Source organism: Lissotriton vulgaris, chromosome 8 (assembly GCF_964263255.1).
Source record: "Lissotriton vulgaris chromosome 8, aLisVul1.2, whole genome shotgun sequence".
NCBI classification, from domain to species: domain Eukaryota; kingdom Metazoa; phylum Chordata; class Amphibia; order Caudata; family Salamandridae; genus Lissotriton; species Lissotriton vulgaris.
The window spans coordinates 590,057,622-590,129,710 of record NC_141696.1 but is presented as its reverse complement, the minus strand read 5'-3'; positions in this window follow the sequence as shown (position 1 = coordinate 590,129,710).

Below are 72,089 nucleotides of genomic sequence, written 5' to 3'. Positions count from 1 at the left end.
GTGGAAAACCATTCCCAATCCCATTCGGTCTGGATGCTTTCCAAACCGCATCAGAATCAGGCCCTCTGTGTACTTTACCACTGATATCCAGTGTTAAAGTGCTTGTGCTCTCTCCTTAAAACAGGGTCAAATTGGCTTACACTCAATTGGCAAACTATTTTACTTGTGAATCCCTAGCAAAGTGGTACTACATATACCAAGGGCCTGTAAATTAAAATACCATTAGTGGGCCTGCAATGCTCATTGTGCCACGCACTTAAGTAGCTGTTTAACTAGATTTGACGCTTGCCACTGCAACCTGTATATGCAGTTTTAAACCATAATTTAGACCTCTTGCTAGACCCAAACCTCCCTTTTTTATTACATAAAATTCCCTCCTAGGGTAGGCCCTAAATTGCCCAGAGGGCATGGTGCGCAGTATTTTAACAATTAGACATGCACTTTAAAGTTTTACATGTTCTGGTAGTAAAAACGACCTACATTTGTCTTTCACTGCTGTGAGGCCTACCTCTCCTCTAGGATAACATTGGGTTATTACATTTAATAAGTGATGATTTTCAATTGGGGGAAGGCAGTCCAAAGCAATTGTATTTTAAAGCTCTCTTTCATGGTAAAGTTGGATTTTTAGCCTGTATTATGAAAATGCCAATTTTAGAAACTTTTAGGCACACAGCCTTTTTATATTCCCAGTCACTGAACTTTCAATGTCTGATAGCTCGAAGGAAAGCGCCAAGCGTGATTGACCCTGCCCATACTCCAAAAAGGTGAAGCCCCTTTTTGGAATATTTGGAATGGTAAGTCTACCATGGAACTCCCAGTTTTCCTCTTTATGTGGTACTTTTTTAATAAAAAAAGGCTTTCTGATTAATATGGGCCATCAGCAACTAGGATTGCTTTGGAAAAAAGATTTTTAATGTAAGAAGGAAACTCTTGAATCCTCATTCTATGAATGAATCCCATCAAAGGTGCTAACACCTTAGTAAATACCCTTGGTGATGAAGAAAGCCCAAATGGTAGTTCCAAAATTGAAAAGGTTGATTGTTCGCACAGAATCGGAGAACTCTCTGTGAACTGATGTGTACTGGTACATGAAGGTACGCATCTATCAGTCCAGGGAAGCAAGCATATCTCAATGATGTAGAAAAGGCAACATCTCTTGTGTAGTGATCATTTTGACCCTCACATGCAGGATATAAATATATAAAGATTGACATACTTGAGATCTAGTTCCAGGCCTGAAATCTCTTGAAGTCTTTCTGACTAGAAATATCATTGAATATATTCCTTGTCCTGTGTGTTGCATAGGTATTAGAGTGATTGCTTTCTTTGACAAGAGGGATTGAATACCTCACAAAAGTGTTTTTCTGTTTTTTTGATTTCCTGGTATTTAGTGTAGGATGGAAGCTCTCTGAGGGGATTTTAATGTAATTTGTAACTCTCCTGACTATTTTGAGCACCATTGATCAAATATTAATTTATTTTCTCACTTCCAAAAACCCCAAATCCAGCCTCCTGCTGGCATGCTCATATAGTCAGGCTTTAGTGGTGGACTGGGACCGGGTCTTGTCTTTGGATGGGACCCCCGGTAATGCCCGCTTCCTCGAAAGGGCTAATGTGACTTCATTTGAAATGAAGACCTAAATGCTCCTTTGTATCTAAAAAATCTACCTTTCTGAATACCTGTTAATGCAAGGAGGTGTCAATCCCTAGCAGATATCCTGATCATCTCTTCTAAAAGGAAAAGGGATCTTTATTAAAAGGGCCTTCTGTGCAGCGTCTCCTTTCTAGGACCTTAACCAAAGCTGTCTCCCTGCCTGAATAGAGGACCCTGCCATAGACGCCGTTGTGTTCAGAGAGTCATAAGACATGGCTGACAACATTCTTGTTTGTTTCTCCATTATCAAAATGAAGTTGGTGTAATATCAATACATCCAGTCAGGGATTGAACACCCCATAATATTGATTTTATGGCATATGAAGAATATGCTGCTGCCAGAATGTAAAAAGTTGTGCCTGCATAAGTGCGCTTTACTGCTGCATCTGCCCTATTGCCACAGATTCTGACAAGGTTACATCTTCTGATATGATGCTTCACTGTGAGGCTAACTCTTCCATCAAGGAATCCACTTTAATTGAAATAGTCATTAGTATAGCCTTGCAGAGGATATCTCTACATAAGGTATCTAGGAAAAGCACTGTCATCCACATCTTTCCACTCATTTTTACCACCTTTTTATAGGTGCATTAAGAGGGAGCATTTCGGGTTCTTTTCATCCCTTTGATGTATAAGTAAGCTCTCAAGAAATGCTAAATTGTTCTTGATATGGTGCTGGACCTCCTTCAACTCCTGGCTCTGCGGAGTCCAATTTTGGCCTCTTAAGAGATGTAGGGGAATCTCCCTCCTTAAATGCAGCTGCCACCACAGATTGAACCATCTGATGAATCTCAGCCAGGGATTGAGCCCTTTCAGTGTTATGGATCTTTTCTTTAGACTTTGTAGCACCCTCTGTTTCTCTCAGCAGTTTGTATAACATAAGGCACTACATTCTGCGCCTCTTATAGCCACCAGGCAGTGAAACTGATGTGAAAAACACGTTCAGCATATTGTCTTGTAACTAGAAAGGCATCGGAGCACCTGCCCCAATGCCGATGGGCCTCGCTGAGAGGCAGGAGATTTTTTTGTCGGTCCACTATCACAGGACCCAGGGCCACTTGTATGGCCGTTTTAGCGATCACAAATGGAGATTCAGGCTATTTGCAACTGCTAAAAATGGTTGTAGGATGTATCACCCCAATTTTCCGAGTTGGCAACCTGTTACCAACTTGCAAAATAGGGTCTGCTAGTCGCTATTAGGAAGGGGAATGCCAAGTGTGTCCCTATCTAATAGCGAATCTTCCCCTTTTTGCTTGGCAGTGAAAACCTTTTTTTAAGAGCAGGCAGTGGCCTAAGGGACAACTGCATATGTTTAAAAAATGAAACTGAAACGATTCATTTTTGTTTTTGAAATGCATCCCACGGGGTGCAAAAATGAAAAATTAACATAGTGACGACTGTGGCGAGAAAGACGGAACAGAAACTAATGCGGTCTAAGCGCATTGTGATAAACACATAGCAATGTGATGAGACCAAATGCTTTCAGAAGCAATTATGATTTTAGGAAGTCATTTTCAAGAGTAAGAGGGACAGGAGGAGGTCATTCCAAAGGATGCAACCTTGAAATGAAAGCTCTGGCAATTAACCTTAAACGTCTGGTTGGCTTGTAGTTCTGTATGATTGTTTGTATATTCCTGATAAGCCAAATTAGTTTTCTTTTGAATCAGTGAGAAAATGTTATTCTTGTCAGTTGCTCCAGTTTAGTAAGGAAATTGGAAAAAACATATCAACATAAAAAACATGATATATGGATGAATCAAATCAAATCAAATCAAATCAAAGTAAGCTTTATTCGATTTTTCAGTTAAAATCATAAAAGCACTTCAAAGACATTTATACATACAACTTTTAAAATGACATGTACATAGTCAATACAAAATAAACGCTTACTTGATCATTAAAAAACATTTCATAAGATTCATAAAAACCATAAAAGGCGAGCATTTCATTAGTGACAGATAACAATATACCACAAGAAGGTAATTTAATGCAATGATTTTCTATATGTTATTACCGTTTTTAGAAAACATGAGACGGCGTAAACGACATGATCTCCTTCTAACTGTAACATTTTCAGGTATGCTGGTCTACATTTTCGTAACCCCCATCGTTTTAATAAAGGCATCAAAAATTGTTTTCTGGGGTTCGTATATAACTTACAAAAAAACATAATATGAATATTAGACTGCACCGATGTGCTGTCACAAGGGCATATTAGTTTAGTTGAGGACCAGTCATTAAGGTTAGGTAAGGTAAACATGCGGAAAAAGGAACCCAGACGTAAGCCGGTCAACAGCATTCGAGGGTATGGACTCTGTACCAGGACGAGGTAAGTTTGGAGACCCTCGGTTGGTGTAATTGCCTGGTAATTTAACACTGTGTGTCTTAATTTTTCACTGTTCCATCTGGCAGTTTCTAGATGGGTGGCAGTTTCTAGATGGGTGAGAATATACATTTTCTTGTTTATAGACAGTTTATTTTGCAGATATTCTGTGCTTGGATGCAGAGAAAGGTTCATGATGCCATTGTAGGACAGATGTAGAGGCTATGTAGATGTTTGACAATGGGTAATGGTAACATCAAAAAACGAAAAAATTGAGTTAATAATTAACAAATACAGATTATATATAAGAGAAATCAGGCAGCAGATTTACAAACCCCATCCCAACAGTACTTTACTTTTAGTGACATACTGGTGGCGCAGGGGGCTCCTCCATATTTACAAGGACAGGAAAAGCCACCCTCCGTAACTTTTCCTCTTCTTGTAAATACGGCCCCTTCACACGCAGCACTTTGCGTTGAAGGGGCGTTCCATGAGTGTTACTGTTGGTTTTCCCAGGCAACACCCATGGAACAAGACACATCTCCAGATTTACGAGAAATCATCAATCTGGAGCCGCGTCTGAATGCTATGACACCCTAGAGGTGGCGTAGCAAGGCGCAATGAGGAGAAAGGTTTTCATTTCGCCACATTTTTTCCCCTTGCATTGCGTGCTGCATTCTACAGCACGCATTGAAAGAGGGAAATGCCTGTAGTGATTGTTTTTGTGCAGGACGGTGCCCCTTCCTGCACAAAAACAATCTCCCCATGACACAGGCATCCTTGCACCCTAGTGCAAGGATGACTGTACCAGCGTATAGCTGCAGTTTTTGCGCCAGCACAGGGGGAAGCACAGAGATGTGACATATTTTTGTAAATATGTTGTATCCTTGTGCTTCTGAATGCCGCAACATGGCACAGCCAAAGGGCTCACTGTGCCACGCTGCAGCACTTCCTTGTAGATCTGCCCCACTATTTTTAACTACTCAGTTGTGTTCATCATATTTCCTGTGGGCTCAAGTGGTGGGGATTTTAATCCTCTAAAATTATATTTCTAGGGTTTAAAGCGGTATGTTTTTTACTGTGGTTTTGTAGAAAGGCAGTGGGCAGGTGATCTGGTCTTCATTAGGGATTGAATTGAAATACTGAGCCCCTAGATAAGATATGGCACTGAGTGCTTTGGTAGTGGTCAGTTAGTGTTAACAGTTTCGAAACGAGTCTATTTCTTTGAGAAAAGAACACTTAGGGGCCGATTCCGATCTTGGTCAGAAGGGCTCCGAATCGGGTTCGGCATTAGCGGATCCGATTCGGAGGCTGAATTTCCATCCGAGTCGTACACAGGTCTGCACATCAAAGTAAAATACAAACAAGCGTGAAATCTCCATCCGAATCCTTTCCGGGTCCAAACCGCTCCGTACGACTCGGTCACAAGCAAACCGTGGTGCGCAATGGAGACGTTTCACGACCGAGCTAGTACGATGCTTGATTCGGACAGCCGGATCGAGTCAGAGCGGCTGGCTCTCAATAGCTCCCGGAGTTGGACTTCGGGGGTCGGTGTCGGACCCCCTGCTACCCGCAGCCTTGCGACTCGGACACAACACAGGCATGTACAGTGGGAATGGCACCAATGCGTACCCACTATAGGGGGCGCACTTGTCCGCGACTTACCCATTTAGTCAATGGGAGCCCATGTACGCATCGTATGACCGGCTCCCATTGACTTCTATGGGCGTCCGACCGAACCGAGTCAGACAGCATACGGCCGCATCGTACTCGCTCGGTCAGACTGCAGGAGTCCAGGTCAGTCGGATGACACCCCAGATCCGACTCGGTCAGAGTGATTTCTGAACCAGATCGGAATCTACCCCTTAGTCAAACATCAATATTATGAAATGGGCTACCCAGTGTGTGAGCTGAAGAGTGCTTGTATGGTGAAATTAATAACTCTACTCAATGGATAGAAGCATTTTGTGGTGTGCAACAAGGAACTTATTTAAATAATCTACTGTGCTCACGAAAAAGTGTTGCTAAGTTTCGTCTCTATGTGGAAAGAATGATAGGGCATACTTTAGAAGTGTCCAGCTTGTGGTATCCTACTGCTCTTGGGGACTCACGGTGTGTAAACATAATGTTTTTAGCACTGCTTGTGAGTGATAGCTGCCAGCTTTGTGTACTTTACTAAGCTGATTTTTGCTAAACACATTAAACATGCTCAAGCATTAACTGGATGGTCACAAAAGTGGCATCAGTTAAATGGCACCAATGTCAGACATGGCACTTTAGAAGTCAGACCCTCGGTCCAAGAGAGGGGGTGAATAACTGGACATTCTTGAGAAAACTATGCACTTCACATATACCAAGACAATCCTGGACTAGCTGCTGGGTAATGATTGAGACATTTTCATCTTTTAGTCAATAATATTCCAAATACACTTTCCAAATTTGAGCGCATCGTAGAGGCAGTTGGTTAGGAAAATAGACAGTTGAGTCTTAGAATGTACAGCAGAATCATTACAAAATGTTGCCAAAATCGTGGAACAAATATCCAGAGAAGCAGAGCCATCTAGCATTTTGAGACAGTCTATGGTCAATTCCTAAGGGCCTTTTAAAAAACGCCATTGCCGCAAAAAATGTATGAAAAAAGGGTTAAATAATATATTTTAAAGCACTTTACCCAAGCACGTTTAGAAAACGCTATAGGTTTTTAGATGGTAGTTATATTTACATTCCCGCCAAATGATTTAAGAGCTGTGTTTCAGAAGAAAATTCATGCATGGATTGATCAGAAAATTGTGCATCCTATTAAAACGTTGTAATCGCAGCACAAATGTTTTGTTCCACATGAGGTATAATGCATAACAATATAATATAAAGAAGTAGTCGATAGCACACCTTGGAAAAGGATAGTTCTCAAATTAAAGGTATACTTCAACAAAAAATTATTCTATATTTAGCATGCTACTTGGTGTCAAAGGGCTGCCTGGACCTAGTGTCTAATTCAAAAAGTAAAGGTGCGAGACACACTGTCACGACCTAACCAAGAGCACAGCTTGAGTGTATCAATTTCAACTTTCTTACCCAAATGTTTTTCTACGGAGAAAAACATTTGGGTAAGAAAGTTGAAATTGATATACTCAAGCTGTGCTCTTGGTTAGGTCGTGACAGCGTGTCTCGCACCTTTACTTTTTGAATAATGCATAACAGTGCCTCATCCCTTAGCCCTGTGTAGTTTAATGTCTGTTTGTCCATTGGCCTATCTTAAGTTTAACCGTGGCTTACAATTATCCGTTTAACCATATGATAATTTGTTTTTGTAACAATCACATTTTCAAATCCTCCACTCCAAAGTATAGTTTGTGTTTGCTTTACTGCTTTGACTTTATGTATGTTTTAGAATTTGTTTTAAATGGATGAAAATAAGGTTCAAAAAGTGACTTTTGTAAACATCCTTTTTTTTGTTTAATATTTTTTATTGAAGTTTTGGAGAAAAGAACATTAGTAATAACAGCAATACATTATCAATATTAAATAACAACCAGTAGAAAAACAAATGGTAAAATAATTTAGAGAATTTAAATGAGTAATACCAACAGTTAAATATATACTTATTATGCTTTATGACTATAAAGCTTGACAGGGAGGAAAAAAGAAGAAAAGAAAGAAAGAAAGAAAGAAAGAAAGAAAGAAAGAAAGAAAGAAAGAAATGAGAAAAAAGAAGATAGAATGAAAAATAGAAAAAGAGAAAGAAAAAAATAATAATAATGATAATTTTGTATAGTAACTAAGATATAGATGTGTGAGTAGAAAGATATAAAGTGAAAGGTAGCCACAGTAAATCAAATGTAATTTTCCGAGACAACGAGAATGAAGAAACAGTAGCTATTCTATGTTCATCACAAATAAAATTCCACCATGTTGATATAGATAATTTAGAGGTGTCTTTCCATCAAGACAGAATCAATGTAAAAGCAAGAGCAATTCAAATATCAAATAACATAGTTTTAGGAAAAAATAATATCAAAATCTGTGGAAGCATTTCAGAGGAAAGCATTTTGCAGCAGTAATGGGATACTACATTGAAGTATTTCTAAACATTTTGCCCAAATAGATTCCCAGAATTTCAAAACATTAGAACAATAATATAATAAGGGAGTTAAAGTCCCTGTGAAGGAAGACCAGCATGAAGGAGAGGAGGTAGGAGAAAACTTGGAAAAACATTCTGGAGTAATGAGAGCTCTGTTATAAATAAAGAATAAAGATTGTGTAATACGAGCTGTGTTGGCTGTTTTAAATAATTTAGGCCAAAATTAGGTGTTTTGGATCTTTCAGTGATGGGTAATAATAACATCTTGTAGAGAAATGCAGCCTTGGGTTTAAAGTCTTGGGAGATGTGTAATGGTGTAGGGGAGTGAGTGGTTGAATAATTGAGGGAAAGTTATTAGTTGCTAAGTAGGACTGCAAAGAAGACGATATCAAAAGATTTTCATGAAAAAACTAACTTGGTAAATTATAATCTAATTGTAATTGGGAAAATGGAATAACAGAGTAATTTTGGATAAGCTGATAAATAGACATAATACCCTTCTCCTCCCAGTGTATATAATAGAATGGCTTGTGCCAAAATGTTATACATTTGTAATACTAAATAGAGGAGGCCAAGAAACATTGATACGAGTTGAAACCTGCAGAAAGTGCATAGGAGTGTTGACTGCAGCGCCTTGAAGGGGACACCGAGGGAAGTACTTCACGGGGCTGCGAGCGAGTGCGTGAGCTCCTTTGGGACTGCATTTCCCAGGAGCGCCCGCCAGCCCTGATCAGCTACACCTGGGCCGCTCTCCCCGACCCCTCCTACCCTTCCACCGAGCCTTTATCATCTGCTCTCGACGAGTCGGCGAGTGGGACGCCTTGCTGCTTTTGTTTCTACCTGTCTGGATTTGCCTGCTGCCAGCCTACTTCTTGCGGAACCCGCTCCGCGGGTCCCGCTGCGTGAGGAGTGTTGACTGCAGCGCCTTGAAGGGGACACCGAGGGAAGTACTTCACGGGGCTGCGAGCGAGTGCGTGAGCTCCTTTGGGACTGCATTTCCCAGGAGCGCCCGCCAGCCCTGATCAGCTACACCTGGGCCGCTCTCTCCGACCCCTCCTACCCCTTCCACCTATTGTGTTCACACTCCTTATTAAGCCACTAGTACTCCCGCAGCGCGGGAGAAGCCCGGGACAAGGGCGGGACCGTCTGTGGCCGTCCGGGGCCGAAGGAGGCCGGGCTGGGCCACCCCCCTTACCAGTGACATATAACATCTCCTCCAGTAAGTGGCTTAGAAAAGTTGGATTTGATTAGTGATTAACATGGCAACGTCCACATCAACAAACTCTGTAAATAGCCATCCAATAACTCCTCCTGTAGAGTCTGGTCCACTGGCAATTGGCCCCTTAGATAAATTTTTCTTTAACCGCTCACTGGTAATAGACAAAGAGTTGACCCTGGCAGAGAAACGCGCAGAGCGTAGGCTATCAATCGAAATACTTAAGAATTCAATGGATAAGTTTTCTAATCTAGCTTACCCCACCCTGGTAACTCCTCTGTCATCAGTGAATCTGCCAGTTGCAAATGAACATTTGGAGGTTCAGGCCCAAAAACCAAACAAGGATGTTGTGACAGAATTAAATAATCCTTGTGGTGGTAAAATCCTACCAGCACCGCTCACTGACTCTGGTGCTCAGGTTACATTGGCCCAACCCAAAATCGGGTCCAAACGGAAACGACCAGCATCTGTAAGAAAATGTAAAAGGGTGGTCAAACCCCCTCAAAAACTCAGGAAGTTACATAAACTCGTGAACACAGGAGAGGTAGTTACTAACGAAACTCAAAGTATAGAAAGTGTTACACCTACTAATCTTGTTTCCTTGAACAGCCAGGATGGAGATGATAATCCTTGTATCGACTCCACTGTACCATGTAAAGATAAGGTGCAATCACTTGTAAATGTACTCCCTGAACTGGAAAAATTGTTTAGATCACTACTCACCCCTATTGAGGATAGAATTGCCAAGCTTGTAGATAGGCTAAACCATTTTGAACAGACAACATTAGACAATTTTTATTCTACAAAATCACTGATTAAAGCGAATAGGGTGGAAGTAAGCACAAACTCTCAGGTCCTAAACAACCCTGTTATTCAGGATAAGGGAAGAAACCCCCGAAATAGCTCTCCTTTACCTCCCAAACAGAGCAAACCTACAGCTAAAGCCATTGCAAAATCCTCAGATAGAACTGAGAGAGCAAACGTTGGTCCTGATTTACCTCAGTCGACCATAATACACCCTATACAGCCCACAATTCCCCCGACACAAAATCCACCAATCGCAATGAGTGCTGAGGCTACAGTGCGTCACCAAGCGGGAATAGTACCAACAACCGCAAACGTAATTAATAGCACGCAGATAGCCCAGAATATTCCGGTGGGAGGGAATAGGGCCAATGCAGGTCTGTTGGTAGGTAAAACTTCAGTACCGTCCCAAATAAATAACAAACAACAGGCGCCGAAGCCTGTCCCCCAACATGCCCCCCAAGCTCCCAAATCTATCCCACCGCCCTTGATAAAGCCACCCCACAGAAAACCACCAATTAATCTCACCCCAGACTCCTTTCCCTATGTGGCAGTTCTTATAAATGTACCACCATTACCCCCAGGCCAGAGAGAAACTTTCCAGATGCTCAAAAACAAGATCATGCACTGGCTAAAGGAAAACCGTCCTCTGCCTGGCGACATCGACGGGCTAATCATAGGGGTAAGGAGAATAGATTGGATGGGATATACATCGAAAACCCTGGGTGGGGATTGCATAGTGGTTAATTTTCAAGACCCAAGGGTGGCGGGATGGATAACAAGGCAGGGATGGGGAACAAACAAGGGAGGTATCGGAATTGTAGACCTTACTTTTTTTTACCCCCGACCCACTAGTGTAACGACTAGTTTACTCAATGAACCCCTTATTCCCCCTACTGTATCATGGCCAGTCAATCCCTTACCACCTCCTCCTGTTGGTCAAAACCATACCACATACACATATTACAACTCTTATGTAGGATGGCAGGAGCCAGGATGGGGATATTGACAAACCAGTACAGACAGCATAGGAGGGAATATTAACGAGCCAAAAGGGCAATGTGATGTTCATGGTAATACAATTGTTACAAACCTATTGGTCAATAACATCGAGACGGGGGGTTTGGTTGAAGAAGGTGGCTTTAGACTGGGAACCCTAAATACAAATGCCAAGATAACATACCCAGCTACAGCCAATACGACAGTCGATCCAATAGATGACCTAGAAAGGCAGACTAATTCTATTGAAAGCCCCATGTTAGCCCAAGTGTTTCCAATGACTAACACTCGAGATGGGTCAGATGCTAGCATTGGTACGCTTTTATCTTGGAATGTTGCTGGGCTGGCCAGCAAATTGGATTCCCAGTCCTGGGTGGACTTTATAAGTGGGTATGACATCTGTTGCTTCCAAGAAACCTGGGCTTGTGATCCCCTTTTTTGTTTTGGTTATTTGAACTATTGTATACCAGCGTCAAAAGGGGGAAGAGGGCGGCCCAAGGGAGGCTTAACTGTTTGGGTTAGACAGGACCTGCAGATCAACATCAAAATGTTGGACCTGGGAAATTGTGATTTGCAAGTATTAAGAATCTCCGTAGCAAAGGGTCAACCTATAGATTTGTATAATGTCTACGTGAGAGGTAACAACGTAACCAATTTACCCACCATTGAGCTGTTGTCTACTGCCATAGAGACCAAGTCCCAGAAAAGTGTAACGATAATTGTAGGGGACCTCAACAGGACTTTTGAACCTTTGGACTGTACAAATGACCTCTTGGAGAGCGAAGAGGACAATCTCTGGGGAGTACCACCTCTATGCCTAAAACCTGTAAAGAGATGGACAAAAGAGATCTTATTACTGAATGGAATTTGTATGGAACATGGTTTAAGAGCACTGAACGGGAGGACATCAGGGGACAAGGAGGGCAGCTACACTTTTGACAATGGCATCAACAGGAGCCGAATCGACTACATTTTGTGCAGTCTCCAACTGTGGAAAGGGGTTGTTGATATGACAGTTAGGCCCCGGGTTGAAAGTGATCACAACCCCCTCTGTGTGACTCATAGCTGGTGGAATACTGGTGCGGGTAACCCTATAGAGATATACGATGAAACCCCTGTTATGAGTAATGATGAACGCAGGTTAAAATGGCCCAAGGTACTGGCAAACGAGGCCACCATGACTTACATCAATAATGTTGTTGATTGTGCAATTTCCGCGATGGAAACAGCGGTTCCAGTGGTTCCAGGGGATAGTGGAATCACCGAAATCCACAATAAGTTATTCTCCCTCCTGAGACCATGCTTCTTCATTAAAAAAAGGAAAGGGAAGAAATCTAAAGAAGTGGGAAGGTGGTTTGATAGTCACTGTAGATCAGCACGCTTAGCCCTGGGACAAGCCATAAGGAATAGGGACCGCGCCGCTGTGATAAAGAATAGGGAACTGTACAAAATGGCCATCTATCGTGCTAAAAAGAATTGGGATGAAGGCCACTGGGCCGAACTAAAAGAGGCCTCTGATAGTAAAGACTCCAGGGTATTTTGGAAAATCATCAAGTGGGGTAGTGGAGCCGGTCCTGTGAAGCCAGACAATAATGTAGCAGAGGAAGCTTGGGTTGATTATTTCAGACCTCAGTATGCGGAAGTTAACCATCCTGTGGCAGCTGACAGTATAACACCGGTTTATGCAACCGACGATCTGTTCTCCCTTAGAGAAGCGGAAATTGCCATTGGTTCCGCGAAATGTGGGAGGGCGCCTGGTCCAGATGGCATTCCACCTGATATTTTTAAACACGATATGACCAGATGGGCGAGATATACCCTCCTTGTAGCGAATGCCCTAGCTAAGGGAGAAGTGGTCCCAGACCTCTGGAAAGGCGCAACCATTATCCCCATCCACAAGAAGGGAGATCGTTCACTGCCTGCAAACTATAGGCCCATAAGCTTAATAGCCACCATACAGAAAGTAGTTGGGAGAATGGTAACAAACCAGCTTATGGATTGGGTTGAAGACAACAACGCCCTTTCTCCATACCAAGCGGGATTCAGGCGAGCAACCAGTACCATCGACCAGGTCTTCCGCTTCACCATACTACGGTGGAAGACCGTTGTACTGGGAAGGGGCTGCCTGTACGTCGCGTTCGTCGACCTGCGGGCGGCGTTCGACCTAGTTCCCCGGTTTAAGTTATGGTTGGTTTTGCAAAAGTTGGGGATTCCAGCTGATCTGCTAACATTAATCATGCGATTGCACGAATCCAACTTCGCTAGAGTCCAGTGGGGAGGAAGTGGGGAGACAACAGCGGACTTCCCAGTGGAGAGGGGTGTTCGACAAGGCTGTTCCATGGCCCCTTTACTTTTCTCGTTATTTATTAACGGAATCGTCGAGAGGATGTTGAGGGCTAGTGTTGACGCCCCATCGTTAGTGGACACCAGGGTTCCGATCCTGATGTTCGCTGACGACACTCTTATCTTGTCTAAGACCCCCATGGGGCTGCAACGTGCATTAAACATTTCTGATGCTTTTTGCATAGAGCATGGGCTAGAGGTAAATGTGGGAAAAACAAAACTAATGGCTTTTTCCCCCGGACGCAGGAATTACCCCAAGGTAACCTTAAACAGTAGTAGGTTAGATATTGTCACGGAATTTACGTACCTGGGTGTACAGATCGCAGAGGGCATTGGCTGGATGCATCATGTGGATAAAGCGGTCTTAAAGCACCAGCAGCTTTCTGGTGCTTTAAGGGGGGAACACCGCAAATCCAAAACAAAACCTATAAAACCCGCATTAATAGTGTATGATGCGAAGGTTTTGGGCGCCACATTATATGGCGCGGAGCTATGGGCCTGGGATAGTCTAGCGGCTCTCCAGACTTCAGAGAACAAGTTTATGCGAGGGATTACAGGACTCCCACAGAGTACCCCCCTAACCCCACTGTTTTTGGAGCTAGGTAGACGCACCATTGTAGATAGAGCCCGATTGCGGCCAGTTCTTTACTGGAGACGCCTCTGGACGACTCCTGAAAAAAGACAATATGCGGAGGGTTTTCTATGGATAATCAAGGAAGATACCTTCCATAAGATAAAATGGCTAAAACATCTGAAGTCCATGTTAGTAAACTTAGGGTTTTCAAATCTTTGGAATAACCCAGAGGGAGAAATCTTCCCTAGCAAAGAAGCCCTTAAAGAACAATACTGGGATTGGGTGGGTGGTAAGATGCTGAATGATACCAGGGCAGACTCTATGTCTGGTCGCTTCCTGGAGATAAAAATTCTTCCTGTCCTGGAAAATTACTGGGACAACATCACGGTACCAATGGACAGGAAACTTGTATTTCAGTTAAGATCAGGATGTATCCCCCTCAAGAAACTGACATCTGGCTGGCACAGACCCACCAATAACTTATGTCCAGCATGCGAAAATGCTGAGGAGAGCATAGGCCATTTTCTTTTCGTATGTCATGCTTATGCAAATCCGAGGAGAAAATGGCTCTCGCCGGTATGTAAAAACCTGGGGACACGAGACAGCGCAGTGGCTCTAAGAATCCTACGTACAACAACTCAGGATTCGATAGTCATAGGGGTAGCTAAATACCTGGGTTGGGCATGGGCAATTAGACGACGGTCCCTGGGGGGAAGCAGGTAACCAGGTATTCCTTTCAATTATGATTAATGTAACATTATTTGCCATAAATGGTTTTTATATGTAAATGTTGTATGAGCTGTACTCCATGTTTAATGACTTTTTATTCTGTAATAATGTATTGTATAACTGTCTTGATTTTATGTGCTTTTATGAGAATTGTCTCGAATAAAGCTTATACAAACATGAAGCATAGTGTAACAATTGTTGGGAGTATTCCAGTATAGGAATATTTGATGTAAAGGTGCAGTCAAACATATAAATTGTATTTTCAAATGAGAACTCTTTTAATGAAGAGCGTTCAAATACAATCCATCGTGAAATGGAAGTATCACCAAATTCATGGGTTAGAGTGAAAAATTGTCTAATTAAAAATGAAGAGTGGTATAGTTAAAAAAATCAGGAAAACAGACACCACCCTCATTCTTAGGACTTTTGAGTTTAGTCAAAGCAATACGAGAATGTTTATTGTTCCATAGACAGTTAGTGCATAGTGAATTAATTTGAGAGAAATAAGAAATGAGCATCTGAAAAGGTAACATGGACAATGTATAAAGGACACGTGGAACAATCATCAACTTAATAGTGTCCAACCTTCCCCATGATGATAAGTGGAGAGGAGACCATGAAGAAAGTAATTTTTTGAATGTTATTGTTAAGGCATTAAAAGTACAATTAATTGTTTTGGAAACAGAAGAGGAAAACCAAATTCAAGGTATTTTATTTTGATTGGGCACCATGAAAATTAGTATTACCAAACATATATTGGTAACATGAAGAATCTAAGGGTAACATTTCAGTTTTGGAGAAGTTCAGTTTATATCCAGAAATGCTAGAGTATAAATGAATTTTGTGAAAAAATGGAGCTAAGGAGAAGAGGGGAATGGACATATAAATCAAACTATCATCAGCATAAGCCAATAGTTTAGTTTTGGTGGAATAATGTACAAAGCCTGAGATGAGTGGGTTTACTCGGATGCTTGCGAAGAAAGGTTCTAAATATAAAACAAATAGTAGAAGGGACAGAGGGCAACTCTGGGGAGTACCTCTATGTAACTGAAAATATTGGGAAAAATGATTATCAACAAAAATACTAGCATGTGGAGCAGAGTATAATAATTTTACAAATGGAATGAAATTAAAGCCAAAACCATACCATCAAAGAGTAGTAAACATAAATTGCCAGTTAATACAATTTAAGCATTTTCGGCATCAAGAGACAATGCAGCTAGAGGACAATAATGTTTTTTAGCAAAAGCAATAACATTAGAAAGCATCCTAGCATTATGAGTGGCCAGTCTGCTCTTAACAAAATCAGATTGATCGGTGTTGACCAATAACGTAACAATAGTCTCAAGACGAGACACAAGGATTTTGGCAGATATTTTGCAATCTTAATTAATGAATGAAATAAGACGATAATTATTACAAAGGGAGTGGTCTTTATTAGGTTTGGGAATAAGAACAATCAAGGCTTCTAGATAGGAACAAGTGGCTTAGATTCGGCAAGAAAAGAGTTGAAAGTGCAAGTAGTTTAGGGGCAAAAATGGAGGAGAAAGATGAACAAAATTCAACAGAAAGGACATCAGGACCAGGAGCCTTGGCTTTTTTTAGGGATCTGATGACATCCATTATTTCCTGGAGAGTTGTCTCAAGTTCTAATAAATCAAATGTATCAGGTAAAGATGGGGTATTAGGTAGGCCACTAAAAAAGATGTGCATATTTTGTTCTGAGGGATTAGTGTAATCAGAGTACAAAAACTAGTAATATTCTTGAAAAGTGGTAAAAATATCTACATCAGAAGATACAATTTTGTTGGTATGTTCATTTAGAATGGAACCAATATTTTTACATTCAGATTAGATTTTTTAGAAATTGGCCAACATCTTGCCGCCTTGTTTTGACCTCCATGATACTTAGATTTAACTTTAAGGGGAATATAACAAGCATCAACAGTGGCAAGTTTATTAAGAGCAGACTGGACTTTGAATAATTCATGTAATAAAGACGAGGATTTAGAGGAAAAGTAAGTATGCTCTAATTGTTGTAATAAAGTAGTATATTTGTTTTTTTCCTCCTTGCTGCATATGCTGGAGTGAACGCAAGAAAAGAGGCCTTGAAGGCATCCCAGGTGTTAAGAACAAATGTGTCCAAAGGTTGATTGATTTTAAAAAACTCGTTAATAAAGGTAGTAGCATCAGATAAAAAGTTATTTTCCAAAAGGAGAACTTTATTAAATTTCAATCTACCAGTTTTAGAATTGTTCAGAGATAAGTCAAATGAAGAAAAAACCAGGAGCGTGGTCAGAAATAAAAATAGAACCAAATCTCTGCCGATTGGATGGAGGGAAGTAGAGGGTTACTCACCAAAATGTAATCAGTTCTGGACTGAACATGGTGAACATTGGGGAAAAACGTGAATTCAAAAGAATCAGGATTACAAGTTTTCTAAACATCAAATAATGGATGAGTGGTGATGGCAGATTGAAATGCTTCGTGAGATTTGTCAGGATTAAATTTACATTTAGACTGTCTGTCAGTAAATGGATCTAATCACTGATTAAAATCTCCTGCAACAATAATGATAGGATTGTCAAGAGATGTTAATAAAATCTTGATGCTGTTGCAAATATCTTGGTCCGGTTTAACGGGACCATAAAAATTAACTAAAAAGATGTCCCTGTAATAAATGATAACCTTAGCCATTCCCCATCATACATCACTATCACATTGAGTTGATAAGATTTGTACATGTAACGATTTATGGAAAAGAAAAGTAACACCACCTTTATGGTTAATCGCAGCAGAATATATTACTTGACCCACCCATTTTGTTTCAATTTAAGAGATTCTACATCATTCCAATGAGTTTCCTGCAAACAAGAAACATGTGATATCAATCTGGACAAGTGAGAGAGTACCTTTTGTCTTTTAACAGGATGTCTCAGACCACGAACATTCCACAAGACAATGTTACACATATTTAGGGAGCAGGATGAGAGATACAAGAATGCAGGTAATATGCTTCATGGACACTGCTGAAAACAGAAATACACCATTTACTTAATAAATATGTAAAATATATTATGTAAACCGAAAAAAAGAAAAGAACATTATAAACAATACAAAAAAGAGATTAAAAACAACTAGTAGGAGATGGAGAAAGAGTGATAGTAGGAGAAAGAGATAGATAAAGGAAAGAAATCCATATCTAAGATGAAGAGTAAAAGAGATATGCATGGAACACAACAGCACCAAGAGCAAGAGGAGCTGCAGAGGGAGAGAAACTAAGTTATGAAGGAGGTAACAGCCATATAGAAATATTGTAGAGAGAGGTAGAAAGAATTATTAGAAGAGTGTAATAATAATAACAATAAGTTAGGAGCACTGGGAAGGAGTATCCACAGATTGGTGTGAGTTACTTTGGAGAACAGATTTTAATTTGATAGGATCGTCAAAGAAGCGCATAATGTCCTTATGGGTTATTTTACATAAAAATGGGTGCAAAATGCAATATCAGATATGTAATTGTCTCATTAGGGGACGAAGAGCAAGAAATGATTTCCTTCTGGCATTGGTGGTATTGGAGAGATCTTGAGAGATATAAATAGCGTGCCAGACCATATAAGACGATGTTTCAGTTGTGCTGCCTTCAACACACAAATGGGATACTTAAATTCCAAACATAGCATTATAATTCCTCTTGGTCTGGTAGATTGAGGTTAGAAATGACAAAGGAGATGTGCAAGTTGAATATTCAATGGAAGATTATGTTGAAGGTCCAAAAGCTCAGGCATGCACTTCTTCAAGAAGATAAGAAGGTCCGGGTCTTCCAAATTTTCTGGTAGACCATATAACCGCAGGTTATTCCGTCTATTTCGATTTTCAAGATCCTCAGTGTGCAATTTGAGCCTTTGGATCTCATGCTCCAAGATAGGAATCTTGGTGGTACCATCATGTAAATCACTTATTCGTTGCTCCCTGTCAAACAATTTTGCTTCCATAGTGATCCATCTAGCCTCAATTTGTTGAAGCTTTTCATTAATAGCAGACATGAAGGACTTTAATCCCCTCACCTCAAGGATAGTATCAAGAACATGGTTATGCGAAGACAGAATGGGAGGGGGGTATTTCTCCTTCGGCTTTTTACCTAAAGAGGAAGGCTTAGCAGAAGCTAAAGGATCACTGGCCATTGTTGCGTGATGAAGAGGATGATGAATCAGCTTTGGTGACGGTCTGAACCTGTGCATATGCTGTGTAAACAACACTTAGAAGCATGCAAATGTGACAGAAAAATATGTATAAGCTTTGACCCCAATATCCAGACGCGGAGAAGGTATACACAAATACAGCATGAGAAAAAGGTAGTAATCCCTATATATAAAATGTTGTGAGACTGCAGTAAAAGTGCATTAAAATGGCATTTGTAACGGAAAAGTAATGAAAATACCATTATAAGCTAAAATAGTGCTGATAAAAGCATGAGGAGGAAATAAATTGAAAAAAACGGAACAAAACATTGCCAGGTGTGCAAGTGTTGAGACGCCGGTTCTCCTCCTTAGGGTGCCATTAAGACTCAGGGAGCAGGATTATGTAATGGTGGCCGCTCGCGTCTGAGGAGGCAAACTCACTGCTGCAGCTCCGGGTTGGGAAAGCCTGCAGAAATGGTCAGCGGAGCGCAAAATGCCACTCCGACCGTCAAGGACATTGTGGGAATGAGCAGAGCCCCAAAGCAGAACTGAAAGGCTGCAAATGAAGGAAAGAGCTCTGCACTCGATCAGAGCTCAGCCAAATGACGCAATCTTCACCTGTGTGCAGACCATGCCCCTTGTAAACATGTTTTGACCCAGACTTCCTGCAGTCCAATTACTTTCTCCCAATCTGTGGAAGGCAGTAAGAAATGGTATTATTTTGATCATAAAAAACCTGTATTTTTGCCAAATGCTGGAGCCAGTGAAAATGTATGTCACTTTCAGCTCTTATTATGAAGGGGACTTTGCCTCCATGCCTGTAAATATGCGTAGTTTAAATGCAGAGGATGGTGTATTATTCCTACATTATAATGTGCTCCTAGGTGAACTACTACATTGGCCTCTGTTTTAGGTTTACTCCTCTACCAGAAGCCAGTAAAGCTTCATCAAATAAATGGATAAGCTTTGTGCATTGAATCAGTGGAAGCCGTATTTTGGGCAAAATGCCCAGATACAGAACATTTCTGTAGTCTAAATGCTAAGTGATAGGTGCTTGGCCACAAAAATTGAAGGTGCGTAATGATGTTCTTAAGTGTTTAAAAACAAGAAACAGGTGGACACTATCTTAGTAACTTAAAGAAGAGGCAAAAAGAGAAGGAGTCATCAAACAGAAAGCATAGAATAAGGGCCTTAGAAGCAGGAGTTGAAGCAGGACAAGTAGAGTACAGCTACAATGAGAAGGACCACCGTGAAAGTGAAGCCACTCATTTTTAAAACGTTACTCATGTCAGAGCAAATGCCAAGTATGGAACCAGATTTCATGTTTAGGAGGCTAGGTTCAAGTTTAAGATCAAAGGGGTTTGGGCCCAGGAAGAGGAACTAATGATTTGACGGACAGTAGCTCAATAGACAGGGCAAACATATCCAAGATATGGCCAGCTGTATTTCTGGAGCTGGTCATGCATTGGAGAGGACAGGGCACAGAACAGTATTCCAGCATATATTGAACCCTGGGGTGACCAGAACTTTTTTCCTGTACCCACATGAGTGTAAACATGCCCAGAGAGGTGATTGTATCCTCCGGCTATCTGTTCCCTGCACCACAGATTCATGCAGGTATTTTTGTGTAGACAAAGGGAATTTCTGCCCGTTTTCTGATTAGTAAAACTATTACTATAATTAGCTTCCCTATCAATGTAGGGTATGACGGTGCAATAGGCACATCAGTGATCATCTCTTTACTATTATAGCTTGCCCCAGCTGGCATTTTGAGATGCATGGTTTATTTCTTTCCAGACATGTAAAACTTTAGTAGTCAGCAAGATGATGAGGACCACAATATTTGCAGTGATTTGTCTGACTAACTTGAACAATATTCATGAATGGATTTTTGAATGTAAGAGGAACTGGGGAAATGTATGGGACCATTGGGGGTTTTAAATATGTGGAGCTATCTCCCCTTGTACAACACTTAATCTTGAGTTATGCCTGGAATTTCACTAAATGATGAGTAGTGTGGCTTTTGAACATAGAGGCTATAGTATAAATGTTAGAGTAGTAACCATGTGTATGTATAAAATTCTTGTTTTAAGGAAAATGTGTCCTACATCCTTGTTTCATATTGTGATAAGGCCCAAAAGACGGGTCAAAATGCTTCAACCATTACATCTTACTGAGTTCCTCAATTCACCCAAAGAATAAATCCAAGGAAACCATCAAATATCAACCTTTGGGGCTAAGTTGCATCATCTGCATGGGTCGAGATTGATGGACTGATGGAACAAGCACAAGATAGACAATTAACCTGCAATTAACTAGAAGACACCTACAAACTAAAGTAGTTAACAAGGACTGTTAAGGCATGGGTTTGATATTGTGTATGTCCTTAACTATGCTTATTTATGTAAGTGTACTTATTGATTTATTACAAATGATTCAGAATGGTGTGATACTTTGACCAGTAAAGTAAAAGCAAATCTAGTTGTACAAACAAATAATGTCCATTCAAAAAGTGAGCAGTGGCATTATTGTCAACTCCCCTGAAGCTACACTGGAATGTTCCCTATAGGGAACCTCTTATAGTTATTGAAGAACATTTTGCAAAGCAGTTGATTGAAAGAGAAAAATATGTCAGTTCTAGTAGAAATGCAAATAACGGAGCCACCATCTCTGGAAATAAATCCAAGAATTTCTTTAGCATTACCTTGAGGGAAACACATCGATATTTAAACATATGCACATTGAGATGGAAGCCTGAACTTAATCACAACATTTTTAGCAAGAAAGCATGCCAGCAGGTTGCCTTCAGATATTTTGTATGACTCATGAATGACTTTGACTTTGAAATTCCTTTATTCGGCTTCCGAATTTATAGAAAACCATAAAAGTTCATATGAAAATACATAGAATCAATATATATCTAAACATCACATTGCAATGTTACACAGTATTAAAAAAGCACATTGAATTACAATAAAAATTTGAGTGAATCAATTTATAAGATGAGACAAAGTTCTTTGGGTGGTATAGACCAAGCATGACTTTAACCAAGATTTGCTGTGTGTTTAACACAGAACTTAAGGAAGCGGACAATATTTTGCATATAATTCCTCTTCCAAACATTGTAGGGCAAGAAAAGCAGGATGGCATCTACGCAGGCCCAGCATTTTTAAAATTGGTATTAACCAAATTTTCCTGGGCTCACTATAAAATGTACAGAATAAAACAGTATGTATCGAAGATTGAGAGGATACATCGTCACAGGTAAAAACCGAAAGGTTCTTGTACAAGTCATTAACTTCTGGAAAAGTCACCCGTCGGTGAAAAATGTTGAACCTAAAACGGTTCAATAAAAATTTCTCATAGTTGCTCAGCTTATATGTTAGATAAGGCTGCATAGAAAAGGTAATCTGAATAGTTAAAATATGCTGCACTGAGCATTTTCCGACCTCAGTATTTAATCTTAGCTCTTCAAAATGTGACATGCAGATCTTTTTTAAAGCCCTTCTTGATACCTCCGATATAGCTAATGGAGACTGATAATATTTTTTCCAGACCCAGGTCATAAAGAATTTACATAAGCAAGCCAGCTAATCTTATGCCTATTATCAAGTAAAAGGCAGTCACGGAGGAGGGTTCGGGATAACTCGCTCTTTGGAGACGTCCAAACACGGTGCCATAAAAGGATTGGTTGAATTTTAATAGTATCGGATATGTATACCATTCCCAATTCTAAATGGCAACAATAAGTCGAGGAGCTCTGTGAAAGAGCAAGTAAGTATCTCAAAAAGCTATTCTCGACTTTCTGGAGGGAGGCCACCTTTGCATGTCCCCAAGCCCCAGCTCCGTAACATGCTACACTGATACATTTTGCTTGAAATATCTTAATCATTTCGGGTGCTGACCTTTTCCCTAACCTTTGTGCAAATGCTATCAGGGCTGTCGTTGCCCTGAGAAACAGTAGTTTCCTAGCCTCAATCGCCTGGTTCCATGAAGACTTATTGTCTATTAAAATCCCCAAGTACGGATATGTGTTTGTTCTTTCCAAATTTGTGTTCTCAATAAAAATATCCCTTGTTTTCTTGGATCCCGTTCCCGAAATCATTACAAATGTTTTTTTTATGTTAATTTTAAGATCCAAGCCAGCCATAAAGCTGCGATATCGTTCTACAACACGTTGAAGCTCCAGGGGGTTTCTAGCTAAAATCACGGCATCATCGGCGTACAGGAGTGCCGGTATCAGACGGGGTACGATAAAGGGCAGTTCCTGGCCTCTTCCAACATAGCTGTTTCCAATCCATTGGTGTAAAGGGTAAAGAGGAAGGGAGCCAGGACACAGCCCTGCCTAACCCCCCTCTCCACACCGAACTACGGCGTGAGTTCACCCCTAAGCACATACCTCACTCTTGCCGTTGCATAGGAGTAGAGTTCGCGAAGGAAATTGACCAATGGTATGTCTATACCCATCTTCAAGAAGATCACCCATAATTTAGAATGGCTTACACTGTCGAAAGTGGCTGTAAATCGATGTAAGCCATATATAGGTGTCCCCCTTTTGCTCCTACATATTTCCCAATTAAAAGGGACAAGTTAAGAGCTTGGTCCACTGTACCTAATCCCTCTCTAAACCCATACTGGAGGTTGGAAACTATGTTGCGATCATCTGCCCAGTTTTGGAGTCGTTTCAGAAGACTACGACCCGTCACCTTACCAAGGGAATCAAGGAGGGAAATAGAGCGATAACATGCTGGACTATGGCGGTCACCCTTTTGAAAATGGGAACAAGAATTGAGGCTGACCATGAGTCAATTAAACCTACAATGCAAGCAGCTTCAAGCACTTTGGTCAAAATAGGGGACCATAATTCCAGGTTAAATTTAAAAAGATCAACCGGGACCCCATTAGGGCCTAGTGCCTTCCCTCCCTTGCTAGCTAGTAAGGCATCTTCCACTACCCGAAGCGTAAAAGTGAGTGGAATTCGGAAAGGTTTCTGTGCTACGGGTGGTACCCGCCCATCAGTTTCAGTTGGGTCAGTGCAATAGTGGGAGTCTAAACTAAATATCTGAATGTAATGCTTAATCCATGTCATAGCATCAAAAGCAACATCTATTTTGGTATGCTCATCTTCACCTAACAGAAAAGGGGTTTTAAAACTCTGCAAAAGTTAGCACTATCTTTCATAGTGCAACTTTTGTGGAGTTGATCCCATAAGTCATTTTTTAGTTCTACCTTACGAGATTTTAATGCCTTATTATAGATCTTTCTAAGTTTAATAATTTCCTCTTTATCCCTGTGTCGATTATGGAGTGCTGCTTTCAGACTGGAATAGGCTTTTGTGCACGCTTTGTTAAACCACCCTTTAACAGTGTTCTCTTTAAATTCCATTTTCTGCAAAAGTACTTCTTGTACTATTCTAGTGATGCTTATATAACTAGCCAATATCTCTACATGCAAGGTGTCAGGATCTAAACATTTCTCAATTAAAGGCAACGCTTTCTTCACTACTTTGGATGTTATTACAGCTGGGTCAGTTTCCATCCATTTTAGAGAAAAACCATTTAATCTATCCAAATTTAAAGTATGTAAACCCAGGTTGCTCATTGAATTAGGCTTTGCTGGGCTAAAAGGGATAGATATTGAAAGACTATTAGGAAAATGATCACTTACAGCGTTGTTAACAGTTAAAAAATCCCGGATAATGGGCCCCAAGCTACTAGAAACAAAAATATAATCAATAAAAGTGGAAAACCCCCTACCATTAAATGTAGCAGAAAATGGAACTGGGGGAACCATCAACTCATTTGCGAAACCCAACCCCAAAGTAAACATGATTTTGTTCAGGCGATTTCCAATTATTGAGTGAGGGTAATGGGTTAGAGCAATATTGTGCTCGTCCAGAAGACCGCAATTATTGTTGTTTCTATACTTACAAAGAGATAAATTAAAATTGCCTCCCCAAATTAGCTTAAAATCTTTATTATTGTGCTTATTTCTTAATTTCTGAAGGGAAAAAAAATATCATTTAGAACTATCATAAGGTCTGCCTGCTGTAAATTATTATAAAAGTTAACCAAGAAATAGTTAGCCGATTTATTTATTTTAAGCTTCAAAATCTGGAAGTTAATTTCCAATCTTAACGGTACTATATCCTCTATTTCTAAGGTGTTTGAAATGAACGTTGTCAAGCCCCCTTTTGGCCTTCCCGAGGTCGATGGTAGGGCATACAAGGTATAGGTTTTATAACCCTCAAGATGAATGTCTGTGCTTGCCCATGTTTCTTGGAAGCACAAATTGTTGTGTTTTCCCACCAAGTCTAAGCAGATATCATTGGACGTTTTCGATCGAAGACCTGCCACGTTCCAGAAGATGATATTAATTTCAAGGAGTCCTGATATGCAGGAGCCTATGGGAACTTGGATGTTTGGTTCCTCGTTTGATTTACAACCCATTGATGAGACTTTAATCTCCTCAGTTGGTAACAAAGGGCCTAATCCAACTGGGTCGGAAATCTCTGCAGGGAGATGATGTGATACAGAGTATGAATTAGTGAGACATATACAGCTGGGGAGATTGGATGTTGTTAAAAGTTCCAGTTGGTGTTGACCCAGGCTGAAATGTGCCGGCCATTGCCCCAGGGAAAATGGATTACTATTAGCCAGTCAATCATTGTCTTCCAAACCTGAGAGTGGATTAAATCTATTGTATGTGGGAACTCACTGCAGAAAGTCCAAAATGCCGCAGCCCGTCTACTTACGGGCACACCTGGAAGATCCTCCGCCAGGCCGGCCCTCAACTCTCTCCACTGGCTCCCAGTCAGAGAAAGGGTCTTGTTCAAAGCCCTCTGTCTGGCCCATAAAACACTCAACAACAACGGTCCCCCTCTTCTGAAAGAACTTTTAATCCCATACAAAGCAGAGAGGGATCTCCGGTCCAATGCAGAAAATCTCATTGCAGTCCCTAGAGTGAGAAAAGCCAAGACCGGTGGCCGTCGCTTCTCGGTTCACACGGCGAAACGATGGAACCAGTTACCCCGAAAACTTAGGACAGAACCGAACTATCTCCAGTTCAGAAAGACCTTAAAGACCTTCCTTTTCCCGCAAATATAATCCCACTAGTTGGCTAAAACCCCTGGAGAAGCAGATCAGCGCTGGGATGCTCTTCGGAGTTACTACGCGCTTTACAAAACCATTAAATTAAAATTAAATTAAATTAACAATGTACGTCTGGCTATGATCAGTGGCAGTAAATTTGGTCTTGGCAATATTTTCATGACTTTTTCGGGGTGGGTAAAAGAACCCTAACTGTAGTATATTAATCCCCACTGCATCTACAAAGTGGTTCTCGCCCCCAGGAATGATAAAGCTACTCCCTCCTAAAGACCAGATCCCAGTACCATCAATAGATTTGTTAGCTTTGCCAGACTGCTAATGCCATTACCGCCACTGCCCAAGGACTCCTTTGGTTTAGTTTTCCGCTAAGCCAACTAGCTTTAATTCATGGTCTATTACTTTCTGATAAGAGTAATAAACATGTTTTCATTCAGAAATGATCTGACTTTTAGCAGTAATGTCGAATTAGAAGAAGGCAGTGAGTACATAATCTAGAGAGAAGGACTGTAAAGTCATAGGAGACCAGTGCACCTGACTCACTTTGGCAAGACAAAGTAATAGTCATCTGAACCCTGTGCCGAGCCCTCCATCGACAGCCACATCAATGCTTGCCTTTGGTGGACCTTCAGAAATACTGGGGATGCAGCGGCCTCAAACAGCCATCTGCATTAGCTGCAAAAGATGTCATCACTCCCATCAAAATAAAAATGATACACTGTAAGTCTGACTTGGATAATCAGCTACTTAGAAGAAACTGTCTTTAAAATGGAAGAGTGAAACAAAAAACTACATAGGGAAAATTGGAGTTAAAATAACAAATAGTCCATAATCGAATTAAAATAATAAGAGAATCATTTAACTTAGCAGGTGGCCTAAAACCCAAGTTACAGGGAAAATAAATCATTTTCCTGTGTCCATTAATCCAGAAGGCATTCCTCAATGCTGTTCATGCATTAGCACAAACTAGGCATCTGGTTTGCTTTTGTAGAAGTCATAAGTCTCATTAGTGAAACAGAAGATGTGCTGCAACTAAATGAAAAAAAAAATGGATGTGGGAGTAATAAATGCACTGATGTCCTGCCACTCCCACTGAGGCAGGAGCTACTTTTATATGAATGTAAATAAATAAAATGGAGAACCTCAATCAATATGTTGCTAATAAAATAGGAGGAGCACCACTGCTTTCCCAGAACATTGTGCTGAAAAGCTTAAAAATCATGAGTCAACTACAACTTTACAGAACATTCCAGTGACTGAAAAATTTAAGTTAGCCAGTTTTGTAGAATAACAATTTGTAAGAACACATTAGTCATGAACAACAAGAAAACTGTTAGCTAGGCGATTTGCACACTGTCGTGGAAGAATCATATATATGATGTGTTGTCATTTATTCATGAACTAATTTTGTCTTTATGGACTGATTGAAATTGATACCAAAGTTGATATTATTGCAAAGTGCAGATTTTCAGAATTTGTGGAAATAATGAATCGCATTGCCTCGAATTTGTGCTACATCGGCCCATACATTCAGCAGACTTGAACAGTCTCTGGAACTAGTACACAGGGGGAAAACACAATGGTGCTGATTACGATATCATGCAGAAAGGCTCCATCTGACAGTCAGATTCCCCTAGACTGTGTCGAAACGCTTGCGACCAACTTGGTCGGTTTACAATCCGCCCGACCGATTACGATATTTGCTGTCAGATTGTGAACCGAACAGTCATTCCGAATCAGTTCCGGCCAGCTCTCGGAGAATCCGTGTCAGTTGGAGTCGCATCGTACAGCTCTACAGACCTCGTTTCCGACTGAGTGATTACGATGTCGGTTTCCAACAGCCTTTTCGGGTGGCCTGTCCGACATGGAAAGGCTATTGGAAACTGACTTCAGGGGACCCTGGCAGTCCCCCTACATCCTGTGGCCTCCGGTTGGGTGGAGGGTGTTCCTAAGGACCCCTATAAAACCCTGCACTGTGTGGCAGGCACAATGGGGTGCCTGCAACAGGGTGCAGGGTTTTCCGCACACACTCCATTTCCCCATAGGAGTCTGTGTTATGGCCGGTTGTCGAGCAGAACACGGGCTCCCATAGGTTTCATTGAGACTCCGACTGAACACTGTTCAGGCGCATCGTAATCGGTCGGACGGGATGAACCGCCGATCGCAAGTCTTCGTAAACAATTTCGAGACGATGTTGGGCAGAAAGTTTCCGCACTACATTGTAATCGGCCCAAATGTAGGGCCATACCTACGAAGATTGGTCTCCTGCTGAAGTCAGATGACATATGCGCTGGAGTACAAACAGGCCTTGCATAACATACAGTCCTGCACCACGATGCAGGTGTGAGTGTGGCATACTTTTCCACTACAAATTCCCATTTGAAGACAAACACAGAAGGTTCTCTCTCATTGGAATTGTGCAGTGCACTGTAGTGCACATGCAGGGCATCGTTTTTGGGAAACATTAGTATCTTTTCCTTTTTTGTGCCTGTTACAAGTAGGTGTTAGTTTTGAGTCAAAGCACAAATTGTCTAAATTAGTAAATTATGCTTTGCATGAAAGCCAATGGGTGTCGGTTTTGATCCACCACAAAAACGTTCCCTTATTCCAAAGAGGTGCAACGTGGTGCACAGTGTTTTTGTGCTGTGGAAAGTTCGCTTTTCTTCCCAAAACAACTTTTTCACTGCATAATAGCGCACGCTACTTTGCATAGTGCTAACTGCACTTACTAAATATGCGCCTACTTGTTGGTAAACAACTAAAATACCACACTTAGGGCAGAAATTATATTCACTTACAAATGTGTCTCCCAGACTGAGTGGCTGTTGCCTGCTCAACATTTGATCAAGCGCCTCGCATATTATTAGGATTTCACTTTTCAAGACTATTACAACAATTACATATTTGACACTGAAATTTCCACCAAATATTTGATTTCTGTGCAAGTAATAAGAGACATTGGCGGAATCCGCTTCCGCAGAGTTTCTGGCAACGGATCATATCTATTTGGCTTATCATGCTTACCGCAATGTGCATTAAATGTCAGATTAAATTCACGTCTGTATTTATCACTGGAGCCACACAGCGTGGTGGCCTTATTCACAAAGTAAACACAGACGATCTGTATTAAAGCAATTCGTATTTTGTGTCTGGGAATGCAGTGGCAATTGAAAAAGTAATACCATTGACTGACTTTAACAACCTGATTTGAGACAAACCACAGAAAACGGAATGCAACGAGCAAAAAGGCCTTTTGTTCTTGTACATACCTTGGGAATGTTAGATTCCTTCCCCAAGCTTTGTAGGAGACCTCGGGTTCAGGACAACAGCATCTAATACTGTGGTTTCAATAATAGTCGAGGAACTTGTATAATTTGCACATACAATGAACTGAAAGAGGCATCATTATGTATAATTGTGATCTTTCCCATCATTATTGCAATAACAAAAACGTTGGTCTTTTGGCTGCAATTAATGTTTTTTTTCCATTGTTGTTTGCCAGAACCTGTTGTTCACATTCCATTCCAATACATATGTAATTAAGAGATGCGCGAGGCAAGGTTTACATTGTGGCACAGATACAAACACAAAAGGATGATCACAGACAGAACCCAGAAGTCGGTGTTAAATGTTGTACTCTTCACCTGGATACAGAGGTGATGGAATTAGGGGTGTGCGTGTGCTGCAGCAATACCAAAATAGCCATACTGCAGTTCAGAAGATTAATGAACAATAGAGGTGTCTCACATTTTGTTTTTTATCTTGTCACATTTGCTATGCATTCAAAGACAGAGGTCACATGTCAGGATACATCTTCTGACAAATTGCTGCTTTTTTATCATTCCAGTTGGTGTTTTCTTTCTCTGACTGCAAAGTGAGAGGCTTTTGTAAAGTGAACTAAGTGACAACCTTGCTGGGGTGCCGGGAATGTGAAAGGGAAGGTTGCAGGATGTCATTCAATCAATACGAATCTTTATTCGGCAAAGAAAATAAGCATAAAAAAATACAGATCAAAGTCAATCGTATTAAATTCATGGTTGATGAAAAGAAACAGTATGATTACTCATACAAACTGTGAACATTAAGGCATTTAATCCGGTCTCATTCTCCTAGACACCTAGACAGCTGGTAAAAAGGATAAAACAGTAAAAATCACATACTTAGTGGGAAGCATGTGAAGGTACATCAATGTAGGTCTAAACTTGTTTCAAATTCAACTATTTGATCTAGGAATCAAAAAAGTCTTCCTCCGCCAACTGAAATAAGAGCAAAACATTATAAAATGCAGCATATCCTGCGGAGACACATTGTTACAGCCGCAGGGTGCCCATGCCTCAGGCCATACCCAACCACATAGGGTTGCCAGGAGGTGGTGCAATTGACTGAACCTAAACCAGGCCAGTAAAAACCTGTTGTGCTGTGAGCGAACCCAGTCCAGATACAGCTCCATCCCCTGCATAGTTTTTAAGAGCATGTGGCCTTGAACTGATGGCTTCTACAGTTGTAAGGCTTCTTTCTCCAAACGAGTGTCCCAAAAACAGGCTTTTGACACTCCTCAGTTCATGAATCTAGAAAGAGGTAGGGTCCCTAAAAATATCAGACCTGCCTATGGAAGAAAAAGCTGCCTTAACACAAGCTATCCACAGTAAACTATTTACCCGATCCAGGGCCAAACAATCCCCAAGAATCAACCGGCTTATCTTCAGTTCTGCCCTGCACCAGATCTTAATCCAGCACAGGAGCGGGCTTAAAGCTATCAGGTCCGAAACTTGATCAAGCCCAAGCTCCGCATGGAGGGAAAATGCTGGGGTAATCTGGGGGACCTGAACTAACTTACTTAAAAGATTACTCCCCATTGTTTGGATTCAATCCAACTTGACGTGCCCCTAGACTTCACTGCCATAGCAAAGCTGTGCAATACACTTGGCCTGATAGATTTGAGGAGATCCCTGGATGCCCTGGAGCCAAACCTCTGCGCAAATCTAAAAACCGCCCCATTGTTTTTACAGACTCTATTTTTTTTGCCTCCACCAAGGGTTTCCAAAAATTATTAACATCAAATAAAATACCCAAGTAAGGGAATGCCTTGACTTTACTCAGGGTAAAATTGGATTCGTTAAAAGTCTTGCTTCTTGTTGATTTTAGACCCACTACCATTACCTATGATTTTGAAAAGTTGACCGACAAGTCAAGGTGCTCATTGAAAGACACATACCTGGCCAGCAGCAAATCCAACCCGTTTGCGGTCCGAGCCATAAGAACCACGTCATTCGCGTATAAAAAAACAGTGAAAAATCTGTCATCCAATCTTGGGTCAGTCAGCTGAAACTGATATAAGTGCAGACTCTAGCCCTTCACTTACAAGGTGAACAAAAAAGGGGCAAGTATGCACCCATGACGAACCCCACTCCTCGTCAAGAAGGAGCAAGTATATGCTGCACCTTGTGAAAAATGCACCAAGGCTGAGGTCTTTGAGTAGCAATCATTTAAAATGGCCACAATACTAAGATCAACCCTCATGTCACTGAGCAAGGCCCAGTGTTTTCGTTTGGTTCACCCTATCAAATGCGAACACCATGTATTTAATAATAATTAGATGGAGGTTCAAACATTTGTCTGAAGTTGACCTTCCTGCTCTAAAGCCGTATTGGACGTCGCTCTGAATGTTATTTTCTTCTGTCCACTCACATAACCTATGTAAAATCACCCTCCCAAATACCTTGACCGCAGCATCCAATAAAGATATTGGCTGAAAACATTGTGGGTTCTCTCTGTCCCACTTCTTGAAAATGGGAAAAACCACGGCAGTGGACCATGGGAGTAACAACCCCTCCTGTGCAACCGCATTGAGGACCTGCATTAGAATTGGGGCCCAGAGCTCTGTGTTTGCTTTAAACAGATCTGGCGGTATAATTACAAGGCCAGGGGCTTGTTGCTAGACAAGGCAAGAATGCCTTGTGTGACTTCATCTAAAGTGAAGACCACTCGGTTACCAGCTATTACGGGTGCAACAGGGGTTATAACACCTCCACCAGCCACCAGATTGTAACTACCCTCAAAATAATGCGCCCACTGTTGTTCTGAGATGTGATGGCATAAGAGCGGACCAGAACCCCCAGCAAAGCAAGGCCTGTTAACTACACTCCAAAAAAGAGAGCTGTCCTCCATTTCACAAGCTTGACAGAGCTCCATTCAGGCTGATTCCTGTAAGATATATCTGCACACCATTTGAGCCTGCTTGTAAGGCCACCTAGAATCCTTTATCAAATGCCTGTCCCTTGGTGACTGCTTCAAGGCCACCTTCAGGAGGCGCAGGGGTCTCAAGCAGTCCCTATCAAACCATTTAGAGTTTTGTGATACTCCTGCGCTAGAGGCTGTAACAGTCATTAGTTTACGAACCCCCAGAGCTATGCCATTAAAAGCTTCCAATACCTCCCCCACCCCTGCATCACTATTGAGACAAATGTTGATTTCATGCAGACAAGTTGCAGAAAGGGAAGCTTGAAGGCCCTGAGGGTCCAGCTGAGACCATTTCAATCTTCTCTCCTGATCAACAGCAGATAGCCTCATTAGTGTCCCCCTTGACTGTGGACTTGGGCCCATGGCAATATCCAAGGTTAAGGATAATGGGTGGGATCACTAAAAGGGCTAACAATAATGTTCAACTGAAAAATAAGCAAGTATAAAGGCTCAGAGACAAATATAAAGTCACTAAACGAGCTACAGTCCCTCCCTTTATAAGTCAGATAAATTACGGGGTTAAAAAAACTCACCAGTTTCTCCATACTAGGAACCAAATTGTGAGAATCTGAGAGCGCATTGAGCTCCTGACTTTCCTGTGGCTGTACAAAGTGTAGGCCATCTTTCAGTAGACGATTCAGAAAAGGGGGTGGTGATGAACAGAGTGTCTGAATTAAGCAGACCACTCTTACCAAGTCCAAAGATCAGGGCTTGATCCATCACCGTTATTTATCTCACTGCACCATCCTAGCTCAGAACCTGGCTATATGCAAATCAGTCTGTCCCGGGCCCAGTGCATCATGGGAACAGGGCAGACTAAACTACCAAGCCAATTCTTCACCAGTAGACAGCTGCAAGTTGGGATATCACTCTCTAGGGGAGGATTACATAAATGACAATTAAAATCACCAACAAGGACGATTTGGGCTTGGCCATCACCTTTAGTTAATTTAGAGCTCTAAACAAAATCCAGATAAGAAACTCTGAAGGGCTCAGTGCAACCCTGTTTACTATTATAAAAATGTAATAAACCCATTGAAAAACAGCCAAAGAAGTGAAAGCCGTACTCACTGCATTGTTAGGGCATGCCAAATGAGGGCCATAAAATAACCACTCAATTCAACTATGAAACACATAATTAAAACCCCCTTCGTCATTCCTGCCATTGAGGGTACAGCAGGTTGGAAATGAGTCATATACCCCTCAAGGAAGAAGCGACTATCAAGTTTCTCGGAGACAAATTATTTGAAAAGATTTGACATATAGCAGCCACTTGGGATCACTAAACTTCGAGGAAAAACCAGTAATATTCCAGGACAGCATCGTAAGGCCCTTTTGGTACAGAGATGGAACTACTGAGGAAACACTGTGGGTCCTACGAGAGTGGGAACAATCACACAAATCCAATCATTCGCAAGACTCCAAACCACTCAAGGGGAGAAATCTGTTGGAGATGGACACAAGGGGGGGGGGCTAAGTGCAAGGTGGTCATTAACTGAACAGGACCCCCCAACAGAGTTATGAAAATCTAGTGGGAGAGCTAAGCTAAGCTACCTGGTCTGTAAAAAAAAACAGTGGCAGGGTTTCAGAACATTTCCTTGTCCCCTGTTTCATTTGAACACTGACATATCATCAGCATGGCTCCTGTTGTGAAAAGGGATCACTGGGACCAAGGAACTGCACGCCCCAGGGGTACAAGCAGCATTACATTGACATCGCTGGAGAGCAGAAGGTTGGATGAAAGCACTTCTGCTTCCCTCACCATGGCCGATTATTTTTAATCTGTACATCAGAGGTCTGGAGGCAGTCGTGCAGTACTGTTGGGATCTGGTAAGGGTGGGTTGCACTACTTGTTTTGTCAACCATTCTTTGAGTTGAGCATTGACACAGGGCACACCAGCTCTCTCCGTTGAGGAGGAGAGTCAAGTGGCAAGCCGCCTTGACGGAGCTCCATTTGGAGTTACAGTTCGCACTTTATGATTGTGCTGTTTTCCTCCCCGTTGGCGAGACGCAAATTTGAAGTCTCATGTGGGTAGAAGGAACACAGGCACCATTTTGGGATTGCTCAATCTCGTTTTGATACTTTTCCCGCTGGCAAGTTGCATCTAACTGAGGTTACAAAAGAGAGGGTCATTCATGGCATCGATATGAGAATGTATAAAAAGAGAATTTCTCTTGGATCACATGGATATGAGAATACAGGTTTATGGGAGAGACGTATCGAAAATTACCACAACCAGTTTCTGAGAAAAGATTCAATAAAGAAATACGTACTTTGCTCAAATGGTCAAACCTCAATGCCGTAGAGATCATGGGTATTTCCTGCAGCAATATAAAACTTCAGAAATCAATATATGTGAATGGCTAGTGTTTTGCCCTGATTTATTAGGAGGAGGTGCTATGGGGTAATAACACCTTTCTAAAGAGCTTTGATGCAACATGACTTTCGTTTACTTGCATTTGTTCTTACAGGGGATTGTAGTAGACCAGTACAAGTCAGTCTCTTACATTCCCTCTGAAGAATGGCTAAGATTCTCACAGGTAGGTAGCCACATTATTTAGCACACCATATTATACAGTATATGGGCCAGTTTTAACTATATAAATATTTAGGAACATAAAATATCCTTCTTGTTATTTTGTCCCTGCAGCACTTCTTTTTATTAAGTGGCATACGGAGGTAAAAGTCTCCGATAACCTCGATTTCAGATGGTACTAAGTGTTCTTGGTGTACACTGCTGGACGCTATTTTCCTTTACAGGTAGTTATCATACCATATATCAATTATCACCAGAGAATTAGAGTATTAAATGGTTTACTTATTGCATTTCTTTATTTTTGTGTCTCTTAGGTCTCCTGCCCTGTGTCCCTAACCTTTCCTTCCCTCACTTGATTACTTCAATGATCTGTGCTATTATAGCAAGGAAACTTGATGCTATTAAGAGGTGGACCATTTTTGAGCATCGTTTCGACCCAGAGGAATTGGGGAACCTGACACAGGGCAACTATCCCAGGTGTACCTGTTTTTAATCGTGAGGCAGTAGCAAGTAGGTTACCAGCTAGCCTGGGGTTATTAAAATTAACCACCACACAATCTCCCACCCAGGGTTTCCAATCTTTCCCTATTCAGCTGACTCTATGTGCCATGATGATAGCATCTACAAGCTCACTCCTATGAGAGATATGTTAGCTAAGCCACTGCATCACCTTGTTCTGACATTTCTGACATGATTCCCCAATGGAGCTGGAGCAGGAGGGGACATTCCCCAGGATAATAACATAAGGAGTTGCTTCCTGGAGCAAGTTTAGCACTCCCCCGGGGTTGGTAGGAAACACTGGGCACAGACTACCCCCTTTATCACCCACAGGGCAGGTGGGAGCAACTGTACTATGAATTTCCCCCTCGTGCCCTGGCTTCGATGCAACTTGGATGGGGCCTACACCACCAAGGTTGTGGGTTGACACAGGATCCCTCACAGGGACGATAGAATCAATTGACCCTTGTTGCACTTCTAATGAGGCCTGCTCCTCACATACCCTGCACCCTACATTACCCTCCCCTTTATCAGCAGGGAAAATAACTCAGGACACTGTCTTCAATGTGGGAAATTCTCACCAAGATTGGATCCAAGTTATTATTTAATAATGTCTTGAGGTCCCAAATCGAAACATTCCTGAGGGAAAAGCCCCCCTCCTCTCCAGATGAATTAGAAATAGGTTGAGACACTGGCAGAGTCTCAGCAGGGGGCTGGGTAGATACACAATCCTTCCATTTCTTTTTCCGCCTCTGACTGATAACTGGTGTAGTGGAAATTATAGATCTGTCCAGACCAGGAATAGCACCCCCAAGTTCTTATTCGCGACCCCCCAATTGTCCCTTGTCATGAGGGGGCCCCTCCAAATTAGAGCAAGCTAGTGATCTATGAGGGGGTGAAAGAGACATGTCCCTGTCCATCAAGAGCCTGCTTTCAATCAGCTCTATTTCTTTGGACACTGCCCCCACTGCCAGATGGAGAAAACCTTCTATGGTAGATACACGAGGTGGCGCATTGGGGCGGAGGTTTGAGGGTAGGTCCTTTCTTTTTTCCCATGGCTGCAGCACCTTTAAGCACCATTTCATCCCTTAACAGGCTAGAAACTGGTACAATATTGCCAAGTAAAAATCACCAGTGAGTATCCAGGCGGAACAGTCAAGCGTAAAAGTCAGGAAAAATAGGTCACAGAAATAAAGTACCTTGACCATAACCATGTCCTGGGTGGTGTGTTACATCAAGGTAAATAACCTACAAACTGCTGCACAGCCAAAAAAAGAGCAAAAGGGGGTGGCTCCACCCCCCCTTCTTGCCACAGACGGGCACTGCAGGATGCCTCTCAACAGTTTATGGCACTCCGGCACCCTCCAGGTGCGTTGCGGCCCCAGTAAAACTGCAGGTCTGTGCAAATTTAGTAGCCATTTCAGTGGAAAATGTGCTGTCAGTAAATGACAGTGCACTACCACACTATGCTTTAGTAATATATTTGTGAGAGTGTGCTCTAAAATGCACAACAAGCAACATGCTTCACCCTTGCCACTCTCCTGGTAAATGAGTGTGGTTCACTGAACATTTTTTTTCTTTGGGTGACTATTGTGTTTTTCACAATCCTTATGACTTCAGTGATGTAACGTTGGTGGTAGCTCCCCCCCCCCTCTTAAAATTGGTCCAGAATCACTTCCTGGATCAGTGCATATAGGGTTGCAAAAGAAATTGGTCATGCAACCTCCTTCACCTGCTTAGAATATGTTCCTAATAATTTCAGTAGAATTTGCCTTTTTTTACTAACTTTTCTTTCACTGGTTCAGTAAATGACACTATAGCATATTGCAAAGTGATAGATTTACATTTTTGCTGTTTAATAAATGTTATTGAAACAATGTAGTTGCATGTGCAGGGCGCCAGTCTGACAGGGGTCTGAGCCATGACGTGACTAGGGTTAGCTTGACTGGGGCTTGTCCCAGTGGCAGCTTCTCCGCAATGGAGGAGCGGCGCTCCTCTGGCTCGAGCCAGCAACTGAAAAATAAAACAATATTTTATTATTACATTATTTTTCAGCTGTTGGCTGAGTAAGTGTGGGTATGGAGGGTGGGGGATGGGTCATCGGAGGGAGGAGGAATGGAGTGGGATTTGTACTTCTTAGTGCGCATGTCTGTTTGGCTGGCCATCTTTGGCTGGCCGAAGGGACATGCACAGGGTTCTCCAAATCCAGCTGTATTGCACAGCTGGGTTGGAGAAACAGCACAGACTACCTGTGCCTGAGTGAGTGTTAAACAGCACTCTCAGGCCAATCCCCGTGCTGCCCTCATGCTTGGAAATGGCATGAGAGCAGTGCAGAGATTGCACAGGGAGTCTCTGAAGCTGTCCCAGTGTCTGTTGGGACCAGGAAACAGAGGAACACCAAGGCGCGGGGTGACCAGCAACTTCAGGTAAGTCATTTTTTTAAAAATATTAAGCCCCCCGTCTCCCCTTCCGGCGCTCCCCATACACACTCTCCATCTGCCTCCTCACTTTTTGTTTGGGTCGGCCACCACTGGTTTGTCCACATTTGATAACCTTCAGGAGCTTGAGAGTGGTTTGTGGCGTGAACCTCTGTTCAAACATTTGGCTTACTGTGACCTAGCAGGATTAGGTGGAATCTGGGTCTTTTGAAGTTTGTGTAGTTTCTGCTGAGATTTCCTGAGTAGCTTGCTATTCCACTGCTTTCCTCCATCATGGGGTTTATTTATTCAGCAGTAGGCACTATGCCTGCCTTTAAAAATAATGAATAAAATAACAAACAAGTGAATAGTTAAATACATACTCAAATAAAATGCTTTATGGCTACTTCTTTTGTCACCAATTCCCGTTTTGGTAATTTTGGCATCCTTTTACTCATTCAACAGCAACTATTTGTGGCATGTGTCACAATATGGATTACTGAGCCTTCTCTGTATACCCCCCTTTTTGGTGAATCCAGCTGCCCCTGTGGATATACTGGTTAGAATTTATTATAAATATAAGTTGTGCTTCAATTTCTCACACACCTTCACCCATCACATAGCCAAGTACAATGTCCCATAACATAATAACCCTGATTCAGTGATCATTACGTCCAACATGAAAACACTTCCTATATGACTAAAAACAAACACTCTCCTAACAATACAGCGGACATGGTGTGGCCTGTCATCCATGTGAGTAGGCAATGCAGTGCTCTACATACGGGTGATAAGCCATAAGTTAGAGCCTAAATGCAATACAGACACATAATACAAAGTAAATAAAATGTTGAAGAAAATAAAATACAAACACTGGTTAAACTATACATTGAAATAGGTTTCCTTCCCATTGTTCATTATGTTTGGCATAGGAGCAGTTTGAAGCTGCTTTTAGTTTAAAAATATTTCATTGTGTGATAGTGTGCATGATTTGCTGAGCTCACAATATTGTGTGAAAAAGAAACTATACTGGACAACATTTTTTTGTGTGCAATTATGCCAGTTCAATTCTACTTATTGTTTTTATTTTGAGTTTCGGATAAAAGTGAACCTGACCACTCAGGCAAGTAAAGCCCTGAACAGGGTGAAGAATGATACAGTGATTATGACTGTAGATAGTTCAGTCAGTACTGTCCGTGTAGATTAGACATAGATGCTCGATTTGTAATTGAAACTATTCAGTATTACAGGATGCCTGACTCCTGTTGCTATTCACCGTCTGCTGCCTGTCACCCATAAGGGACTCCCTGACTCAGGATCCATTGCCCCAGGAGGAGGGGCCAGGGGAAGCAGTTTTGGCCTTTTAAGTGCTCCACTACTCCCACGCCGCAGGACGCCTGACTCCTGTTGCTGCTCACCTTCTGCTGCCTGTCACCTGTAAGGGACTCGCTGTCCCAGGATTCATTGTCTCATGGAAGAGGGGCCATGGGCAGTAGTCTCACGCTTTTAGGCGCTCCTGTACTTCCGCACCGCGGGACGTTTGCGGGCCAAGGGTGGGTCCGTCCTGCACCCGTGAGTGACAGGAAGAGGCAGGGCTGGCCCCCCTAACTCTCTTCAGGCAAGGTACTGTTCTGGTATTAATTGCACGAAAAACCAGTGTGGTTTAACCCGTTTGTGCCATTGACTGATTGGGGGCTGGGTTAACAACTATTTTAAGACTCATACTGTTATAATGTAGTAAATCCAAAACTTGACCGAGGCTATACAGCCAAATGCAGTTTCCCAACAAAAACTCTAATCTTTCCTCTAATCCTCGAGTAACTACACCTTCTGGTGATGATGTTCTCTGTGTAGTAACCGGTTCTTACCTTTACATGAACTAACAGATGAAATGTCACTGTATAGTACTAGTTTTCACTGTCTGCCACCAGTGTAGCATTTGCTCTTACCTCTTCTTATACTGATTGTATTACCCTGATAAGAGAAAGGCGGGGTCGGCATCAGCCTCGCCGCAAGTATGGCGGGCCACCGCCCCCCCCCCCCTTCCCCCTGCCGGCTCTCCGTGGTGGGGCGTGCCCCGTCGCCTCATGAGGACACGGTGGGCGTGCCTCACCATGGATTGGCCCCAAGGGTTCCAAAGTGACCCGGAAGTGATTAAATTGCTTCCGGGTCACTGGGGAGCAGAGGTCAGGCCAGTTAAAACCGGCCTGGCCAGTAGGGGGGGTTTAAAAGGCCGGGGAGTGCGGGAGTCGGCCACTTTTACCCGCGCTCCACGGTCTGCCCCACCCAGCCTCTAGGAGGCTGTAATCTTTTTCTTTCTCTTCCCTTTGCAGAAAGTCGAAGGTCGGTGGCAGGAGCCCCCCCTCGTTTGAAAGCGAATGGGCCTTTATCTCCCGGGAGCAGTGAGGACACCCGGATCTTTTCGTTTCTCTTCCCATTGCAGGAAGCCGGAGTCAGTGGCAGGAGCGTCGCACCGGAGGAACGCGGTCTTCAAAAGCACTTAGGACGCCCTGTCGCCCTTTCCCTCCCGTTTTGCAGAAGGCTTTGTTTTTGAGGAGTGCACAGTAGGGGGGGTTTAAAAGGCCGGGGGCGCAGGAGTCAGCCTCTTTTATCCGCGCTCCATGGTCTGCTGACCCAGCCTCTAGGAGGCTGTAATATTTTTCCCCACCCACCATCCCCTAAAGCAGGTATTAGTTATTGTGTTATGAAGGTTGTTCAAATGTATTTTTCCCAAGATAAATGGATGACATGTATGTCATACGATTATTTTTGTTCCTTAGAACTTTTCCCCGTTTACAGGTCATCAATTGTCGTATTTATTCAAATTCCTTGGTCAGGCAGTAAGGTCATGATTGGTGAGCAGTAAATTTAAGGTCTTTAGAGGGCGGCGCCATTCTTGAATGTGGTCGCCCAAGGGGAAGGACAAGTGGTCTCTGCTAGAACTCCAGGGGCGGTAGAGCAGGTTGGCTGGATGGGTGCCGGGAGGGAGGAGTCACGCTTTCTTTAGGCTAGTTGGCCACCCCGCACGTGCACAATGAAGTCACTAAATGACGCAGAGTGCAAGGGCCCCCTTTAATGGAGTTATTAGAGCGTCGGGGGTAACTAGGGGGGAAGTACCCTCACAGTAAACGGGCCCTCTGCGCATGCGTACTTCTACAGGACAGCGTGGCTAATTGATAAGGATCTGACACCAGTTAGCGACATTGCCGTAGGCCCAAATAGGATACGCAGAAAAGTAATTAATGTATGATTATGAGTCAAATGTTAGATTCGGATAGGAAATACCTTGTACTAGAAGTATGTTAAGGTTAGCCATCTGACATCTGTATATTTTAATTGTAATCAAATGTCATGGTACGTTTTTCTGCGTAACAATTGTGTAAATATTGTTTATTTCAATTTTTAATTTGCTTTTATGTTTTTAATAAATACGGCCGGGGGTTATACGACCCCCGCCTCCAAAGAAATCCCTCTCATGTTCATCTTTAATAAATGTTGGTAAATACAAGGCAGGGGAGGGGGGTGTTCAGTAGTCCCTGGCCATATGGAAATTAAGGCGGAGATGAGAGAGCTAAAAACTATTATCCATCAGTTGATAACAACAGTAAAGCAACTTCAGTTGACAAAAAGTGAAAATACAAAATAACCTTCTGCGCGGGTTGTTGGCCAGGTATCCCCACTGCCTCCACTACCATTTCCGGTCGGTATGTCCATGGTCCAAAAACACCAACTCTATCCTAATACTATCTATTCAGGCCGTAAAATCCCAGCGAATAGATTTAGCTCTCTGACCGGTGCTGGTTCTGTATCCAAATCTAATCTCGCACATCAAAACTTTGTCAGCCCATTAAATTACTTATCCGAAAGGGTGTCTGGAGTCCTGAGGGGGGGGAGTAGGACGGTGTGACCGGTCCACTATATATCAAAACAGGAGGGACAACAAGAGGTATAATCTTGCTGTGAATAGAATCTCAATGGTCAAGGTTTCAAAACTCCATTCCTCATTTGGTAGGCGTGAGTTGGAGGATTCCCTAATCAATAAGGCAATACACTGGATTAGGTTGTCACTCTGTGATCCTAGAAGACATTATTAGTGCATGGAGGTGTCCAACAACGAATTCGCTCCATGATGTGATCGAGCTGACATTGAGAGATGGGAGGATGTGGGATAATCTGTTTGCCCTTGTTGCTAGGTGCTTCCCACCCAATAATTCATGTAGACAGTTTAAATACTGCAGATCGGGAAGTGATTTGCCCATTGGGTTCCCACGAGGAGGAAGGCAATTATCACCCTTGAGGGATGTGGACTGACTTGGGGTACCTTCCAAAACTGCATCCCTATCGATTCATACAATATTAGAGGATTCTGCCAGGCTTGAGTCCACAAGTGTTTTTATTCCACATAATGATGTGAATAACCTAGCCGTTGAATCTGAATTTGGTAACTCTTTGGAAACATCATGTCTTAATGCTAATGGAGCGGTTGCAGTTACTTCTCTGTTCAAGGAGAATGCTAATAGCCAAGATATCATTTGTGACCCTGGACATTCACTCAATATGGGATCGTTAATATGCACAGCCTGTCAAATTAAGGTGTCTGTGTCTTCGGCTAGGCCCTTTGTTACTGATGCTACTATTCACTCTGTTCCAAACAGACCTAAGTGGGGATCAAGAACTAATAAATGTATTTGTGCTGTTGTCGACAAGCCTGAGGTAGAGACCATTACTAGTACCAAAGGTAAAGATCTTTCTTTGAATTCTAGTTTGTCTATTGAAACTTGGCAGGGATCTACCCTAAACTCTCTGCCCCTGGGTGGTTTACGTTTATTAACGATAATGATATCTGTATATTTCAGGAGACCTGAGCTACTGATAGGGTATTCATCAGTGATTATACCACATTCAGCATCAAGCCACTAGTCCCAAAGAGCACAGGGAGCGCAAGTGGTGGTCTAGAAATTTTTGTGAAAGGTTCTATCGCATGTTCCAATAAACAGCTGCAAATCAATTCACCGTACCTAATGGGGATTCAGACTATTTTCCAGTCAGGGCTAGTTTTAACTTTCTTTAATGTCTATGCTAGGCCTGTTTCCTCGGGCAACGTCTCATCCACATTATCTATGCTGGATGATCTGGAAGATACCTACCAGCTACAGACTAGGGTGCTGGTAGCTGAGGACTTCAATACCATGTTTGTACCTTCCCCGTACTTGACCCTCTGATTGAAGACAAGGACAAGTTTTTAGGAATCCCTAACCTAACGAGATAAGTATGAGGTTTACATAACACCAATGTAAGCTTCCAGCCTATTTCCCTGGTTGTGGGGAGAAGTCTATGGGCAAGGAATGGCAGGACATGTTCAGACCTTGTCAGGCAGGCCACCTTTAAGAGAGGCCATAGTTCTAGTGTCATCAACTATATCCTGGTGGATGTCAGATTGTGGCTATTGGTGAGTGATGTGATGATCACAGTTTGGTTAGACAGTGACCAAAATGTCATCCCTTTTTCCATGGAAGGTACCCCCCTTAGCAGGGATTTGCCCCGTAGCCACTCAACATGCCAAGAACCCTTAGTAGCTACCAAGTTCAGAAAAGTTTCCTGGCCTAAGATCCAGAAAGATAATAAACGTCAAGCCAAGATCCATGAACTGTTTATGCGTTACTTTTCCAACATTGTTACAGCTACTTTATCACCTGACCTAATATTAACAGTCCATGGAGGTCATTTCGAGGAGTTGAAAGATGTAGTTTTATCACAACCTACCGAGAAGAAACCCATTGAGGGGCAGAAATGTGCCTGATATAACCTTGAGGGCAAACAGGCAAAACTTAATTTAAGACTTGCTATTCATGAGGGTGATCACCTAGCTGTGGCTCACGTACATAGCAGGTGTAAAATAGCCCTATCAAAGGCCAAGTGTGACTGGGTCTATGAGAGCTGGCAGGATCTATTGGTCGCTACCAGGTGTAAGGACAACCGCACTATCTGGTACATAATAATACATGGGAGCCTGGATGGTATCACTACACCTGATTATTTTATTTAACCAGAGAAATGGGTTGACCATTTCACCATGCTCTAAAATAGGAGGGAAGCTATCCTCCCTGCGGGTGGTAATTAAAGTATGTCCAATTGTGAATCTACTGAGGCATGGAGAGGTGATGGCAATGGAGGACTCCTCCTTAGCCTTGACTATACTATTGGACCATTGACAGAATGAAAAAGTGAAGGCCCCTGGGCCTGATAAGATATCGAGTAACTTATACAAGTCAGAGCAGTTAGTTTGGCCCTCCTACATAAATCTGTTCTCTAGCGCTGTTGCTGATGGGGAAGCAATACCAGACCCTGGAGAGGGGCACAAATAATAACTATTCACAAGAAAGGTGATGCCTCCATTCCATTAAACTATAGACTGAGTATGCTAATAGGTAACATGCAAAGAATCTTTGAAAGACAAGTCTTGGACAAATTGCTAATCTGGATAGATGAAAACGAGACCCTGTCATCCTACCATGCAGGATTTTGCACTAAAACTAGAACATGCAACCAGGTGTTTAGGTTTATTTTGCTAATTTGGAAATACGTACTATTAAATAAGCATAAATTGTACGAAGCTTTTGTCGATCTCTGAGCTGCATTTGATCTTGTGCCCCGGGCAACGCTATTGCCAGTTTTATTAGGGATGGGAGCCCTGGCTTAAACTGTAAATTTACTTGTAAGGTTGCATGAGGGTAACTGTGTGCAGGTCAGGTGGGGGAGGTACGGTGACTTAACTACTAAGATTCTTATTCGGCATGGGGTACGCAATGGTTGCACGCTTGCACCTACATTGTTCTCTTTCTATATTAATGAGGTAGTCAATGAACTGCGGAATTGTGAAAATTATTTTTGTTAGAAATGGGGGTCTCCAGTTGGCGATGGTTTGCACCTTGTCCAAGTAGTGACCCTTCCTTCCAGTCAGGATAACGGAGTTACACTTCTAAAATAACCCATGCTCACTCCCTTGGTAGCTTTGCATGAGCAGTCAGGCTTATCTTAGAGGCAGTGTGTAAAGTATTTGCACATAACCAACAGTAATACAGTGCAAGCACTACAAAAGGACACCACACCAGTTTAGAAATAAAATCCAATATTTTTATCTACTTAAGACAAGACCAAAAACAATTTAAAAAATCCATAATACAGTTCTTAGAAATCTTCAGTTATCAAAATAATCTTGAAATACAGTTCCTTGAAGTCAATAGGTCTGTCCGGGGCTATCACATCGTTGTGAACAAACAAATCCAAACAGTTCTGGCTGACCACGGCATCGTGGGCCAACTACGGTGTCAGGAAATCCCGCAAAACAGTACCTTTAGAAATGTAGGGCATCGTCGGCCTCTCATTGAGCTCAGAAAGCACGGCGTCTGCAGGCGTCGGTTCCGGCGGTCGGTGCATGAGTCGTCAGGGCCTTGAAGTCACACTCATTGCAGATCGATCTCCTTGCAGTTGAAGTCAGGAGCACTGGCGTCAGCAGGCATCAGGTGCTGCAGTGTTAAGTGCAGTGGTGTGGCTTGCGATGCCCTCAGGTAAAGGTGCAAGCAGCGGCTTGGTGGTGGCGATAGATGGCGGCGGTGAGACCAGGGTTCTGTTGCGAAGTGATACGGGGCTGGTCTCTGTGCTGGCAGGTAACAGGGCAGGCATCATCGTCATTGTTACTGAAGCGCTGTCTTTCAGCTGATGAACTGGAGTCGATGGCGCCGGCGTTGGTAGTCCAAGGCTGCGGTGCATCGTGCAACGTTACGAGCGCTACCCTCGAACCACGGTGCAAGCAGTGGTGCTGATGTTGCCGTTAAGCAGCGGTGGCGGGGATACCAAGGTGGCGACTCAGTGCAGAGTGCTGTTCCCACAGGTCACGGTGCGAGCAGCGGCTCGTGGTGGCATCAGATGGCATTGTCGGTGAGACCAGGGTCACGGTGCAGCGCTGTGGTGGTGCCATCTGCAGTGACTTCAGGACACAGAGTCGGCAGCAGCATCGTAAACGCCGTTGGGTTGCTTTTTCTTCTGTTGCAGCACAGAACACATATCATATCATATCATATGATTTTATTAAGCGCACATATCAGCCGAGGGTCTCAAAGCACTAGCCGAAATCCAAAAACATGAAGAAAAGAAAGCAGAGAGAGCCAACAGGGAAAGGAACGATCAGAACAGCTAGGTTTTAAGACATTTTCAGTGGTTGGTTTCCATACGTAGATGCAAAGGGAGCGAGTTACGCAGGGTGGGGGCAAGACATGAAAAAGATCTCTCCGCCATTCCTGGAGGTACGGATCTTAAAAGGGATAAGAAAATGTTTGTTGGAGGACCTGAGGGTTCTGGTGGGTTTATACCAGATCAGTTTTTTTGCAAGATAGCGTGGTCCATTCCCATAGATGATTTTGTGGACCAAGCAGTTGATCTTAAAGAGTAAACGTTTTCTAATGGGAAGGCAGTGGAGAGCTCTCAAATTTGGTGCCGACAGGGACCAGGAATGGTAAGTTTAATACAAGTCTAGCAGCTGTGTTTGGTAGCACCTGTAGTTTGCCAAGAAGCTCTGCATTAATGGAGGCCATTAGGGCGTTTCCATAATCTAGCCGACTGATGATTAATGCTTGGACCAGCAGCATCAGAGATGCCATTGGGACCCTATGGAAGATCGTGCTAAGACTGTGCATTAGTCCATAGCAAATGCCCGCCACGTGATTAATATGGTCTGTCATAGAAAGGTTGTTATCAATCATTACTCCAAGGTTATGAACCACCAAATTGGGAGATGGACAGGGGCCAAGATTGGGAGGCCAGTAGTCCACAGTGCTGATGGCAGAAGAATTTGAAGTCTTTGCTGTTCCTCTGATTTCTTGAGCAGGGGACAAGCTCTATCCCAAACCCTTGGAGATACTCAAAGAAAGAAGTTGCAGAAAGTTCAGTCTAGTCATTTCACTGCTCAAGACAGAAGCAGCCACTGTAGGCCAACACAGCAAAGTGGTAGTTCCTCCTCACAGCTTCTCCAGCTCTTCTTCTTGGTCCAAAAGAGTTCTGGGGTCTGGTCCCCAATATTTATACCCCAAAATCATTTGTCCTCTCAGACTGAGAGTGTCTGTGCTTATTACAAACCAGTTCTGTCCTCTCTGTCTCAGCTTCCTGGCAGGGGGTAGAGATAACATTGTCCAAGGCAGACAGGGCCTATTCAGGTGCAAGTGAAATCTCCTCCCACCATTATAAATGCAGACCATGACTGTTCAGGTGCTAGTGAAAACTCCTCCCACTACTCTGAATGCAGTCCAGGTCTATTCAGCCTGGCCCTGGCTCCTTCAGGAAAGGCAGGACTCATATCAACCCCCCGGTGGCCATCTGAGAGAATGCACCTCCCTAACCCCTGTCACTCCAAAGTCAGACAGTCAATACACATCCTAGCAGAGGCACACAGAATGGCTAAGCAAGAAAATACCTACTTTCTTAAAGTGGCATTTTCAAACACAGAATGTAAATATCAGCTTTACTAAGATGCATCTTTAGATTCTGAGTTCAGGCGTACTAAACTACTTTATTTTCCTATCTGGTCTCAATGGGAAGTTATATTTATAAGATGCTATAAATTAACTCCCATGCTTTACTATGGGCCAGATAGCCTTTCAATAGTGAAAAACGAAATGGGCCATATTTCACGATCAGGACATGCCACACACACCAGGGCATGTCCTACCTTTCACATGCACTGCACCCTGCTCACAGGTGTACCTTGGGCCTACCTTAGGGGTGACTCACATGTAAGAAAAGGGAAAATCAGGGCTTGGAAAGTGGGTGCACTTGCCAAGTCGACATGACAGTTATAAACTGTGAGCAGACTCTGCAGTGGCAGGTCTGAGTTTCCTTTTCAGGGCTACTTATATGTATGGCACAATCAGTGCTGCAGGTCGACTAGTAGCATTTGATTTACAGGCCCTAGTACAATCAGTGCACTTTACTAGGGGCTGACAAGTAAATCAAATATGGCAATCATGGAAACACAAATCCATAACACAATTTACCCAGAGAGCAAATGCACTTTAGCACAGATCAGCAGTGGTAAAGAGCCCAGAGTCCTAAAACCATCAACAGCAGGTCAGGAAAAATTGGAGAAAGAAGCAAAAAGTTTGGGGATAACCCTGCAAAAGGACCATTTCCAACAATACTCCATTGCTAAATGGTAGGAAAACACCAATTCTGCTCTTTGCTCAAGTCAAGTCCAGTCAAATAATTTATATAGCGCGCTACATACCCAGAGAGTCTCAAGGCGCTTGAAGAAGGGAGGGGAATTATTTGTCGAATATCCAAGTTTTAAGTTGCTTTCTGAATGCTAGGTGGTTCTGAATGAGGCGAAGGTGAGTGGGAAGTGAGTTCCAGGTTTTAGCTGCCAGGTAGGAGAAGGATCTTCCTCCCATGGTGGTTTTGTTGATGCGAGGTACAGTAGCAAAGGCTTGGTTGGAGGATCGTAGCTGGCGGGAGGGGGTGTAGAAGGAAAGTCGTGTGTTGAGGCATTCGACTCCAAGTTCGTAAAGTGCTTTGTGTGCGTGGGTTAGGAGGCGGAATGTAATCCTCTTATTGACGGGGAGCCAGTGGAGGTTTTTTAGGTGACCGGAAATGTGGTCTTTACGCGGGATGTCTAGTATGAGTCTGGCTGAAGCGTTCTGGATGCGTTGGAGTTTTTTCTGGAGTTTTGCGGTGGTACCGGCGTATAGGGTGTTTCCGTAGTCCAGGCGGCTCGTGACCAGTGCGTGGGTGACCGTTTTTCTAGTTTCGGTTGGGATCCAACGAAACGTTTTTTTGAGCATGCGAAGAATGTTGAAGCAAGATGATGAAACGGCGTTGACTTGTCTGTTCATTGAGAGTGAGGAGTCCAGGAAGACGCCCAGGTTCCGTGCGTGGTCCGTCGGGATGGGTGCTTTTCCAAGGGCCTCTGGCCACCAAGAGTCGTCCCAGGCGGAGGGGGAGGTACCTAGGATAAGGACTTCTGTTTTATCTGAGTTCAGTTTCAGACGGCTGCGCTTCATCCACTCGGCTACTTCTTTCATTCCTTCATGTAGGCTAATTGACAAAATCTTGCTATTTTGTGAACCGGGGCCCGGAATTAAATGTGGATAAAACCAAGTATTTATTATTATTTATTTATTTATTAGAAAGTTTTATATAGCGCGAACAAGACCCGTAGGTATCAGAGCGCTTCACATAAAGAGCAGATTAAGGATTAATACATAAAATCAACAATGATCACAAAACACAAATATGAGGTAGATGCTTTTAGGGCTTTGGGCGGTGTGTATTGATAGATAACCCTCCGACATACCATTATGCATTAAGAGGTCGGTTAGGCACACTTATAACACAATCTATCTACGCAGATCTGTATGGGGTAGAAAATTATACCTATGGAAGATAAATGTATAGAGGCTGATTTAAATCATAATCTAACTACTTAAACATGTCAGGTAGAAAATTATATGGCTTTAAGAAGTGAGGTAAATATGAAAGATAAATGTATCGAGGCTAACTTATATCATATTCTATCTCCGTGAACATGTATGAGGTAGAAAATTAAATGGCTATGAGGTAGCATTTAGTGTATAGCTTAGTTCCAGTAGTGACACCAGCCTCAATATTACCACCCGTCTCATATTGTTGACTATCATACAACTTCTTCCTGTTGAAGCTTCCCTTCTGGAGGCTTGAGTGTTCTGAAGTAGAGCTCCACTTGGTCGTAACCATGTTCATTAAACCTGTGTAAGGTATTTACTCATCAAGAAGCTCTTCACTTCCCGCTTAAATGTTACAGTATTCTGAATCTTCCTAATGCTTGGTGGGAGTGAGTTCCATATTCTGGGGGCGGCTCCTGAAAACGCTCTGTCCTAAGTTTTTTTCTTTCTAAAAATGGCTGGCCGCAGCAGCAACTCCTTGGCGCTCCTAGCTGGTCTGTTACCTCCTGATAGCTCAATTTTCTTGGCTAGGTATCTTGGCGTGTTGTAGTGAAGCGCTTTATGGGTAATACATGCTATCTTTAGTTGAATTCTGGCTTCAAAGGGTAGCCAGTTTAGTGCTTTTAAGTGAGGGGATATATGATCAAATTTTCTCGATCCCGTGATGAGTCTTGTCGCTGCATTGAGGCAAGCTTTTAGTGGCCCTGTGGACGTTTTTGGTAAGCCAGCTAATGTGGTGCAGCCATATTCAATCCTAGATATAACTAGGGATTGTATTGCAAGTTTAAGAACAGCCTCTGAGATGAAGGGTTTCAATTTTCTCAGGTAGTTCAGGTGGAATCGTGCACTTTTAGCCATTGAGTTAATGTGCGCTTTCATGTCAAGGTTTTCGTCTAAAGTGATTCCTAGCGATTTAGCTGAGTTGATTAGGGTTGGGGTGCAGTTTAGCGCCGTCACCAGCTTAGCCCATTCCTTTATTTCTGCCTGGCTCCTTGTTGGTGAGATTAGTAGGAACTCTGTTTTTTGGGCGTTTAGCTTTAGATGATTGGAAGTTAGCCATTGCACTGCCTTTTTTAGCGTTTCATTCATTAGCTGAATGTCTTCAAGGGAGGCGATCTTTATATATATCTGTGTGTCATCTGCATACATGTGATAGGACATATGTGAATTTCGGAGAATTTCTGTAAGAGGTTCGACATACAAGTTAAACAGGTCAGGGGATAATGTCGATCCTTGTGGAACTCTGATTGAATTAGGGCATATAGGTGAAATTGATTGATTAACCAGGAATCATTGTGTTCTGTTCTGTAGGAAAGACTTGAACCATTTCAGCACATTTCCCGTGAGTCCCATCCTGTCTTGCAACCTTATCAGTAATGCTTCATGGTTTACCGTGTCGAATGCCGATGACAGGTCCAGGAGAATCAGTAAACAGGCTATGTTTTGGTCTATGGCCTGTAACGCATCATCAACAATATGGAGGATAGCTGTTTCCGTGCTATGCCCTGATCTGAAACCTGATTGGCATTCATCTAGTAGGGAGAACTTAGTGATTTGTTGGCTCAGTTGGTAATGTAAACATTTCTCAATTAGCTCGGCCAATATAGGGATGTTGGTCACTGGGCGAAAGTTATTTGGATCTGTTGCATCCGCTGTAGGTTTCTTGATTATGGGAACAACTTGTCCTGATTTTAGACAGTCGGGGAGGATCCCTTGAGATAAGGAAGCGTTTATTATTTTGGTCCAGATTGGGACTACGATATGGCTGATTTCTCTTAAGCACTTCGCAGGTAGGGGGTCCTGATAGTGGTTGTTCGGCTTGAGTTCCGAGAGCGTTCTTGCGACCTTGTCCTGGTCGTATAATTCAAATGTGTCCCAGTATGCCTTGTTTTTTGTCTTGCTACACCCTGTTGTCGAGTCGGACTCGTTCGTGGCCAAAGGTTGGATGAGAAGGTTAGCCGCTGCGCTTGTGAGTTCCACTTCCAACGATTTGGCCTTCTCCGTGAAAAATGTCGAGAATTCCTCGCAACTTATAGGAGTTTTTGAGTTTTCATGAATGGTTTTGGCTAGTTTATTAGACTGATGCTTTAGGATTTCAAAGAGTTTCCTCGGTCTGTTTTTGGCACTGTCCAGTTCAGATCTTATATATTCCTTTTTGGAATTGATGATCTTTTTGCTATATTCGTTTCTGATTTTTCTGAGGGCTATCAACTCCGATGGGGATGGGTGTTGTCTCCATTTCCTTTCGGCCATTCTCAATTTGCGCATGTCTTCGTTTAGTGATCCATGGAACAAAGGATTTTTTACCTTCTCCGTGACTCTTTTCAGTTTTAATGGCATGGTGTCATTAACGATGTTCCGGACTGAGGTTATGTAGTGATCTGTCATCTCATTTACATTCTCCAGGTTGCTAGAAGGCTTTAGGTCCTTTTCACAACTTTCTAGGAGTAGCTGAATATTAGCCTCTTTTGTGTCTCGTATCCATTTTTTGAACTTGACTGGCTGGGTGGGCTTGCTCTTTTTCACTACGGGTATCACAAATGTTATGGCGTGATGATCAGACCAATCACATGGTGTTATTGAGAGGATTGAAGTATCTTTGTCTCTTGAAATAATCCAGTCTAACATTGCTCCTTTCGAGTGAGTAGGTTGCTTGCATGCTTGATTGAGGTTTAGCTCAACGAGGAACTCTTTAAGTGTGTTAACTAGTTTGTCATTGTAGTCTTCCCATTGTAAGTTGAAGTCACCTAGGAATATATTCTTAGCATCGGTGTTAGAATTGGCCGTTATGATCTCCATTAGCTGCTCTGTGAACTTAGCGTTCTCTCCAGGCGGGTGGTAAAACGCATGCAAGTTGCATCTCTGAATTGTTGCTGATCTTATATTAAGACCCATGTATTCACAGGATTCTAGAGGATCGGATTGTATTTGGTTAACCTCTATATCTGATCAGTGAATGCATGCTATCCCTCCTCCAGTCTTTTTTAGTCTATCTAGTCTCACAATTTTATATTGGGGAGGTACTAATAGATCCATGATTGTCAAGGATGATTCTGAGAGCCATGTTTCTGTAAGGATTGCTAGATCAATTTCCTTGTTGAGGATGAGTTCTGCTATGTCTGAAGCATGTTTGTTTGCCGATCGACAATTCAGTAGGAGGCATGTCAGAGGCGTCCCCGAGTTGTTGAGGTGTATCTTTTCCGTTTCAGGTATTAGCTGGATTTGATGTAAATTGTTAAGGTCGGGTTTTCTATCATTCTTTCTAGATGTTCTATTAGAGTCGATTGGTACTGTCTTGATTCTCTCCTCTCTCTCCTGATCCATCGGTTCATATGTTCGGAGTAAGTCACGGGTTTCCTCCTTCGACAGGGATTTTATTCTATTTGGTTGGTTGTGTCTTTTTGCCAATGGCATGGCCATCTCGTTGCTCTTTCTTTGTGATGAGTGTACAAGGTTTTGTACATGCGTGACCTTGGAGTGGGTGCTCCCAGTCGTTTCCAGTATTTTTTCCATCACTTGTAGAGAACTAATTGTGACTTGTGTCAAGTTGCCAACTAGTTTCTGAAGCTCTCTAATCTCTTTCTGGTTTTGTAGTGACTTCTTAGAAATGCTTAATCTGTCTATCCGTGTTCTACATTTTCCTCTTCTCGGTTTTTGGTCTATCTTTAGTGTCGCAGACTTTATCTTTATATCCATTGTTGATTGTTTTTTTTGTTTCTATTTGGGATGACAACTGTGTTATCTGCGTTTTGAGATGCTGGGAGTGCTTCTGTGGGCGACATTCTAAGTGACTCTGGAACTGTGTTAGAAAGAGGTAAAGGGAGGTTTGTACCTTCGACCTTCTTTATTTCCTGATTCTCTTTGAGTGGTTCACTTGAGATAGGTGTGCGTTCAGCGCAGTAGGTCTCAGCATTTGGGAGAATTGTTGACTCTTCCTTTCGGAGTTGGTCCTGTTCATTGATCTTGTGTCTAATAAACCTCCTTGTCCTATCATTCTCATTCCCCGATAGTGTCGGTCCTGTTTCATTTTTATCTCTCTGGTTAATAGCTTGATCCTGGTGATCTCGAGTTCGATTGACGTCTCTGGTCGTAATCCTGTTGATGCCGGGAGTCACTTCTGAAGAGGTTAGATGTAGTTGGTCTTTTGAGCCCTCTAGCATTTCTTTTATGGCTGGGAATATCTGGTTGAACTTATCTAGTTCGCTGTTTGATGCTTGTATCAGTACTATACCAGTTTTGTATATAGTAATGCATAGTTCTGCTCCACATCTTAATGAAGGGGAGGTCATTATTTTTGTGCCATGTGGGATGTTTTTTGTGGCTTTTATCTTAAGTATATTTGAGATGGCATTGCGCCATTTAGCCGTTTTATTTGAGAAGAATATTAGGTAATTCACTATAATGCCTTTATCTATATTAAAGTATGGGTCATAGAACAGTGAGTCCGGGTTTTTCCTTAGGGTATTATGTTTAAACTTCTTTGCTGCATTTTTAGATAATTTAGCTGGATATTTTATACTCTGAGCCTTCGAATCAGTGGTCTCCAGGTGTCCTTCGTCCATGCTAGCTCCTAAGTGTTCCAGTTTTAGTGTCAGGCGAGCCGTTACGAATATTTCACTGTAGTATTATTCACTCTAAAAGGCTGTATAAACATGCAGTCATCCCCTGTTTATAGAAGAAGTGCGGAGTGTCCCCTCCGTTTTCCACACTCATGTCGAGAGCAGTCTAGTGTCTCAATGTCCTAAGCGGCCGCCATTTTGGTGTCAGGCGCGCCGAGCCGATCGCTTCCACATGTTACATTTATTTCCTTATATGTGCTTCTCTTCCTTTGGCCATATCTCTTCCTGAGACCACCACCTGATTCGAGTTCTAGTGCGGCAGATCTCCTCCTTTTTATTTTATTATTATTTTTTTTTCCCACTCGTGGTCTGGAGCTGTCTAATGATTCAGTGTCTTACACGGCCGCCATTTTTGGTTCGATACAAAAGTCTCGTTAGGACGCGTTGTCTGCGCGTAAGGGTTAAGTCTTTTCGTGAGTGCCCCAGTGACGAACAGCGTTCCTGGTTGCCGGTCGTATGGATAGCACGAACAGCGTTCTCCTCTGTCCGGTCGTCCGAGTAGCGCAACGTTTCCGGGTCCGCAAAGGATCCCGGGAGTGTGGGCGGATCACACTCCCGGGAGACTTTTGTATCGAACCAATTGGACAGACTCACGGACCTACGGCTACACAGCCAGATCACAACACCTCCTTTCAACACGGAGCCCGGACCCATTTATACGTTGTGGTGTCAAGGCAACTTTATTTGTACTTCTGGTCCTCCAGTGACTGAGAGACCTTGGTCCTGACGAGAACTCATCCATCTATATGAGTTCGAAACGCGTAGACTTTTAAAGCCTTAAAAAACCAAAAAATCTGTGATATTCATTTTTGAAATGTTTTTGAAAAGTATGATTGCTTTCGAGGCTTCTTTGTAAATCAAAGTTATTACATTGTAGATACGATTTATATGTTCTTTGTTGTGTGTGTATATATGTAAATAGTGTGGTTTGTGAGTGGTATGATTGAATGTATGTAGCACATGTTGTCTAAAAAAGTCTAAAAATTTCTATTTGTGATAAAAGAAGTTGTTTTCTTGTTTGAATAGTGAATCCTTTGTTGTTGTACATAAGGTCTTTAAAAAAAATTTCGGTTGAAATTTCTAAATGGGTGAGATCTAAAAATATAAAATAAATATTCCTCTAAATAAAAGAGCCCAATTGAAAAGGACACATTTTGGTCATTTGTAACATTTGTTTTATGGTCAGATGTTCAAATCAAAAATAAGAAAGTAATTGATTGGCAGCACCTGCAATTTCCGTTGTTGTTTAGTAAGCCATGCCAGCACAGCTCTGTAAAGATGGGGTTTAAAGTGTCCAATTTCTGGTGACCTGTAATAAGTCACTAGAAGGACTAGCTTCAGAAGAATGAAAATGCATTGCCAAGAGAAAACACTTCAACATGGCATTGCCAGATTGGTACTAGAGAACACAGGAGCTTTTTCATTGGAAGGAAAGTTGAAAAGAGGCATGGGTTTTTCTTTCAAACAAATGTTAATGGTAGCAGACTGTGTGGTTTTTTTGCTCACAGGGTTCATAAACAAGAGATCAGTGCAAAGGGTCTCAGCTCAATGTGAAAGTGTCGGCATGAAGCCCTCAAAATGCATGCTCATCACTCAGGACTGATTGTGTTTTTCACTCTTTTTTGGGGTTTAATTAAAGGTATATGAGTGGTAACCATAACTAAATAAGGCAGAGGTATTGAATATCATGTGTCAACAATATCTTAAAAGGGCCTGGTATTGTCAGTGCATTTACGTATTGGGATGTCGTGGGTTGTAAGCAACACCCCTAAGCTTGTAATGCATGGTGTGGACAGAATGGGTGCAAAGAAAGAACCACATAGAACGAACCAGGTGACTCAGAATGGGACAGATCTTAATGTCTTGTATTTTAGGAGGGCCAGCTGGTCTTTGTAGTTGCATCAACAGTCATTTGTTGAGGGTGCAATGTATTTCTATGACTATCTTTATGTAATCTGTTTCAGTGTTACTTTAGGAGCAGAAGCTTGAATAGAGCGAGTCCAGGAGGTGTTTGCAGCTAGTGTGCTATTGGAGTATTAGTACAACTGCTTTTTCTAAAATTTTATCAAGGAAGGGCAAGTGAGTGTTATAGCTTTATATAGATAGGAAATTAACCAACCTAAGTTTTATTTCAAGAGGAGTTGGGTCTAGTGTTTTTTTTTATAGAGGGGAGAATGTTCCTTATCAGAAAACCAATATTGGTTTCTCTATTTTTGTTACAGTTCACACAGTTGCTAAGTTGTCCCATGTCACGTCTGATACCTAAAGCAAGACATTGCCTTTTACTGCAAACATTTTTAAGATTTGCATTTATGATTCAAATGAACCTTCTTGGCTACAATGGCAAAAGCAAAACTATAAATCAAAGCTTGCAAGTGGTGTTCAATAGAAAACCTTGACTTAGGTATATCATTTACCTTTACCACCTACCTCTAAATTACAAGTGATAAAGTTACAAAGTGCATTTCAGAGGACTGATTCTTTAAGGCTATTTATTGTCAAACACTCCAATCACCCATGCTAGTACAGAGGGAGGGTCATGATATCATTCATTTCATGAAGCTTTATTCGGTTCATATTGTACATTATTGAGACTTTAAAAGACTGTGTTGCGAGAATTCTAAACAAGCATTTACAATGCAATGGTCTCGGCAATATTATAGGTAGAGCTATTGGCATTGCTCATAATTATTTTTTTTATCCCTAAATAAATGGCATTGTCATTTCTATTGGCAATAGCTGAATTGTTTACATATGTGAGACCTATTGCATTAGCAGAGAGAGTGAGGTAGTGAGAGAGAGAGTGAGTTAGAGACAGAGTGAGGTAGTGAGATAGAGAGAGTGAGGTATTGAAAGAGAGTGAAAGTGAGTTAGTGAGATAGAAAGAGAGCGAGTGAGGGAGTGAGATAGAGAGTGAGTGAGGTAGTGAGTTAGAGAGATAGTGAAGTGATTTAGTGAGATAGAGAGTGAGGTAGTGAGGTTTTGAGAGAGAGAAGTTGTGAGGTAGTGAGATAGATAGAGTGGAGTAGGGAGGTAGAGAGAGTGATGTAGTGAGAGAGAACGGAAACATTGCACACATCGGAAGCACCCATCGGAAGCACACATCAGAAGCACTGCACACATCGGAAGCACCCATCAGAAGCACGGAAGCCCTGCACACATCGGAAGCACCCATAAATAGAATGGAAGCACTGCATGCATCAGAAGCACTGCACACATTGGAAGCACCCGTAACAAGAATGGAAACACTGCACACATCGGAAGCACACATCAGAAGCACAGAAGTACTGCACACATCGGAAGCACCCATCAGAAGCACCCATCAGAAGCACATTCTCTGCATTATTAAAGGTAAAGCTATTGGCATTGCTCATGTCATTTTATTTTAAATCATAAATAAATGGCATTGTCATTTACAATGCCAATAGCTGAATCGCTTGCAAATGCATGACCTAATGCATTTACACCCGCAGAGCCACACACACAAAGCCACCCACACACACATACAGAGCCACCCACACAGAGCCACTCACATAGAGCCACCCACACATACAGAGCCACCTACACAGTCACCCTCACACAGACAGAGCCACACACACATAGAGCCACCTACAAAAAACTATTCACACAGAGCGCCACACACAGAGCCACCCACACACACACACAGAGCCACCCACACACACACACAGAGCCACCCACACACACACATAGAGCCACCCACACACACACACAGCCACCCACACACACACACAGAGCCACCCACACACACACACAGAGCCACCCACACACACACACAGAGCCACCCACACACACACACAGAGCCGCCCACACACACACACAGATCCACCCACACACACACAGAGCCACCCACCCACACACAGAGCCACCCACACACACACAGAGCCACCCACACACACACACACAGAGCCACCCACACACACACACACACAGAGCCACCCACACTCACACACAGAGCCACCCATACACACACAGAGCCACCGACACACACACAGAGCCACCCACACACACACAGAGCCACCGACACACACACACAGCCACCCATACACACACAGAGCCACCCACACACACAGAGCCACCCACACACACACACAGAGCCACCCCCCCACACACACACACAGAGCCACCCACACATAAGAGTCTCACCTATAACTGAATCTGCTTCTTGGAAACCGGGGAAGAGGTGACCCTTTGATACAGACTCCAGCGCACTGGTGGTGCGAGGCATACACAAGTGTAGGTGGCGACGGATGTATGGGTGGGACATGTATGGGGATAGACACTGGTATGAGGGACAGATACAGGGGGAGGGGTGGACACTAAGCGACAGACACTGGTGAAGTGGAACAGACACTGGCGACAGGAGCCAGACACAAGTGTAGATAACGACGGATGTATGGGGAGGGCAATGTATGGGGATAGTACTGATATGAGGGACAGATACTTGTGTTAGGCCAGATATTGGGGGTGCAGTAGACACTAAGCAGCAGACACTGGTGAAGGGGAACAGAAACAAACAGATACTTGTGTAGGTGACGACAGATGTACAGGGAGGGATATGTATGGGGAAAGAGACTGGTATGAGGGAAAGAGAACTGGTGTTAGGGCAGATATTGGAGAGGGGTGGACACTAAGCGACAGACACTGGTGAAGGGGAACAGACACTGGTGAAGGGGAGCAGACAGTGTTGAAGGGGAGCAGACAGTGGTGAAGGGGAGCAGACAGTGGTGAAGGGGAGCAGACAGTGGTGAAGGGGAGCAGACAGTGGTTAAAGGGAGCAGACAGTGGTTAAAGGGAGCAGACAGTGGTTAAAGGGAGCAGACAGTGGTTATAGGGAGCAGACAGTGGTTAAAGGGAGCAGACAGTGGTTAAAGGGAGCAGACAGTGGTTAAAGGGAACAGACGCTGGTGAAGGGGAACAGACGCTGGTGAAGGGGAACAGACGCTGGTGAAGGGGAACAGACGCTGGTGAAGGGGAACAGACGCTGGTGAAGGGGAACAGACGCTGGTGAAGGGGAACAGACAGTGCTGCTGAGGGACTGGTACTAGTGTATGGGAACAGCCAGACACCGGTGTGAGGACAGACACTGGTGATGGGGCAGACATCAGCGGTGAGGGTGAACACTGGTGGCGGGAGACAGACAGACGCTGCTGAAGGGGAACAGACAGTGCTGCTGAGGGACTGGTACTAGTGTATGGGAACAGGCAGACACCTGTGTGAGGACAGACACTGGTGTTGGGGCAGACATCAGCCAACCACAGACCGAGGGGTGGGAAAAGGTAATTGGGGCAGTGCTGGGCCACAACAAATCACAGACGTAGTGGTGGGAATAGGTACATGGGGGCAGTGCTAGACCACAACCAATCACAGACGTAGTGGTGGGAACAGGTACATGGTGGCAGTGCTAGACCACACGGAGCGAGCAGGTGTTTGTGTCGCACACACTGTTTTACACCTTTCATATTTACATAACACCATTACAGACGGAGCTTAAGGCATTGAGAGATTTGCCCAACATGACACAGTTTTTGATCCGGTACAAAGCCGGAATTAGAACTCTAGGGCTGAGTTCCGAGGTCAATATTTTAGCCACCAGTTAACCCGTTAACCCCCCCTAAGTATTTGCGGAAGTATTACCTTGAAGCAATGGCTTAGGGAAGCTTCTGTTCTTAACCCTCAGTCCTGCTCCCGAGTCAACAGCCTTAAGTGTGCCGCCACCTCCTCGCGTAGAGTAAAATGTGCAAGAAACACAGCGTGCGCACTTCTCCACACTAGATGCTAAGATGCACCTGATGAGACCGGGAACGTCCCGCCAGTGCCAGCTAGCGTACAGCATGTCTAAACGCCCCCCACCCCTCTCCCCCCTTCAACGAACTCGCACCACTGAGCTACAATGCGAGCCTGCCCCCGATCGTGAACGTATGCGGGGGAAACCTGGGCCTTGCTGTGCCCGGCTGCGAGCACCACTAACAGTGAAGGCCAGGTAAAACAAACCCAGATAAAACGCCAGGGCATCATAAAGGAAACTGGCCATTGCCCTTGGACCGCAAATAAATGGATACAATATATTAAAGTTGTCAATTCCTCCGTCCCAAAAAAATAGAGACGTGATCAAAAAATTAACTAAGGACAGTTTCATTAAACTTTAATCTCCACTTACATAACTCCTAACCTTCCTGCATTTGTCTCTGGGGCTGGGATATTGAGGGTCGGCAACAGGTGGCTTTAAAATGTGTGGTTATTTCTTCCCTTTATATCCTAGTTGTAGACTTTTAAGGAGATCCCAATTGTTCGGAAACAGGAATTTAACTCAAATCAATTCAGGAATATGAGCGCTGAGGCAAAACTGCACTCCGGGTTTTTCTTGACTCATATATATTTCACTAGGAAAATATGGCAAAATGTGTGTTAGAAAAGTGCTACAATCGGGTAATAACCTGTGGAAATTGGTGTGAAATGATCCCTTATGAACCTCAGACTCCCATAGAAATTTCGCCCTGGGTAAATTCCATTCCCCAAATTATTAGTTCTTGCCAGCTGACAATTCTGGCCTACTTCTAATGAAGGCCTCAAAGCACTAACTGTGCTTGCTTTTAGGAGCTAAGGACTTATATGTTTAGGTTCTCCACACCCAAAAACATTCTGTAAACAACTTGCAATGTTTGCATTTCTGGCAGCCAGTTAAGCCCACTGGGTATCTAAAGGTTTCAGACATGCCATCCCCTCACACTTTTCTGCAGAGCAGACAGCTGGCCACACACCAGAGAACTTTATTATTCTTTAAAGGGCCCTCTGTGAGGGTAAGGTCAGCTATAGTAAGCAGGGTGGCCTGGTGATTTCAGTGCTCTCTGCTGAAACATGCAGTGATCTGCCGGCCACATTTCCAAACCTCCGCAAGGTCACTACTACCTCCATCCTTCCAAGGTCAGTAGATGGAGTACCATTAAATCAGCAAACACTAACACCAGTTATTTACAGCTCATAGAAACGCCTGTGTGGTATGGAGTGATACATGAAAAATACGTATTTTTTAATACAATGGAGCGCAATAACCTCGTAATAGGTCTCATAGTACAGAATATCAATCAGCCCGTGTGTTATTGCAAAGGAGCGCGAGGAAGGACAGAGGAGAGACAGAGGCCAAGGTGGCCCCCGCAGACCCTAGGCAGCTGAGCCGGACCACTGGTAGAATCTTTGATATACCGAAGCAGCAGTCTCACCCGTGCTAATTTAAGATTTACAACTTGTTTTTCATACTGCTTGCTCCCACCGCCTTATGGCTTCGTGGCACTATTGATAACAGTTGTTTCAATGAAAGAACGAAATGCCACTCCCTTTATTGACCTTTAAAGGGTGAAAGACATACTTAGGCTTGTTAGAAGGGGACCCTGGATCCTACTGGCTACATTCCGGTTTTTGCTGCTAGTGCATAAACGCACTGAGCTATCTAACATGATATTGATTGCCTACTCTGCGAGAGTTTGTTGTATGCCTTTACTTATAGATTTATAGACCTGCAGCAGGCTTAGGTAACTCTTTCTTTCTTTAGTCATATATCGATCCTAGACTAGGGGCCGCCTTGCCGGGGCAAGCCATCACAGCTCTGCAGTACCGATAATAATGCCTTTCCGGAGCCAGCGTGTAATCTCTGCTGGGCAATTAAATCCGTGCATGGTAAACCCGCAAGGTCCAGGGATTTACCCGGAAGTTAGAAATAAACCGAAGCTGGACGCGTTCCATGCAGAGATCAGATCTTTGCAGCGCGCACAGGATGACTGCAGTTTACTTTACTTAGTCTTTCAGAGGGAATATATAAGACCCCCTTCCTCGGGGTCCGGAGTCATTTCCCTTCCTAAAGACATAACAGGAGGGGACACCATTGGTACATGTCTGCAGGGCTGGGGCTGTGCACAGTGGGGGTGGCCATGCCCTATAAGGACTGGGCGGAAACCACACTGAACGCCCGCACGTCTGTCAAGGTCGCTTTACTGATAGGCAGGAATAAGCCACATTTGATCAATATTGGCTCAATAAGCTGTTCAGACTATTCCGGCCTTCACTGCACTTAGAAACATATTTTTATCAAACACTACGGAAACCTCCTGGACAAATCGCCCTTTCATCCGTATAGGCTCAGTAATCACCAGTATCAATCTACTAATACCTTTTCTTCATGCCCAGTGCTCAGAAACGAAATGTGCATTTAGATAGTTCACTGCATTCCTTCCTCATTCTTCCTCTATCTGGCCGCGAAGCGTCCGTCGAGGAAACCATCTCCTCTACCAAGCCTGCGCTGCAAAAGACAGACCAGCGCATAACGGACGGACCCCCGTTCTCAAAAAGCCCACACCCAGGCCCACCCCCCACATTCCAGCACCGTGTAAGCAACCCCACAGGACCCGGTCTCCGCGCCCATAGCCCGTAACCCATCCCCCGCACAGAAAGGCAGCTCCGACATCGAGAAAACATGGAAGGACCGAGGAAAAGGGAGAAGGAGGAGGAGGGGGGGAGCGAGGGAATCACTCACCACGCGGAAAAACAGAGTCCGGGGGCACTGGAGGAGATACTGCTGCTGTAGGTGCCATGGCCGCCGAGCTCCGTCTCTGCCTGCTGCTGCGTCTGTCAGGGCAAGTCACCTCTGTCACCGCGCATCGTCAGCCGCCGTCCAGGCAAGTAGGGACCGGCCTGTAATTAGGGACCGGCCTGTAATCCGGTGGCACTAAAAACGGCACAAACAGGCGTAAATGGGGGAAGAGGCAGAGGCTCGATGCTCACCTTCACTGCGGTGAAACAAAATGGCGTCCGGAAAGCTCTGAATTTTTCGGAATTGGGGGCGTGGTTTTGTGGTTCTGAGTGACAGACAACGTCACTGTCTAAAGAACGCAAAAAATCACGCCCCCAAATCCGAAAAAGACGGGGCTTCTTTGGAGGGATGGATCTTTCCTCCAATGGCTGACCTCCATTTAGGAAGCCAGCCAATGGTGGAGAGACAGGGCAGGGAGGCGGGACCTTCTGCGCTACTAAGAGTCATTAAATCTCCGGCCTAAGACTGCGCAAGCGCAGCCTTTTAGGCCTACGACCTAAAAAATGTGAACGTTTGAATGCCTTCATGATAGCTAAAGATTCTTTACCCCCTGCAGTCCCGGGTGTCACCCTGATTCCTTTGAGGGCTCAATCCTCTAACGAATTTAGTGAATGGATTGAGAGCCTAGTCCCACTGACCACCGTGGATATGTCTCTTGCAGAGCCCCCTGGTAATATTCCACCCCCCCATCCAAGTCAAGTTACTAAGGGACCTGAGTCACAGGGTCAATCTTTATTGTCTGGGGAAAAAGATACAAGGAAAGGCCCCATTATAAGAAAACCTCTGATCACCCAACCGACCATTAATTTGCCCCCGGAGGTTGCTATTATCGTCAACATTCCTCCCCTTGCTGATGGTGAGAGGGAATCATCTGAGGCATTACTGAAAAACATTAAGTCTTGGTGTGATGAAAACTGTTCAGGGGAAAAGAATATATCTCGTAGCATACTAACTGGGAGACGGGTGGGATGGTTGGGCCGAACAAAAAAAACTATAAAAGGAGATTGCCTTAATATAATTTTGCTAATCCGAACGAGGCATGCCGCCTCTTTTGGGATGCTACACAATTAGACACCCTGGACGAAGAGATTCGCGCACTACCACTGGGCTTTTTTTACGCAGATGCTAGATTAGGCACTATGGGAGTGAGGCCTCCCCAGGCTAGGAATATAGCTAACTTGAAGCACCCTATGCATATTTCACCATCCTATCCTGCTAGAACACAAACATACAGTTGGGCTACCATTAAAACGGGTTTACGTCCAAAGACACTTAGCGACCTTGGTCGTAAGAACTCGGAGGCCCAGGTCCTACAGAACCATTTCTCCCCTCTGTCTCAGGGTGGAGAGAAATAGACTGACTGGTTGGCCCTCAGAGTAGGCCCCAAATAACACATCATCAGGAAGTATCATCTGTTAAGGGGGGGGAGATGAAGGTGAAACTACTGAGCTGGAACATCGCGGGGCTACGTTCAAAAAGAGAAGATGACATCTGGCTCAACTTTTTAAGGCAGTATGATATCATTGCGTTACAGGAGACCTGGAATAGGGGGTGTAATTTCTGGGTGACTGGCTATTCCTCATGTTTTGTCCCTGCGTGTAGCTCAACAGCAGGGAGAGATAAGGGGGTCTATTACTCCTGTTATCAGTCAACATAGCTGGGACCATCAAAAAGCTAGACACCGCTTCTGATAACTACTTAACAGTGGAAATAACTAGGAAAAAATAATTCAAAACTCTTGTTAGTCAATTTTTATAATTCTATCCTAGATGGGCAACCTAATGATCATCTCTGCTCACTAGGCATCTTTTTAAATGGATATAAAGAGAATCAGTCCACTTTTGTCGATTACATTTTAATGGGGGATTTTAATATTCATTTGTGTAGTTTGAAATGTCAATATCAAGAGCTGGAGGGCCCTGCACACTCAGTAGTCCAACACTTTGAACATAGTTCTAAAGGGGAGGCGCTGGAGGAACTTATTTCAAAGATTGACGTGTATGAACGAGGATTTCACGATAATAAGGATCGTGTGGTAACGTACTCTGCGAGGGAGTCTGAATCAATTATCGACTATATATTTATTTCCCCGGGATTACTAAGTCACGTGATCTTTTATACTGCTGTTGTATCAGTTTTCAGTGACCACAACCCGGTAGTCCTGGAACTGGACAATAGCAATAATTTCCTTAACAAACCAACCAACACACGAGCAATAACCGCTCTTAAAACTAAAGATCAAGGGAGGAGACTAAAGTGGAGCAAGGTTATTCCAGAATACTTTGCTAATATTATTAATCAAAAAGCTGGTAATGAACTAAATATCTGCCTGGAATCATCCAGCCAGGGGGGAAGTAATTTCTTCATTTGAAGCCATTTGCCTCCTAGTGGATAAAGAACTTACGGTAAAAACCCGTAAAAAAAAAAACCCTTGTTAAGGGGTGGTTTGACAGTAATTGCTCAAGAGCACATAGAATGCTTCTGGAGGCCCTTAAAAAACACCTAGGGATAATTTTCAGGTTGCACGGTTAAGGAAAGAATATAAAGCTATAGTGCAAGCGCGCAAAAATGAACTAAAAAGGGAGGCATGGGAAGCCCTAACGGACAAGGCGACAATGAGGGATAGCTCTCGGTTCTGGGCCATTGTTAATATCCCCTCTGTTCTCTGGCGTAGACAATTGTATGTTAGAAGTTAACATCACAGAGGAGGATTGATTATGCCATTTTAAATCTATATACGGTAGCGACCTGGCTATAGAACCTTTTGAGGCTGTTCCAATTGTAAATGTATGTAAATTTATAGGCATTTATATAGCGCACTACTTACCCGTAGGGTCCCAAGGCGCTTCGACCGCTGCGAAACCCTTCCTGGCTTCCCTGAGAGATGGTCCCTTAATGGGTATCTCCAGGGTGAGACCAGGCATCCCCGGCGGTCTGGTGGGGCCGTTAGTGAAGATGAGGCAAGCTAATGCCCAGAGTTGCCGAGTGTGATCGCTGATCAGAGTGGGCACCGAGGCGAGAGAATTATCGAGTCCGCTGACCCTGGTCCAGAAACCTGCCGCGCCGGGAATCGAACCCTGGTCCCGGGCCGTCCTCTGCTCTCGGGTCTGCCGCCTCTAACCAGTGAGCCACACTACTTCACTTCAATTACATCATCTAGGCCGCAAATTTGTTTTTTAGTTGAGGAGGTCGAGAAGGCCATCATGACCACATCTGGAGGTGAGGCCCCTGGGCCCGATGGTGTTTCTGCGGATATGTATAAAGACAACCCTAGTTATTGGGCCAAACTTTTAACAAATGCATTCAATTCTGCAGTAAGCTCTGGGTTTCCTGCAACATGGTCATGTTCAACAATTAATCCCGTATTTAAAAAGGGGCAAAGAGGGGACCCTAGATGCTACAGGCCTATATCTCTTTTAGATTCGTCCTTCAAAATTTTAGGGAAAGTTATTCTGGCAAAACTAGATGACTAGGTTTCAAAGAAAGACCTCCTTTCTAATGCTCAATATGGGTTCAAGGCGGGTCGAGGGACCGAAGATCAGTGCCTTAACTTGCACTTAATAATAAATACACGGTTGCCTCTAGAGGCTCGGTTTATTTGGGGTTCATGGATTTGTCCACAGCCTTTGACCTAGTTAATAGCTCAAGGCTGTGGACAATACTACTGGACCTGGGCCTCGATAAGGAGCGTGTGTATTTCCTGGCAGAATTACACAAAGATCTATACGCCTCAATAGGAATGTCCCAGGAGGGTAAATGCTCAGCAAGATTTAAGTCAGGGAGAGGGGTATGCCAAGGGTGTATATTAGCCCCAATTTTATTTATCCTATGCATAAACTCTCTGGAAAAGGCACTGGGGAAGGCAACGATTGATCTACCGCGTATGAGAGGGATGCCGACCCCCGTACTCCTGTACGCGGATAATACTGTTCTTTTGGCTCGGACACCACTGGGCTTACAAAGGCTATTAAACTCCTTTGGTGAGTTTATGAAGTCTTTGGACCTAGTGATCAATGTGGGAAAATCACATGTGATGTCAATGGGAGCTAGAAAGTATAGTACAAAAAACTTCCTTTGTAATGGTAGTGTGATCTCCAGAGTTAAGGTTTTTACATACATGGGTATAGTATTTGATGACAGAGGTGCTTGGGTTCCCCAAATTAAGTCTAAAGTTAACACCGTTAGAAGATCATCTGCTGCAATTTTAGGTTTTGCTAAGCGGTTAGGCAGGAAACCCTGCGAAGCAATCCTAGCCATCTATCGAGCAAAAACAATTGCCATCGCCAGATACGGGGCTGCAATATGGGGATATAAAAACCCTGAGCTAATCCAGCAGGAGGAAAATACATTTTTTCCGTGCGCTCCTTGGCTTACCTCAATCTTCAGCCACCTTTTCAATCCACCAGGAACTAGGCATGGGCTACATTGTTGATATGATCAATATGGCACCCATCCTATTATGGGTAAAAATCTGGCTGAACTCTAACCTGACATTGAATCACCTTATATTGCGGGATTGCATGACCCTAGAGGAAGCCAGGGACATCCAATGGCTATCTTACATTAAAACAATTACTAAGGATATGGGACAACCAGAAATTTTTACAAATCCTGAGGCCTTGATAAAAGCTGACTTAAAATGGATTAAAGTAAATTTTATTAAAATTAGAGAGCAGGAGCGAGAGAAGGAACAAGTCAGAAAACCCATGGTTAGGGAGCACTATTTATTGATCTCGACCTTGTCTATCCAACCATATCTCACGATTCCGTTCCATCATTGGGTATTGACAAAGTTTAGATTTAATCAGATGCATATAATATTAACTGATTGCAAAACATGGTGTAAGCCAGGGGATGCTACCCCCAGTAGGTGTGATGGCCATTCACTTCAGGATACTAGTCATTTTATGTTTTTTTGTCCTTTGTATAAATTAGCCAGAATAAAGTTTATTGTTCCATTGTTAAAGGAAAAGGGATTCCTGCAAGTTAAACCAGCGCTACTTTATTTGCAGTTAATGGAATCCCCAGTAATCTTGTTTGGAGTGGCAAGTTTTATAGTGGCTTCCATTTGTTGTAAGAATCGGAATGCGATAGATTAACTGATTGTTGCCGTACATTTATTACATCAAATGAAATATGTCTTTTTAAAAAATATATATATATATTTTTGCACATGTATATATACAGCTTTTTTAACTGTTTTATGTATATTATTGTAATCCCTCTTGTATTGTTACTTTTATGATTTTTTATTAATCGAATAAAGTGGTATTGAACTTGAACTTGAACTACAATGACCATAAAAGCCCATAAGCAAAATGCATAATACAATACAATACAGTTAAAAGGTGCATGATAAAATACAATACAGGTTGAAAGGAATAAATATTTAAAATAACATACTATTTCTCATCTGAACTGATTTGGAAATAAAAGTGGCAATATAAAAACATTTGTCCGGAGAATTCATAATATAAATTAGCTTCATCGCATCCTTCACATTTCCGACACCATATTTTACAAAAATCGGTTTCAAGTAGGCCACCCTAACATTCAAAAAGAGAGTGCAAATTAACATAAAGTGCAGGGTACTTTGCTTGGAATGCCCATCACATGGGCACGGCCCAACGGGTTGCTTCTTATGTTGGGGAAAGGCCACCAGAACGTGAGCCGTACCGAATCTTAGTCTGGTTAAAACAAACCTATGTGCAGGTCTAGTTACCATACTCAGGTATAGCTGTTGTACATCACCTTCTATGTATTTATTATAAAGACAGACTGTAGTAAGGCGACAGTTAACTTCTAGACGTTTCTGTGCTCTGTACTGCATAAAGATGTTTTTTATGTCTGCTTTAGGGATATTCCCTGCAGAACACGGTTCAGCCAGTACATTGAGCACAAAAATATCCCTGAAGCTGTCTAAAACATACTTAAGCCAGGGTATCTTGGTATAGTTGTCTAGGTCAAGGCAATCCTTAATGATGCTCTGATTAAAGGCTGTTTCATCCTTCCTCCAAATCGCATGCCATATCATCAGTGGTCTCAACGAAGTGAGGTCACCTAAATAGGCGTCGCCCAGTTCTCTGTGGGTCAATTCGTTTGGGGCTGAGGTAGGTAGGCAAAGAAGTTTTTTGAGGAAGTTATTTTCTTCTCTTTGCACAACATCTGCATTAGTATAACCCCATATACCAGCACCATATAATGCAATTGAGACGCTCCTGGACTTGTAAATTGACATCATGGCCCTAATCCGTCTATCGCCGATCTTAGAGGCGAATTTAAAGATACCGTGGGCACTCTTTACCATTTTTGTCCTAACATTTGAAAGTTCTCGAGACCAGCTATTATTATGCGTAAAGGTAACACCCAAGTAGCAAAATGTTTCCACCTGCTGCACTTTTACCCCTTCAATAAAAAAGGCGTGCCTTGTATTACTTTTAGCCCCACAAGTCATAACACGAGTTTTACTCTCATTAATCAACAACTTTCTTTCACTAATAAAATCAGAAAACGTATCCATCAGGTGCTGTAGACCTATAGGGGTCCTCGAGATAAGCACAGCGTCATCTGTGTAACGCAGTACTGGCGCGCCTGATCCATTAACACCTGGGACATCGGCTTGGACTTTTTTCAGGACAGCATCCATGGCGTTAACAAAAAGGGTAAACAACAAGGGGGCAAGGACACAACCCTGCCGAATACCACGTTTTACGTTAAAATTTGGGGTGCACTCTCCGTTTGCCCTGTAGCGCACACACGTTTGCATCTTTTCGTAAAGTCTAGCTAAGAAAAAGATAATGGGTTCCGGTGCACCCATTTCTAATAAGACTGGACATAGGATTGAATGGTCTACTAGGTCAAATGCACTACTCAAGTCAGCAAAGCAGAGGTACAAGGTACCCTGCTTTGGGGTAGTGTACTTACCAATTAGGAGTTCTAGATTCAGGCACTGATCCAGTGTCCCTCGGTCCTTTCTGAAGCCATACTGTGAGCTTTCGAGGATCCCTTCATCCTCAGCCCAAGCTTCCAGCCTGAACAGCAGCACTCTACTCATAACTTTCACCGACGAGTCTAACAGACTGATCGGGCGGTAGTTACTTGCTGCAGACCTGTCCCCCTTTTTATAAATAGGGACAATAATAGAGTCTCCCCAGGTAGGCGGGATCAGATTTACTACAGCCGTGTTAGAAACCAGAGTGAGGATAGGTCCCCACATTTGCAGAACGGCCCTCTACACATCAATAGGGACTCCGTCAGGCCCTTGTGCCTTGCCCCCCTTGCTGGCCCCAATACTACTTTCAACTTCTCCCAATGAAATATCCAATGGGAGTATAGGCCAACGGCTTTGTTCTCCCATAATAGAACCGTTAGCATAAAATATAGCCGAAAAATGAGACACCCAAGTCTCACTGCTGACATTAGATACAAGGTGTGGGGCTTTATTGTCCTTTAGAAAGGGTGAATTAACCGTTGACCAAAACAGGCAACTATTAGAGGTTTCTGCAGCACGGGATAAATTATCCCATGCTTCCTGTTGCAGCTCCCTCTTCCTTTTAGAAAGTTCCATTTTATAGTCCTTTCTCAGGAGTGAAACTTCATTTTTATCCCTCTGTCTTAATGTTAAGGCACGTTTAATTTGCGCATGGAGTGCTGTACATACATGGTCAAACCAGCCCTTATTGCGTGGCGTGTTATTTGTTCTGCGTCCTGTAAATATGGTATTAATAATTTTACTGATATTAACAAAATTATTTATAATGGCAACAGGTGAACTACCTGCTGCCAAAATACCCTCAATGTCTGTCAAAGATTTAGAAATAATTACAGGTAATACTGCACTAGATTTTTCGCCTCTCCATCTCAACATTATCCCATTTGATCTGTGCGGCTCAATGCTAGCTAGGGTTCTTTGCACATCCTGACTTCTGCACTGAAAAGATTCAACTCTCAATACAATGCAATTATGGTCACTTAAACTAGAATCCTCAATTACCAGGGTACTACAATGTGGTATGATATTTGAAGAGACCATGACCTGGTCTATATTAGAATTAGAATTCCTTCCGGTAAAGGTAGGTATGGTGTGGCCACTATTGTTCAACACTGGCTCTAGTTGCTCTAAATCAAAGGTCGCCATAATATTGTTAATTGCCGCCCCATAGATATTGTGTGGGAAGTGATATGTATTTCTGCCACTATTATTTAGGTTCCCACATGCCCTGGTGAACGATAGTGGACAGGTCGGTGAATGAAAATCACCTAACCAGATGTAGGTAAAAATGCATTTGGCTTCATTTACAAGCTTCATGAGGGTATTACCCAGTTCCTCGATGACTTTGTGCCGTGAGTTATCAAAAATGTTGTTGTGAAAATTAATCAAAAGCAGATCTAAGCCTTCTTTTTGATGTACCCATAAAATTTGAAAATGGCTTCCTACGGTTATGTGTTTAACGACAGTCAACAATAAGTCCACAGATAATAGTAGGAGCAAACCACCCTTTTCCCGACCATACCGTGACTCCAGAGCCTCTAAGCTATACCACACATATCCATCTAAGCTAGGTTTAGTGGTGCACCAGGTTTCTTGGAAGCATAATATATTGTATGACCTGATCAAGTCCAGCCAACCCAACCTTTCACCTTTAGAGGCCCAACCGGCTATGTTCCAGCTCATGATAGATGTACCCTCAATAGAACAACTTATGGGTTGATCCAGAACATTACCATGATTATCAGCATCTGGACGGGGTACAGCCACAACTGGTCCAACATTAGTAACCTCAATACATTCTAATGATTGAACATTCGCCATACTCTTTACAACAAATACAGGTTCAACCCCGTTGCAAAAATGCAGGTCACAATTTGCTGTTAGTGGCTGCTCAGGTTCTAAATTTGTTCCGGTTAAGTTACCAGCCTGGATATTTACCGTTAAACACAGACAAGGCCTACCACCCTTTGGCAAGTCAGTCATTTAGATCCAGTATACTTGGTGTACCCAAAACCTGCTATATATTCTTGGTTGGGATTTCAAACGTTGGATCACGATATCAATATTCCTTCTCCCATATGGTGGATGAGAGCCAATGACAAACTGAGTCAGGCATGTGCAAAAATTAGCTGCGAGTAAGGGTTGGTAAAGCATCACCAGCGCAGTTTTTGCACTCCCCTCTAGGTCATATGAAAATATACAAGTCCCCTGTGTGAATTGAGGACTGTTGTTGAGTTATGCTGCCTATGTTACAAGGCTGCTGTGAGTACTGTGTGCAAGTCAGCGTGGTTACTAGGGACTCACGACTCAACCTTAGTATGTCTTTTGGCTTTTTAACAAGGCAGTTATTTCAACCATGTAAAGTAAGCATTTGCCAGCAGTTATTGTACTCATGTCTTCAGTTTAAATGTCCCAAATCTTTCAGAATTGCTGCAAACAACACACATTTTCCCCCTTGTGTCTCACTTTAATTTAAGAGTCAAAAACAAGAGCAAATGTGGTTATCTGAAAACACTGTTAACCTTTTGTGATGTATTTAACATAACTCACTTTCTAAGAACTTACTTTCAGTAAAGAAAGGATAATGAGGATAGCAACATCTGAAGGTTCAGTTAATTCCTGTAAGTTCATTAGCTATGCCTCAAAGTTAGGCTCGTTGATCAGACAGCTAAAGGAGCTAAGGCGTAATCCACATTTCCTTTTCAGT